Source organism: Rhipicephalus sanguineus, chromosome 10 (genome assembly GCF_013339695.2).
Source record: "Rhipicephalus sanguineus isolate Rsan-2018 chromosome 10, BIME_Rsan_1.4, whole genome shotgun sequence".
Taxonomy (NCBI): domain Eukaryota; kingdom Metazoa; phylum Arthropoda; class Arachnida; order Ixodida; family Ixodidae; genus Rhipicephalus; species Rhipicephalus sanguineus.
The window spans coordinates 15,785,645-15,856,892 of NC_051185.1; the positions used below are offsets into that span (position 1 = coordinate 15,785,645).

The following is a 71,248-nucleotide window of genomic DNA, read 5'->3' on the forward strand; positions in this document are numbered from 1 at the left end:
TTACCTATTACATCCCGCGACTATTTGAGTCTCACAATAAATAAAGCAGTATTTATTTCAGCAAGGCAAATGAGAAAATTATCAGTAAACTTAAGTACTGGTTTTTGGCGCGGCAGCAGGCATGCGTTTCGGTTCTGTAGCTTCCACAGTGCTGTCAAGAAAAGTTGTCGCTGAGTATATACGTTATCTTTTGCCAACATCACTTGATGAAGTGCCGTTTGATATGTTTTTCCTCGTGGGTATGCACAGCTTATGAAAAACACGTATGCAAGACCGTAACGCGGAACCCACCATTCATTCAAGCACACACCGCAATTCACCTAAAGGACATTTATGACGAACCAGACGTAAGACCGGAGCGCTACCCCATCTTGGTTATGTGCTCGGCCGCACCACCTTTCCTGTATAACACGATATGAAGTACTCTCGCTATTCTACAGCGCTTTGTTTGCCGTTTCCTTAGTAACGCTTAAGCGATTATTGTCGCTATATGTGATTGTACTTTTGTTTCATTCTATTTGCGCCTGTTAATGTGCATTCTTATACTCCTTTGATTAAACTCCATGAAAGAAAAAAAGGTGCCTGAACAGCTGAATGGTTATTATGTGCTCGCCTTCGGATCGTGGGTGCACGCGTTCTAATCCCGCGTAGTCAAGAAATTTTTTCGCCATGAATTTATCTGTCTCTTTCTTCTCTTTTTTTCTCTCTCTGTACTCGTTCTCTCACCCATCAGTTATCAGAATCTTGCGCCGGACAAAAAGGTGCACGTGAGCGGAGCAGAAGAAGAGGACGAAGACAGCACGTTCTAGGGTGCCTTGATACGCGTTTTGTTGCGCGTTTTGTACACTAGCACGTTCCGCTTCGTGATTATGATATGTTTTGTTCACAGATAACAGACTGACGCTCGGCTTAAACATTTGCGCTGTTAAAAAGTCTGGTTACCTTGAGCGGAATGACATGCATATAGTCGTAGATGAGTCATAGACAGAATGATGAAAAATTGTCTTCCGGTAATGAAAACCATGCCGAGTCAAGTGCTGAAGTTATGTCCGCTGATCTATTAGTTTTTGCTTCGCCCTTCTAAGAAACGTGTTCCGTATACTGAAATCAGCATGGGGCAAGTTGAACAAAGACAGAGGAGAGTACACGATGCAGACGCTGTATTGTGTTCTCTGTCGTCGTTGAATTTGCGCTGTACAAACGTGTCGACAGTGAGTCACCAATTAGGTCTAGCTACCATTCTAGATGCGACTTCAATCAAATTTCTGATGTTGCAGCAAACCCGCTAAGTTCACCGACTCCTAAATAAGTTCCAGTCTTATCTTAGATATGACCCGTTGTGACTTAACTTGCATGCTGAAGTTCGTCTCTTTCTATATATATATATATATATATATCCTGCCGAGAAATCTCATATGACACGTATGACACATATCCAATAATCTTGTATGATCATACGAGGCACATGTGTCATATGAGAATTTTCGATAGGGTATATATGTATATCGAGTGTGCTGTATACCTGGTTTCCTTCCACGAAGCCATATCATCTTTATTTCATCTTCCCACAACTTATGTACAGTCACCTAATAAGCGCGTCCATATCGACGCGTGCGCGAGCACCAAAGTGACCAAGTGCACGATAATAAATAACGATCGATTCGTTGAAGTATTGATGTTTCTGAGTACAACCGGTAATATCGGAAAGGGAAGGTTCGCAAAGCCGAAGGGAGCTGTCTCGGCGCCCTTCGTGTGCCGTGTGTATACACCGGGCGATAAATAATCCTTGTAACACGGGGTATCCTAGAGCCAAAGTTTCGACATGCGGACTTTTCTTCAAGGCTGCGGCCTTGAAGGAGACAAGTGCGCTTGTTGAAACGTTGCTTCCAGCGACATTCGGTGTAACAAGGCTTATTCATCGCTTCAAGGTTCCATGTTCCCCTGAACATATGCACCGGGCATTACAGTAAACATTGATTTATTTATTGATCGATTGATTGTGTTTTAACACGATAAATTAACAATGAAAAGGCAGAGATCCCCATGTCAGCTGGTGTACCCGGACACTCGCAGAGCCATGCCAGGATTCTTAACATCACCTCGCGCCGACGTCTCATGATTGGTGCCTAAAGATAGAAAAAAAACTGCGCAGCTTGCACTGAGTTGAGCAAGGCTGGGGCAGGGCAGAGCTGGTCGGCACTTGGCTTGTACTGACTTGACTAGACACACGTGCATCCACACGCCGATGCAAGAAGTGTTCATGTGATCACGTTATACATCACGAGTATTGGCTAAGTAAAATCGCTTGGCAATCACAGCACATAGTAGTTTCATTACCCCAATGAACTTAATTAGCTTTATTAAACTATCTAGCCGAACTGACCTCATTTGCATATTCAGGGCTTGGTTTCGATTAGCTTGGATTCCAAGTCAACCTCCTAGGCCTAATTATAGCTTAAAAGGCTAATTAACTTAGCTGGCCTAATTTGCACGTTCGAGGCTTGGTCTCGATTACTCGCATCCGAAGTCAACCGAGACTTAATTAGCTAGTTAGCCTAGTTGTCATAACTAAACTCAGTCTTAATTAGCCTTAATTAGGATTACTCCGGCTTATCTTGCCGAGCTCGGCATTGCTGGACACTAGACTCAACTCGGCATAATTAGGTCTAATTAAGCTTTCACTTATCTAGCCTAATTAGGTTTAGCTAATTAGCTTTTACCATGCTCAAATAGGCTTAATTAGTCTTGGCCATGATTAGCTTGGCTTAACTTGGCACAGCTATGCTTCACCTGCCTTGACGTGGCCGCGACGGCATGATGATGATAATTTCTTGTCTACATCGCGAACCGGACCGCGTATCAGCTCGGCTGTCAAAGTAGTTGTGCTGTCTGTTCTCAGACAGCGCTCCTGCGCCGGTTACGGACCCAGTACGCTACCGCGGCTACGACCACCACTACGACCACTGCCCCAGCGGCAATCAATGCGATGAGCGCCCACGTCGGCAGTCCGTTCTTTGGTTCTGCCGGGGGCGGCGGCCTTTCGAACGTGATCCTCGCTATGTTGGACACTGGCGAGGAGAGTCCCTCCACGTTCCACACTCGGGCCGCGAAGTAGAAGTCCACGAGCGATTGGTTCTTCGCGACTGCGACCAGCTCGCTGGGCACCGAGATCCGCAGTCGTTGCCTGGAGCCCACGGCACCCGCAGTTATGTGCCCTCGCTCCGTGGAGTTGTCGCGGATCTCGAAAGCCTTGTCGAAGTCCGCGAGGAGGCTGTTCAAGAGGGTGCTCACCCTGAGTTCGACTCGGGAAGCTGCACGCATGAGAATCAAAAGACAGAAACCCAGGATGGTGAAAATTAATCTTGGTCACGCGGCAGCGTGGCCCTCATGTTTATAACTTCCATCCAATTATATAGGGAGGCGCTACTCACACAGCGCACAAAAAAAGCAGGACATAGGACGACGCACTACTAATAACTGACATCTTTTATTCAGGAAAACATATATTTATAACGCAGTTAATCCCGATAAACCAAAGGATGTCTACATAAAAGGTATGATACAGCCGCTCGGCACAATCATTTCACGTGTCGTTCGAGAAAGGCTGCCTCAGACTCCTGCAGATTAAGCGAAAGATGACTTATGCAACTTGGCCCCTCCCGCCCGATATGGAAGGCTTCGACAATCTCCCTCTGTGAAGAGCCGTTGTGTCTGTACATTAGCGTTGTTCGCCCAGGATTAACTGCGTTGTAAATATATGTTTTCCTGAATAAGAGACGTCAGTTCAGTTGACAGTGTGTCGTCCTTCTCTTGCGTGCCGTGTTAGTCGCGCCGCCCTACATCATGAATCGAAACCGACTCACCCAACTCTTTATTATACTGGTACCCCCAATGTTGTTTATTTCTCTCACTAGGCTACGCCTTCTGGCGATGCTGTCGCTTGTGGAATGCTTCGGTACAGGGTGTCTGTACAACGCTTGCTCGGAACGTCCTGATAACGCCATTCGCGCCATGTATGGGATGTATCGTGAACAACGTTCATGCCATGCGCAAAGATTGTAATTTCAGTTACTAGGAGGGCTCACTGATGCGAGCGTCACCATAGGTGGCGTGGTTGCACATGACGTGCCTGTTTATCAAATTATCTCTCGTAATCTCTGAATGGTGATATCATGATGCTCCAAGCAGGGACGTAGCCAGAAATCTTTTTCGGGAGGGGAGTGGGGTGTGTGGGTGGGATCAAAGACCCTTTGTGCATATTCGTGCGCGTGTTTGTGCGTGTACGTGTATATTTACAGATGCAAAATTGAAAATTTCGGAAGGGAGGAGTTTGAATCCCGAACTTCGGCTACGGCAGTGAAGCCCAGTGCTGTAGAACGGCCTATATAAGCGTACGTGGCGTGTATGTACGCTGTGATCCCACAACTAAATGGCTTTGTTGAAAATTGACGCCAACTGTGTTTCTGTGTTTGCGAATGTCTTGTGTATTCTTGTGTCCTGTATCACTTATCCTACATCCTGATCTATACAGGTCGCTACGCCAACAAGACCAACGTGCAACCTTACTACCCACCGTTTCCGTAGCTCAGGTGAGCTCCCGGGCAGGTCCAGGTCAAGATGACCACGTGCTCACCGTCTTCGCCAACAAAGGAATCATCCGCGCTCAGGTCCTGAATGGAACCCGGCGGTATCTTTAACGTGTCGATGTTGTTGGCGACCCGGAAGGAGCCTCCTTCGGCGTGACGCACAAACTCGGGCGCCTTTTCGCTGAGCACGACTTGCGGCTCGGCTTCCTCGATGTCCTGGTCCACGTAGACGAACTGGTCGAACGGAATTCCCTCAGCCTCGTTCACGAGTGCGGTGGCTGCAGCGGTTGCCGGATACTCTATACGGTTTACACAACAAAAGAAAAGACATGATCATGCCCGGAACAGTGCTGTGTAGCTAAACATTCACGACAAATTCAAGCGCCTGATAACAGCAGCGAACGTACCGCCATAAGAAACTGCTTCGCTCGTGCGTTACACCATTCCACTGCACCAAAGCAGATTTGTGTTTATCTGGGTTGTTTGAAGGCATCACATCATATCGAATAACTTTATTCCGTCCGTGGGATGGCCTTGGAAAGCGTTGTTAGAATAACGTAATCTATTCTAACATCTTGGCCTGGACTATATGCTTCGGCCAAGGGTTGTTCGCTCTTGGCAGCTTCATCGGCTCGCTGGACGGCCCAGAGTTGGTGCTGCAGCTCCGAGCTGAGCAACGCGGACTCACAGCGCGCGCGGAGGCTGTCGCTGTTTTGAGGCTACGTTACTGTTATTCAGGACATCTTGGGGGGCTAGTTCCCTTACAAAAAAGGTTTAGACAATCTAAAGACTGTTTAAACCCATTTTTAGACAGTATATAGACTGTCTAAATCTATTTTCGTAAGAGTTGGTTTGTTCTATATAGGAAAATAATTTCGCGAAACTTGGAAGGTACACCACAAAGAAGGCAAACGAACAGATCGAGCGCAATTGCGCTCGATCTGTTCGTGTGTTTCCTTTGTGGCGTCCCTTTCAAGTTTCGCGCAGTTATTTTCCTGCATCACTGTTATTGTGTGCTACATTCGGGAATTCACATGATATCCTCTAGGGTGGCTCTAGAGTAGCAATGTCTGCGCTTACAAAAAACGGCTGGAAGGGAAAGATGGAGGCTTGCAATGAAAAAATCCGTAAACAAGGGGTGGGTGCTCGAGCCTCACCGACGAGCACCCACCCCCTGTTTACGGATTTTCTCCATGTCTGCACTTGTATGTCGCGTATAAAGTGGGGTGTACTGAAAGGATCATTTTACATTTCAATTTGAAAGAGAGTCCACACATAACTCCTGCGACCATAGGCGTGCTCACGAGGGGGAAAGGGGGGCGGGCGCCTCCCCCCCTCATCTGAGGGGTGCGCCAAGTCTGCCCTATACCTTTATTCAGTCTGACTTGTCCCGTCATCGTGCAAAGCGCAAGGTTACGGCCATGCAGGTTTTTCACGATAATGGTGGCCAAGGACAACTGGTGTTGCAATAAGTAAGCAGCAAGAACTGCTTACTCCCGCTTTACACCTACGGAAAGTCGAAGGTCGTGGGAGGCCGGTTCATTTCCAGTCTAGCATCCACTGCGAAACCTGTTTTCTTTCAACGCCACCAAACCATGGAGGGGGGGGGGGGCGCTGCGGTGAGACTTCAGCCCCCCTGATGATGGGGAACCCCGCGCACGCCTGTATATATGTTTGCGACTCCAACACTGATGTGCGACGGAGCGTAAGCGATGCTCTGCCAATACTGCCTATTAAGGACAAGCGTTTGCATGCGCCCTTCTTTGTACAATGTGAAAAAGCACGGACCTGCTAGCCGTGGCGCTGGAAGGCCTCCGGACGCCTTCCGTCCTCGCACGACGACGGAGTCTTTGCCGCTGACGACGCGAGCCGAGACGGAGTAGCGACCGACGCCGTCGAACTGCGCGAAGTAGGCGCTGTAGATGCCGTCGTTGGCTGTCACGTCAGCGCCTGGAAGTCAAGAGGGGCGTCTATAAATAAACGTGCACCCATGGATGAAAACAGATACGGCGTCAAAAACTCTACACACAATTTACCGGCAGTCTGCACAAGAATGCTCCGGGCTGCTGGACTTGAGGCATATGTATATAATACGTCTAACGCTCATTCGCGAGAACTTGGAAACTAAACAATTGTAACGTTGGACCGTTGGAAATCCGACATGACTTTTAGCGGTGACGCGTTGGAAGTGGCTTTCACTCATCCGCAGGTCTTCTCCGGGTTCGTGACGTTGCACAGATGTCCAACGTTGCTTACCGTGCTCCCGCGGTTCTGGCAGAATGTTATCGATCGCGACTTTATACGGAACCTCACGGCAACGGCGATGGCAAAAAATGCGCCTGGAGTGTTCATGTAATTGCTATCGCAATAAAAGAAAATAATTAGTTACTGTAACCTGACGCGGTTGAAACGTCGATCATCTAGATTTCGTGTACAGTGAAAACAGATATAGTATAATAATGATTGCTGAGGTTTTCCGTACAACAATTACGATACGATTATGAGGGACGCCGTGGTGGAAAGCTCCGGAAATTTCGACCACCTGGGTTGCTTCAACCTGGTTCTTTAAATTGGTGAAAATTTCTGGAGCCCTTCACTACGGCGTCCCTCAAAATCATATCGTGGTTTGGGGACCTAAAACACCAACAAATGTTATTACGTGCACGTAAATCTTTCGCCCGCATCGAAATGCCTCCGCCGCGACCGGAATTTGATTCCATAACCATAACCAATATACAACCGCGGCGGGTGCAGGTATATAGCACGATATAGTGTAAAATAGTATTGTGAGCGCAACAAGTTAGTGACTCTTCCTTAGGGTCCCTTCATCCGGATGGCTGGGTTCATAAATGAACGGGTATAGCAGGGGTGACGTCACTCTACTGCTGTGCAACAGGTCGTCTTCATCGACTCCTTCCCTTGTCTGCACGTCTTTTTATTTTCTCCCTGGGTTTCCCGTTCAGTTTACAACTTGTCATACGCGGTCGGTAACATGTACGCACCGAGGCCATCGTCGAATAGTTCGACGTCCACTTCGTAGGGCATCTTGGGCCTGATGACGGTAGCGGTGACCTTGGCGTGGAGGACCACTTGCGCGCCCTTGGTGACCTCCGCGTAGATGACAGCCTCCGTGGCGCTGTTCACCTCGGTTTGCTTGAGGAAAGCGCGTGCCAGCACGGGCTCCGTGCCGCGTTTTCCAGCCAGGGAGGTGGCGCGCACGTAGACGTCGGCCGCTGCACCACCCGGTGTCTTTTGGGACACCACTAGGGTCCAAGTGCCTGGCTGCACGTCAACGGAATAGACACGAAAAAGTAGACTTGGGGGCAACTTACAGACACTAAAGGCAAACAACCTTTTATGTCAGAGCGAAAGGTCAGTGCTTGAGAACCTATAAAACGTCAATATCATGCACCAGTGCTTGTCTTTCTAGTCTTTGTGGTCCGTCTTCATTTGCGCTGAAGTTCTCTTCTTAAATCATGCACCGAAGCGCTTTAGTAATCGAGAAATTCATACAGGTGTCACATGGTCACTTTTGATCGCGATCGGGCCTGATCCGGATCGTGCTTCTTGATCGTGATTAAATTCTATAGGCAAGCTACAAAAGCGATTCCATCACTACAGAGAAATTTGATCCCAGTCGGACTTAATTGGGATCAGCAATGCACCGTGTGACACCGGTATCAGGTAAGTGTAGGACACGATTTGCGCCACCAATAGGACGTTGCGGAACAAGAGCCCGATGACGCAGAGCGTCTTCAGTGCAGCTGATCACGGAATGAGATTAAACTTTTTTTCATTTCAGTAAGATTCATTCAATAAAATTTGAAGTTTCCCTTGAGAACGGCGCAAGTTCGGTTTTCGCCATGCTGTGTGCCGCTAAAGCCCCTTGCTACACATCGCCGGATGTCGGGCAGCCTATTGCATCGGCTAAACCGAACCCTGTTTTTCACATTAAACACAGGTTTATGTTTTCATTTCTTGACTAAAATTGCGAAAAATGACTGTGCCCCACGCGGCAAAATAGCGAAGATGCATATGATCCCCGTCACATGACCTTTCACTGGTGTACGCGGTTAATTGTTTCTTTATTAGAGTTGAAATGCAGTACACTTTTTTTTTATAATCTTTCCAATAGCTTAAAATGTGCAGATACGCCTTCGTTTGTACTGAGAAGGACAGTGGCACAGTCTTCGCTTGACTTATAATCCGATGCTCATTCATGAGCGGCATCATGAAAGTTGCTAGCTGATCACGGAATAAGATTAAAGTTTTTTTTTTTCATTTCAGTCAGATTCATTCAATAATATTGAATGAATCTAATAAAATTGAGTGAATAAAATTGAAAATTTAATAAAACTGAATGAATCGTCGGCAGGTGCCGCTAGGCACCTGCCGACGACATGACCAGGATTTCGGGACATGTGCACGTAGCGCAATCTCTCGTCGATGACAGCGGTGGCCTGCCGTAACTGAATAGGAAATATGCGAAAAAAAAAATCATATCTCTTGAAAAAAAGCTAGTTATCAAAAACAATTTCCGGTTATATACAGCAGAGACTTATTTGAACGTTCTAGTAAAATTACAGTGTCGCAACTAGAAACCGCGTGGCTTTCCAGAGTACTCAATATTTTACAATGGGGTCCCATGTGTTTCTAATGGGCGGAGTTCAATTGTCCTGGGAAACCACACGCTTTATAGTGCGATACTGCAATTTTACCAAAATGTTCCTGTGGGTCTCTGCTGCATATAACCCGGAGTCGTTTTTGATAACTAGCTTTTCTCAAAAGATATGATTTTTTCGCCTATTTTCGATCAGTTATGGCAGGATGCCGCTGCTGCCGCCGAGATGGCGCTACGTACATAATGTCTCCAAATCCTGGGAATGGTTGGAAAAGTACCAGCAGCGCCTGGCTCGCGAGGCGGTAAAGGGACTTCACGTGAAGACGAGCGTTCGTAAAACTTATTTCTACTTGTTTTTTATGTTGAAGAACGGTTGAAAATGTCAAAATGAAGGTGGTTAACCACAGTTGCACTAACTCCTGCGAAAGCAGAACGTTGAGCGTAATGGGCAGTTTGCGAGGAGGACTATCGGCACCGCTATCGCTCCTCAGCGTTGCTAGAGGAGGGACTCTAACTTTTTTAGTGGCTTCTCAGATTGAAAAATGCTGTTTACAAATTATCCACGCGCTTTTGGAATCAACGAATGCGACCTAACCACTACCGGGGTGGGGGAGGTATTTTCATTGCCCTGTAAAAGATTGTGTCCAGAAAAATCGGTCTTCAGTCCCTTTAAGACAGAGGTCATGGTTCCCCGTTGATAGGTCGCGATCGTCATTCTTGGCCACCCGCCGTGGCAAATAAGTAGGCAGCGTTGTATCGCTGCTGAGCTCGAGTACACGGGTTCGGTTCCCGGCCCCTATGGTCGCCCTTTCGATGGCGACTAAATACGAGTACATCGACGCTAAGATTTCTGTGCATGAGAGAGCCCTAGCTAGGTGGACGAAGTTATTACATAGTTCCCCCACTGCGGCATGCCTCACAATTATACCGTGGTTCTGGCGCGAAAAACCCCGGCAATTTACGATCAAGATTGGCCTACCGTAGCAACGCCAGGTATTCTGAAGTTGATGTAACTCCCGCTCTTGGCTGGACCTGACTCCAAGCAGCCCTGGCAGGTCTTGCCGTCGGGGTACCGCAGCTCGGCGTCAAGACCGGACGTCATGCTGGATTGCACCGCGACGGTGGTCGAGTCTCCCAGGTCGGCGTCTACCAGAATCGAGAACTCTTGCCTGTCCACAATTTTGGCCGCTTGCTCGCAGATCTAAGGGGTGGAGACAAAAGTCGAAGAGAGAACTGAGAGTGAGTTTCACAATGTCAGGATTTGACGCTCACCATTGCGATATCAATTATATGTTTTTGCCGTCGCCGTCGCCGTCATGTTCGGTATAAAGGCTATATCGACAGACATCCGTAGATCCTTCGCATAGCCTCCTACGTGCTGTGTGCTTTCGCCGCTTACCTTGCGTTGAGACGATATACAGCACGAGAACCGCGTATCTCCATGAAGCGGCCGTTTTCGCTTACACCAGGGTTTTGTAGAGTAACGAAAATTGGATCCAAAAGAGTTAGCTGCTAGCCTCACTTCGTATAACATTCCAGTTTGTTGCTATCGCTATCATCGCTTCACCCTTGCGGTGAAACTGGGATTTCTTTCTTTTCTTGGACCGTTCCGAAATTTTCTACATCGCAGAAAGTCTGCTGTAGGCTTTTCGGCATGTACTACAGGGGACGGTCACAAGTGGCAATACGGAAAGAAGCGCACGCTCTGACAGGAATATTTAATGTCTAGTCGGATAAAAGCTTTTACAAAGACCAATTATGACGTGTATATAGTTAGTCACAAAAATTCACGAAAAAAGCTGTAACAAAGAAAATGCATTACAGTGTCAATTGGCTAGTTGGTACAGGTCAGTGGCGTACCAGCTCCTTCGCGAGTGGGGGGGCTGGCGTCGCTCACTCTGTCCGCCGTATATATATATATATATATATATATATATATATATATATATATATATATATATATACACACGAGCCAATGGAATTAAAGCTTCGGAAGAAGAACGGAACAGTCAGCGCAGATTTGCACGGCTACTTGGCAGATCAGAAGAACGCGCATATATATAATATATATATACCATTTGCGTAGTCGATTTTTTATATTCATACAGGCGATCAGATGACTTGCTTTTAAAAAAAACGCCAGGCCTGCGCTGAAAGCGCAGCACAGTCACAGCGAAAGCTGGAAGAGCGGCGTTTCTAGAGCCCGTTAAGCTCTCTTGGGGCTACAATACAAGTACACTAGAAATGTACCCACTACGTCATAAATAACAATTTTTGTGAAGTTTGGAAGCACCTACTAAGCCATTATTCGTCATTCTGCGGAGAAGCGAGGCACCAGCTACACGTCTGTGAGGCATTATGTGCACTTTGTTGACGCGACGACTGATGACGATAAAGAATTATGGGTCAGCCCTTTGTAATGGGTTGGAATCTTTAAACGGCCCACCAGTTATGTAATTTGCATTGGGTGACGCCCGGTCGCTATTTCACTCTCCCGTCATGCTGTATAACATACGTTGACGTGGGAGAGAGACGGGGGGGGGGGGGGGCGAAGAACTTTACTAAGACCCCGAGGAAGTGGATCATGCGCTTATGGACTTCCTTGGCAACCAATACAAGTGCACTTGCGAGGAACCCACTACGCTATAAATCATTGTAATTTTTGAGAAGTAGGGCAGCAGGCACTGTGCCATTTTTCGTCATTCTACGGAGAGCGTTGGTACATGCTAAACCCATGTAAGGCATTATGCGCACTTTGTTGATGCTGTGCCTGATGACGATGAAGAATTATGGCAGAGTCCTTTGTAATGGGTTGGAAGCATTTAACAACCTACTCGTTGCGCAATTCGCATTGTGTGACGCCTGGTTACAGAATTCGCGTTTTGCGACACTTGGTGCTTATTTTACTCTTCTACCACGCTATATTGCATATGCTAATGTGGTTCCTTCCCGACATCAAGCCTGTATAGGACCTTTTTGCAAAGCAGTTTCAAGCACCGGCATGGCTCAGAGGTTGAATACTGGGCTCCCACGCAGAGGGCCCAGGTTCGAACCTCGTTCCATCCTGGAATTTTTTTCTTATTTCGTTTTTTTTTCTTATTTCGAGCGATACTGGTTACGGACACCGGCGGCGGCGGCGGCGGCGGACAACTACGGCGCCAAAAACGGCCGGTGAAATGATCTCATAACAGCTTTCGCTGTAAAACTGTTTGTTTTAAATCCAGGAAGAATCTGCACAAACAGATTGTGCATGCTGGGCCGCCCTACACCGCGACAACACAGCAGTGTTTAATAACATTTCGGAAATATTACCGCGAAGTTTCAAAAGTACACCCAAATTTAACCTGATCATCTGAGCATTCCATCAGCAAACTTCCCAGTCTTAGTTTGGCGTTGTATATACGATGAGTATGAAGAACCTGCTATGACTCTATTACCTTAAATTCCCACTTATTAAACAAAACATGTGGCTGACAAAGCAAGGTTCTTCGCAGAAGTCTTTAGGATAAGCCGAGTGCCAATTTGATTACTGTTAGAGCCCTCTAATGAAAGTCTTTCTTAAGAAGAAGGCCATGTTCAGTCGAATAATACTCAAGGAAACCACATTGAGCTGGGTGTGCATAGTTATAAGATTATAAATGACTACGAATTTATATACTAGGTGTCGTTCCTTGCCCTCCTACTTTTCCCAGCTTGGGGGAGGGGGGGGGGGGGGAGGACGGAAAAGCGGTGAAGTGGCCCTTCACTCCTTCCCTCCGATTCCTCCAAGTAAATACCTTACGTAAACTGTGTAAGCCCAAGTTTTCCTTGAAAAAATGTGGACGATTATAACGTTAAATTGCCCCGCATTGTTTCCTTCCGTATAGGTCGTTAGCTGTTAATGATTGGTCTAAACTTTCTGGATCATGCTCACAGCACCTGCTCGTAAAACGACGCAACAAATGACGCGCAAGTGATCCACCGCGTAATTACCACGTACGCATGACTGCGTAAAAAATAATAATAATGAACTATTTTTAATACGGCGTATTGTTTGTCATTCGTTCTTCGCTATTCGTCAAAAATTTTCAATGTGCCATAAAATCGCCTTTGTTACGCGACGTCACAAGTCTGCGAAAACTCGCGGCGTTAAAATGAAGTGTGCACAATAAGCAACACATTACTGTGCTGAACAATAACTCTTTTTTTTTTCGGAATAGCCAGACAGTGTCTCTTCCTGAACGTAATTTAAGAAGGCTGGTCGCCAATCACATTGGCAGTGGCTGCTTACAGCAGCGGGCGAGATGGATTCATATGTGTATAATAGATACTTTCAGTTGTTGTATAACGATGTTGAGTTGTTTTTGCGCGTGTACAAATCTCTGTGAACTCCAAAGGTTTCACAGCGCATACAACGAGGACGAGCAAAGAAGAGACGCACACAGCGCTGTCTCTTCTTTGCTCGTCCTCGTTGTATGCGCTGTGAAACCTTTGGATTATGCTGCACCAACTAGCCCAACGCTCAACCTTAGTAATCTGTGAACTCATCGTTGCTGACAAAGAGGTAGAGAGAGAAATAAACATTATTAGGAACAGACACAATCCTTTGCAGGTAGGCATGCAGCCTTCTTAGCCCAGAAAACCGTGGACGCTGATAATCTCACTGGTGAGATAGATCAAGTAACGGGGAAAACTTGACAGCTGGGCTTCTCAATGTGTTCGAGTCCACTGCCTTGTTGCAAGCCGCCACGATCGCTGCAGGCTACCATATGATAAGCAACTTGTGAAGCAGGCTAATCGGAGACTAAAGTGAGAATCTATTTTAGCTGTCCTGGCTAGGCACAACTAAAATACTGGACACTTCTGCACGCTCATCAACTCACAGCAACTTGAATATGGAGCAGTGGCGATGCTATTCATTTTCAAAGAAACTGAATTTCCTGAAAAAGGAGAGAGTTTGATCGGGCTATAAAACATTTACTGGTTACCGCCCATATTTGCGTCGCGGATTACATAAATTTCAGGCCAGGCAGGACAAAATAAAATAATGACAGATTGCTGTAATGTTATAGAGCCCCTGCTGAGCGATAACCTCCTCTGCAATGCTCGAGCGCAAGACGCACAAGCGTGGAATAGGCAGCCCGCACCGCAGGTAGCCTACAGTGCGTGGTCATGATACACGGAGGACAGTCGTGACAGCAGAATCGTAGGACAAAATTCATTACAAAATTAGGTTATTGCTGCGTTCAAGTAAAACTTTGCCTGACTTGTTAGTTTCCCAGTCTGCAGCCGACTATAACCACTGTCGAAAGTGGGGGGGCGGAGCATTTCCCAGTGGGGGAGGCTAGCGCCCCCCTTGCCCCCCCCCCCCCCCTCGGTAGATACGCGTATGGTACAGGTCCATCTTCAACAGCGCCACTCTTTACAGGGACAAGTGTACTTCTGTCAGGGCTTTCGAAACGCTGAGCGTATATCCTGTGTTCTTTCAGTTCTCCCTGGCAAAAGCAGTGCCGTTTAGACAAACGAAGGAAATATTGCAGAACTCCATGTCATTATAGTTAGTCCAGATATCTTATAATGGTAACCCTTCTAATCAAATGACCTTATATCCCAACGTCGGTTTCACAACGTTGAATCAATCAATTTATTCGAACGTGTAATGCAGCAAAACAGCCATTTGGGCTAGTTGATAACGATTCATCTTAAATGCAAAAAAAGAAAGGGGGGGGGGGGGGCGCAGTACAAGACAGGGACAAAAGAAGAGAACGACGACACACGCGTACGCTCGCAACTGGAAGTTTATTGCTTAACGTATAAGCTATCTTTGTGTTGCCTCTTCAATAAACTTCCAGTGGCGAGTGCGCGCCTGTGTCGTCATTCTCTTCTTTTCTCCCGGTTTTCTACTGCGCCCCCTTTTTTGCATTTAAGATTATTCGAACTTTTTTACACCGGTGCTGTTAATCTTTTCATTTGTCCGCGTGGACCGTACAAAAGACTCTGCTAAACTATGGCAGAGAAAGAGAGAGAAATGAAGCTTAGCAGAGCCTTGCATAGAATAGCAAGGAGGTGGGAAAGGGAGGTGAGGTTGAGGAGGAGGGGAAAGAGTAAAGCATAGCGTAGCCTTGCATGATATAGTAGCAAGTGGTGAGAAAGGGAAGTGAGGAGGGCGAGGGTGAAGCATGGCGTAGTTCTGTACAGTATAGTATATGAGGTTCAGAAGTGAAAGGAGGAGGGAAACGCTACCATCCCCGCTGCTTCCTCAATCTTCGTACCACTCATGCGTAGCTGCCGCATTTTTAATCACTTCACATTAGTTCACTTAGCTTTCTTTGCCTTCACTTTCTTCCTTGTGTTACATTAGAGAACGTTACCGGTTACGATAAATAGACAAGTCAGATAGCCGTCAACTAACCACGACCGGCTTCTTGTCGTCGTCCATCATGGCAGTGGTCGAGTCCAGGAAGGCGGACACGAGATTTGTTGCGCTGGACTCGCCGTCGCGGAGGGCGAAGGCTTTACCTCCAGTGCGCAGGGCGAGCTCTTCCAACTTCTGCGCGGCGTTCGTCCCGAAGGCGATGGTGTTGACCACCACCTGAGCGTTGATCAGTTCATTCAAGACGTCATTGATGTATGGACTGGCATTCTCTTCTCCGTCGGTCATAAGAATGATGACGGAACCGGCCGCAGACTGCCCGTTTTCCTGGAACATCTGGTTGGAGAAAAAGATCGAGACGTCAAAAGACGTAACGCTTAAAAGGGGAAGTGTACTGACACCAATTTTCGAAGCTGTGTTTATTCTGCCATATGAATCTCCTGCATACAGATACGGCTGTGATCAAGTGTGAAGCTCAGTAAATGCTGATAAGATATTTTATTTTGACCTTAAAGTCGACTTTCGCATGGCGCACCCACTGACATCGACACTGTTGTGACCTCAGGCTACAGCGTGAATGCTGGTGACTTCACGTACCAGTACGGCTAGTTGTGATGTCGTTAGGTGCCAAATCATACAAAATGGCCGCTTGTACGTCACTAGTGAAGCTACGGAGCGCAGCGGCCGTGGAACCGTCACGATATCTTGCGCGAGCACGTGACGAGAAGCTCATAGCGTGTTGTGACGTCAGGGTACAGTAGCAACCGGAACTAGCTTTTAGAAAGATACTGTAATTACTTTTTCATGGTGCAATCACGCTTACCAGTATGTTTTCTGGGCTCTTGAGGGTTAGGCCTCTCACTTGATGCGAAAAAGTATCTGAAAAATTTAGCGTCAGTACTCCCTTAAATGTGCCGGACTGAGAAGAGGGAGAAATCTGTAGAGGTTGAAAGAAGATCTCTCGGAGTGTGGGTATAAGCCTTGTGTAGAGGCACATCATCATCATCATCGCTTGGTCCTGTGCGGTCTTGCCATCCAAGCCTTCTCTCAATAAACCCCCAAACCCTTGCTGTGGGCGTAGCCGTACCGTTTCGTACTGTTAATGTGAGATCATTACATTGGCTCATTGTGCGACGCCGCTGTCAAGTTTAGCAGTGGTAGACAAGCGGCATATACGTTACTTCATCTTTGACGTTGTGGATGTCGCTGTTCGAAAATCGAACGTTCGGACTAGGCTTGTGCGAATAGTAAATTTTAGGTTCCAAGTGAATTCTAAGCCAATAGTGATTTGGTCGAATAATATTGAGCCAAATTCGAATAGTATATATCACATATTATAAAGAAAAAAGACCATATTTCTCATGACTTAACTAACCTGCACAATATTTTTTTTTAAGTCAGAAAAAGGCACGTGCGAATGTCATTCTTTTTCGTTTGAAGTGAAGTGGAAGCAACTTTGAAGAGTAACAGAATTTAAAATTCAGTAGGATGCACGTGATAACCGGTAAAATACATTAAGTTTTAAAATTTACTATGCCACATAAGAAGCTTGTAAACTTAAAGAACGATGAATCGATGTGAGGATAAATTGTTCATTTAACCTTGAAGTGGGGCTTCGCGGCCGTGCGTACTTTCCTTGGACAAGTGTTTTCACGGTGTAGCGCTCCTGTGCTGCAGTGAAAGTACCTTTACAAGGGGTTACATGTGGTTTATATATCTCTATTCGTTCATTTCGAATACTTCGAAACTTACAATAATATGAATTTGTTTCGAAGCGAATTCAAATACTGTAATATTCGTTCGAACATTCGAATGGCTCGAATATTCGCACAAGCCTAGTTCGGACCGAAACGAGCGTTTTGTAGAGTTACGAGAGATCGGGTCCTAAACAGTTAGCTGCTAGCCTTACTTCGTAAAACATTCCACTTTGTTGCTATCGCATTCACTGCTTCGCCCTTGCGGAAAAACTGTGATTTCTTTTTTAATAATATCGCGCGAGCGTTAGCCACAGGACACGGTAACGAGACCTGCTATGCTATGTGCAAGCGCAGAAAGCATATTCAAGTGCTAACGCCGTCCGCTGCGCTGTTTGCTTAGAGATGCATACACGCTTTCAGCGTTGCACATCAGTTGAATATATTCGGTGCCTCCATATAGAGAGGGAGAGAGTAATGTAATGCGGAAAGGCAGGGGTGTTAATCGAAAAATAAACACCCGGTTTGATACCCTGCACTGGGGAAGGGGATAGAGGAGACGGAAAGGTAAGGAAGATAAGAATGGGAGAGGGAGGGAGGGAGGGAGAGAGGGAGGGAGGTAGAAACACAAACACACGCACAGGCGCAAACACGCACGCACAGACGGATGCACGCACGAACACACAGACGCACACAGGCACGCACACGCGCACACCTACACAGTAGTTGCATAATCGTTCAACGAGGCGGGGGGTCGCTCGCAGAAACTTCAACAGCGCCTTCGTCGCTTTCTGGCGTGAAGCTCGATCTTCCCGGCATTCCAAGATTGATTGCTCAGAAAGCGGCTGGTCGTCGAGGTGCGCATACGCTGTTGACAGGGGCTGTCGCTGGGAGCTGAACTGAGGGCATAGGTTACATTCAATGGTTTCGCCACGGCCTCTGTGGTCACATGCAGCACCGTCTGCCCTTCCGATGCGGCAATCAAAGACGTTCGTAAAGGATACCCCAAGCCACATGCGGCAGAGGACGGTAGTCTCGGATCGGGGTAGCCCAGATGCAATATATTGAGTCGTAGCGCGGACCCGGGCGATGAAGGCGGGTGTGGAGTAAACCGGGCGTGGGCGGGTTCCACGTAGATGTTGTGAGATAATGCGCGAGCTTACTAATCTTTGCTGCTGCATGCGTCACTTCTTGACAGTGGAATAGCTTCCATCACGCCATTTTCGTGAGCATTCTTAGCCGCATCGTCGGCGTGCTCGTTACCAATGATGCCCCCATAGTTTTCTAACGGGACTCTAAAGGAAAAATTTGTTTCTCGCACTAGTGAATTATGGTTATGCATTAGCAAATGGGCACCACTCTTTTGGTAGGAAGGCGCTTGGTAAGCCAGAAAACTCGCAGAGAGTGCATATACTGCCCTTGAGGTTCATGCAAATCTCGCAGTGACTTCGTAGATTTTGACCGCGTCTTCTATAGGGCCCACGCGATTGCTTATCGGTAATAATAAGCTACATTACGTTCTGAGGGAGCCATAGATATAATATACTAAGTTTCAGGAAATCTTTATTGAAAATGTGTTATAAGTTTTATGAAGAAGCCGGACTAGCTGCTCGTTGAGTCAAGTACACGGAAAAACTTGGAGGACGCTTGAGCTTCGCCTTCAAGAGTATAGTACGCGATTGCGTAATCGGGCCCTGTGCGCGTCGCCTTCAACCGTGCCGCAAGAAAGGAACATTTCGTTGGGCCCTCGTTGGGTGCCAGTCGTGGTTTCGTGTGCGCCCTGTGAATGTTCTGCGACGTCGACAATACTCGCTTTTTGTTTTGTGTAACGTCACAAGTGGCCTCTGTGCACGTCATACAGGTGGCGATGTCACGAGGCGCTGAAAACTCAGCTTAGCACTCACTCTTACTTTAAAACCGAATTAAAATATCTTAAAGGCAACGTTCGTTAGTCATAATCGGTCATTAGCGCCCACGCATGCAGGACTCTCAAACGACACAAGCATCTCGAGTTTCCAAATTTGGTGTCGGGGGTCCTTTAAGTCACTGAAGCTGCTTCAATTTACCAACGTCGTATCCCCAACTCCGCGCGTTTCACATCCACGATTGCATCTGTAAGAACAGACGTGCGTGCTTACCTGCAGAGCAAGCCGCAAGGCGCAGCCGATGCATGTACCACCACTGGCATAGAGTTGCTGCACCTTCGCATCTAGCTCTTCGCGCGTGGTCTCATTTATAGACGTCAGCGGTGCTATCTTGTTGGCACTGTATGCGAAGACGACCAGTCCCGTTTCCAAGCCGTTCGGTAAGACGTACCGAATGTAGTGGCTCGCCGCTTCTTTCAGGTGTCCGATGCGGTTATAGCCCTAAACGACACACAAGACAAATATACCTACGTATGAGCCTCATTGGTTCGTAAAACATTGTCTAGTGAGTTGTCAAAAGCAAGAGCAACGTATGGCTCTTGTTCACACTCCCACGATATGTGGGCCAACGTGGGATTTGCGTCACACCACAATAATAATAACGCACCGACTCGCCCACTAACCTTTTAGAATCTTGCGGTCTTCCTACGCTAGCGACAAGAGCAAAACTGGCACGATTAAAATTTCTACACAACTTGCTTCATAACCGCAGCCGCATCGATGCATCAAAATACATCTCCCTAGCAGAATCCAGAGAACTAAGACACAAACATGCGTTCACTATTACAGAATACACCTTGAACAACGATTGCTTCAAGCATTCATTCTTTCCCTTGTCAATAAGAGAATGGAATAGTCTAGATTCCTCGATTACCAGTATACAATCATTGTCAGAGTTCACCTCGAAAATCGAGGACATGTTCTGCAAATAATTTTCCAGTTATCTTTTTCTCTTTTGATGAGCCGTATTATCGTTTCTTTAGCGGTTATTTTTGTGGAATAAATGTTCGCGTTCAATTGCGCGTAAACAATTTTGTTTTGCTGGGTGCAGTAACTGGTTCAAAGATACCTAAGTGTGTATTTTTCTGGTGTATTGTTTCCAGCGCTCTTGTGTTTGTGTACAACTAGTGTTGTATTGTCATTTTACTAGCAGTTATTTTTTGTGGAATAAATGTTCGAGTCCAATTGCGCGTTAACGAATTTGTTTGCTGGATGCAGTAACTGGTTCAAAGTTACCTAAGTGTGTATTTTTCTGGTGTATTGTTCCCAGTCCTCTTGTGTTTGTGTACAACTAGAGTTGTATTGTCTACTAGATAAGAGCTGTCTTCTATGCCATCTTTAAGTATGTACCGATTGCTCAGTGTTTGTATACAATTAACGCCGTTTTTTCAGAATGTACTTTTTGAATTTTGTCTCGAGACCCCTACAGGCATTTCTGCCTCCAACCATTCTTACACGTTCTGACAAATATGCCGCTGTATAAACGTGAAACTGAAAACTGTATTGTGTATCCAAGAACTGATGCCCTTCTGCTTTGGTCTGGTATGAGACTGGCAGTATCGAAAATAAATAAAACAAATAAATAAATAATTGTTGGGGGTTTAACGCCCCAGAACCACGATATGATTATAAGATGTATAGGAGGGTGCTGAGGCGAGCTCGCTGGAACGGATCCATGAGAATACACAGCTCTTAATGAACACAAGCACATGGGGCGAAGAACGAGGATGCAGTGCGCCCGTCCTCGTTTTCGCCCCATGTGTTTGTGTTCATTAAGCGCTGTGTATTCTAATGATTGTGAGAGACGCCGTAGTAGTGGGCTCCGAAAATTTCGACCACCTGGAGTTCTTTAACGTGCACCTAAATGGTAAGTACACGGGCCTCAAACATTTTCGCCTTCATCGAAATGCGGCCGGCGCGGCCGGGATTCTATCCCGCTACCTGCAGGTTAGCAGTCGAGCACCATAACCATTAGACCACCGTGGCGGGTTGCGTCACTCCACGGGCGTGTGTGTGTGTGTGTGTGTGTGTGTGTGTGTGTGTGTGTGTGTGTGTGTGTGTGTGTGTGTGTGTGTGTGTGTGTGTGTGTGTGTGTGTGTGTGTGTGTGTGTGTGTGTGTGTGTGTGTGTGTGTGTGTGTGTGTGTGTGTGTGTGTGTGTGTGTGTGTGTGTGTGTGTGTGTGTGTGTGTAATGTGCCGGCTGCATCTTGCACACGAAGTTTAGGCGCTGCTTTGAGTTCGTCTGCATGCGACGCCAATCCCGTTCTTGCGTTCTGTTCAGTTTGGAGTGCCTCTGGATCTCTAATACGTGACGTACGTTGTTGGGTTCAGATCGCACTTACCGACATGCTACCCGAGATGTCGAGCGCGAATATCAGCCTGCCTAGGATGCCTTCGCGTTTCTGGACTTCGGTGAATTCGACGTCGACGTTCCTTGAGGGGTCAGCGGGAGCGATACTGCAAAAGAAGAAGGAAGACAGAGAGGCAGGGCACTCTGACATATTACAAAAATCACTTGGACCGCAGCCTGAAGAGCATGTTCAGCAAAAGGCGAACATCTTAGAAGACTTCTTAGTGGACACTGGAGTAGATAAGTGCTTGCGATGAACAACTATGCGTGGCTATATAAGAAGGGCTGGGTTCGTCCGTTTACTGTGGTTATAAATGGAACAGAAATGTGTGCTTGTCAACGTTATATTACAACGTGAACGTCTGCAAGCAGACTGTGCGTCGCCATGTGATTTTCTTTATTATTTCCTCTTGCTATGCTTTTTTTCATTGTTCAGTTTTGCTTCTGGGTAACCTTCGTTTTTTTTTTTTTTGCGCTGCATAACTTATAGAAATGGAGCAGCCGTGAGTATGCAAACCTCAACCTCTCCACAGCAAACCCGTTAGAACAAAAAAGAAAGGCAGGGAGGGGAAATTATGTGTCTGGTGTTAGTTCTGGTGTCTCGTATTAAGGGCGAAAACCTTAAATGGGTCATCAAACGCGAACGTAGACCGTCGGACAGCATTGAGGAATGCAAAAGAAATATCATCACGTCATGGCGTCTCCACGACTTCACAGGTCGCAAAAATGGGTGACGCCATCGTTACATCATAAATTCTGGAGTGACGTCGTATGACGTAACATCGTAGCTTGGTCAAAAGTTGACCGATCACGGAGGCAATGCAAAACCAGGTGAGGTGCCTCCGAACCTGGAGACAGTGCAAAATCACGCTAGGTGCACAAAGCTTCCTGAGGGTATACCGGGGCAAGATCAATACGAGGGGCTTTAAATAAAGTGACTGAAAAAAAAAGATGGCTTTCGCCTTCAAGTCGTCTTAGGTGAATTCATTAAGGACCCTGTGAGTTTTTGTTGGTGATGTGTTGGAGTTGAGGGACCAGGTTCGCGTGGCCCAGCGAGGAGAACAAAAACCCAAAGATAGGGCGTTGTATCTCAAAAATTCGGATTCTATGGGCCGTGTCTTGCCACTTGCCGACGAACTTCGATGAAATGACGAACTTCGATGAGCACAATAACGTTACGTGACGAGATGCAGACGAGAGGCTATATAGACAAGTGTATTTTCAGGGGAGTATACTCCAGCACTTCACCCTAACTGCTTCATCACGAATTATTATTCATTGTCAGTAAATGCGTCAAATTCGCATAACATAATTCGAAGTCACTCAGTATTACATTACAAGACAGAGAATGAAGGAATGTGTTGTTTTGTGTGAGTTTCAGTAAATAATGTTAATGAGCGTGTAACTAATTATCTAATTATTCTGCCATCAGTCAGCTTCAATACCTGCATAAAAAAATCAACTTTAGGCGGAAAATGCATGAGCAGTTAGTTTTTTGGTGGTATTCGTTTCGAGCGGAGAAAGAAAAAAAAATCTTGATGTTGGTCCTGGAACGCGGCACTTCGAACGATTGTCTAACATGATAGTGTCTCCAGAAAAGTGATCATCTGCAGCAATACGCAGAGCAATGAAGTGAAGTGACCACTAGTTGTCCACTCAGGAAGCCTGCACGAATGTGCACACCGAGTTTCAGGCCATTTGAAGGAACACGTGGCGTGTGACGTGCCTCCGAAGTTCGCGTCCACAATTGTGGACACCGTGACTGAAGGCAGCGTCACAAAACCGTCTCCAAATCGTCATCGTCTGGTGTTCGCCTTTTCCCAATCAATGATGGCTGTCTGTAGCAATATCTTCGCTCTGTTGTATTTTTACAAAAAAAAAAAAAAACTTGCGCGGCTTGCACTAAGTCGCGCAAGGCTGGGGAAGGGCAGAGCTGGTCGGCACTCGGCTGGTGCTGGCTTGACTAGGCGCAAATGCATTCACGCACCAATGCACGAAGTGTTCACTTGATCACATTGTACATAACGAGTGTTGGCTAAGTATAGATCAGGTTCGACTGGGAATCGCTTGGCAATCGCAGCACCAAGTAACTTAACTAATTTCATTAGCTAAATTAGAATAATTAGCCTATTTGCCTAATTTGCATATTCGAGGCTTGGTCTCAATTATCTTGCATCCCAAGTCAACCTAGACTTAATTATATCTTAATTCGACCGATTAGCTTAATTGAAATAATTTGCATATTCAAGGTTTGCTCTCTACACCGTGCAACTCATGTCTACATGTTCCTAATTAATACAACTAGCAAAATTAGCACTAATTATGCACCGTGTTAATTTGGAATATATCGGCGCATCTTGCCGAGCTCGGTATGACTGGGCACACCAGAATATCAACTCTGCTTAATTAGACTAATTACGTTTTGTCTTAATTACCTCGGTTATGCTTAGCTAATTATGTGTTTCAATGCTCAACTATAGGCTTATTTAGGCTTGGCTATCGTTAGCCTGGCTTAACTAGGCACAGCTATGCTTAACTTGGCTTGACGTGGCCGCACCGAAATGGTGATACTTTCTTGCCTACATCACGAACCGGGCAAACGGCGAGCATAACAGCACTGCTGTAAAAAAAAGATCACCTCCATATCCACTAGGTGAATGATGTTAGAGGAGCTCGCTCGGAGATGAGTGGGTAACCCGCGAATCTTCCGAACACATTCCTCCACCGTCATATATAGACGTGACAACGTTGTATATATACATTACCCCTCTTCGCTTCGGCCTCCCGGGCTCTCACCGCAGGGTCTTGGCGGCGAGCCCGAGCTGCTGCTGCGTTGCGAGCCCGCCGCACTGCTGCCTTGGCTAGGGTGTTCATGTTGCGGAGCGGCAACGAAGAGTGTTCACTGAGTGAGCTCCCTGAGCTCCCGGCGAAGAGAAAGGAAGCGCGCCAAACGCGAGCGCCAAACAAGATGCGCGACCCTCAAGCAGTCACCTATCTAACTAGCGCATGCTCCGAGCGTGGTGGGCGCCGCCGCCTTGAGCGGCGGCGCGCCATCTAGTAAGCATTCTTGAAATCACCGGAGAGAGCGCAGCTGCGCTTAGGGCGGGACCAATGAGAACTAGTGTACAAGCCGCCGATAACGGACAAAGCGCGAGCATAAGAAGCAAGCTCCTAAAAAGATTTCCCTGCATACGAGCGACGTTAGGATGACAATAATATTATCTGCTCACCCCTCGAAGTCGTCGTTAGCGCTGATTACTTCCCAGACTGATTTGCGCTCACACAGGTGGTTGTGCTTGTTTGGAGCGTAGGCGTTGTGCACCTTGTCGCCGTCCTTGTCACAAAAATCTGTCACCTGCGGTGAAGATCGAGTACGCGGTTAGGATATTCCCTCCTTTCTTTACTTCAGTAGCCGCCCTCCGTGGCAGCTCAGCACCCAAGCCACTTGCGCTGCTAATCTTGAGGACGCAGGTTCGATTCCCACTCACGGCTCCTGCATTTTGATGGGTGGCGAAATCTAACAACAAACACCCCTGTGCCAATATTCAGGTGCTCGTTAAGGAAACCAAGATGGTCAAAGTTAATCCGTAGTTCCCCTCTATTGCGCGCTTCATAATCATGTCGCGTATCTGGCATCAAAAAACCAGAATTTAATTTGTTTCAATAACTTGCTTCTAGTTAACTAAACGCCGTTTGCGATAATAGCAAAAATTATACAATAACTGCTTCGGTTTAACGTCCAAAAACCACAATATCAAAAACTAGAGTAGAAGTAGAAGGGACGAACGCAGATCAACAATTGGTTTATTGAATTTTTTAATATTATTAAGGTTTTACGTCCCAAAACCACAATATGAATATGAGGGACGCCGTAGTGGAGGGCTCCGGAAATTTTGACCACCTGGTGTTCTTTAACGTGCACCTATAGATATAAGTACAGGGGCCTCTACAGCATTCCGCCTATAATGAAATGCGGCGGCCGCGGCCGGGTTTCGATCCCGCGACCTTCGGATAATAATAACAATTATACTAGATATATACGACCTACTTACTCCGTTGATGTAAGGCATGAACATGATGGACGATGTGACCGGATCTTTGTCGTTCCTCAAGAAGCGGGACTTGCACTTGGATGAGACGCGGCAGCCCTTGTAGATGCGGCAAGGCTCTCCGGAATCTGTGTATACCGTGAACTTGTGGCGTTGCGAGCAGGTGCTGGCGCGTACCTGTTCGAAACAAAACACCGTGTGTTCGGTTAACCCGCGCGTACGAAGACAGACGTGGCTGCCTAGGGCAGTGCTTTCTTGATGCACATAACCCTATAAACGCGAAGTAGAAGTAGACAGGACAAACGCAGCCGTCGTACTGTCTACTTCTGCTCTGGTGTCTCGTCCCAAGCGCAGTTTAAGCTCACATAATTAATGTCTTATCAACTATCTCCTCCCCCCCCAACACATGCTCCTTACCATGCCAAACTCGCAGTACAGGCTCGGGTACCGGTAACTCTCTGGGTCGCCGTACTCATCGAACACTCCGTACCGGAAATGAGCCCATTCATGCACCAGCAAGTATTCTGCGAACAAATGCACGGCGTTACGTTCTGTTCCGGGTCGTCACAAACGGAAGCGCACATACTCGGGGCTCGTGCTAGTAAATACAAACGAAACTCACTCAGACATACTCAGAAACCGTTTTTATTGCGATAGCAATTTTATAGACACTCGACTGGTTTTTGCCGTCGCCGTCATGTCCTGGATATATATATATATATATCCAGGACATGACGGCGACGGCAAAAACCATATATATATATACATATATACATATATATATATATATATATATATATATATATATATATATATATATATATATATATATATATATATATATATATATATATATATATATGTGTGTGTGTGTGTGTGTGTGTGTGTGTGTGTGTGTGTGTGTGTGTGTGTATATAAATAAAATCCAAGGAAAAATAAATCGGAAAAAAGAAATTTCCGAAGTGCACCACCGGGATTTGAACCTCCGACCCCTCGCTTCGCAGCGCGCTGCCTTTCTTTTGTCCTTCGGACTCTTTCAGTCTCAGTCTCGCCCAAATTCTATTCTACCAGGGTCACTCGTACTGAAACGCCCTGCAAGGAGTTCTAGAAAAGTGAACGCGACCATCGCGTCCAGATCAGCTTACGCGTGATACTCATCCTTAGCGCAGGTCGTTCGTTCACCTGTTTCAACCTTTTGCCAAGCAAGACATTCGAAAGCGCAACTACCTCCTCGACAGTGCTACAAAAATCACAGTTTCGCCACAATGGCGAAGCAATGAATGCGATAACAACAAATTAGAATGTTATACGAAGTAAGGCTAAAAGCTTACTCTGTTGGATCCGATCTCGCGTAACTTAACAAAACGCTGGTTTACGGGAATATGGCCGCTCCAAGACCACATCGCTTTCGCGCTGTGAGACCTCTAAACGCGAATAGAGCACAGCAGTGTATCGAGCTGTCTCCTAATGCCGCCAGCGTTCGCGACCGTGCCCTTATGAGCAAAGTTCGCAGCTGCTGCTCGAGCAATGCAGCCCTCCAACCCTACCCGCCCCCCGACGCTCCTTCACCTAGCGAAAGATGACCGGGGCATTTGCTCTCTGTTGAAGTAGCCACCTACAGAATTGAGCGTAATTTCCTTAATAAATCACTGCTACTAATGCGGGCCTCACTCGCGGGATGATGCGATCGCATGCGTCCTTCGTGCGACGGAGATGGCCGGATCGTTTCACCTCTGCGTCAGCCGCGTTCGTCCCCAGCGCTTGCGTGCGTTTACTCGCGCGTAGAACATACAATGCACGGAGCGATCTTATCTATTTGGACTTTATACGGAGCATGACGGCGACGGCAATAAACCCGCCGAGAGTGTCCACAATAAAAAAAAATGTCAGGGACTGAGCAGTATCGCCTGTAACTGCAGTGCATGTGCACAAAACAGCAGCGCCTGTCGTCACCGGTCTGTTGTGTTCACATGCACAGTAACATTCGAAATGGGACACCAACTAGCCCGTACCCAAACCTTGAGCAGTGTAGCAGACTATAGCAACGCCTCCTTTATAAAGCTATGCCTGTCGGAAGGAGCCATTGTCGCGAAAGCTGCTAAAATGGTAGTATAACAAGTGAACCGTTGCATTTTTCACATGTTGAGATAAGTACTGGGAATAAACGTTCGATTGTTAAATGTCCCATGTGGATGCGGTTGACTTCAACAAAATTTCGCGATGGGCGTGGCGGCTATGTGAAGCAATCATATCGCTTGTATCAAATGAAATACTCGCGATATGAGCATTTGAGCAGTGCTACGTTAGCGTACTCGACGGAGCAAATAAAATATAGTCCATTATGCAAGTTGACAAATCGGACAGAGAGCGCACGCTTCAGCAGCCTTCTCAGCGGTGGCGTAGTGGTAGAGTTGCTGTATATGTCTCCAGCCATATAGAGTGACTCTACGTTGCGGCAGATAGCAGCGCGGCGAGCGGCACCTGAACCGAGGTGTCCGCGGGGTTCCCATTGTGTGTAGCCGGAAGTGACAGGTATAGTTTTACAAAGGAGGCGTCGGCTACAGAGACATGGTGGCTGATAAGACTTCTCACCTGGACTACGGTAAGCCTCGGCAATAGAGCCGTTCATGTCGCTTAGAAAGCGTGGCGTCAGGTGGACGTACTCCCCTCGCTCACCGCATCCACGTGGCTGCAGAGTGTACGGAGTGTCACCGTACTGCGGGTTCGGCGCGGCGACCCTCACGTCGGCCACCGGGAACATGTTGGCCGTGGTGTTCAGCGCCCGTGGTCTGGCGGGCCACGTGTCCGGTATGGCGATGGTCACGCTGCCGAAGTGGACCAGTCCTCGCGTCGCCCGGTGGAGGAACGTCGAGGCAGAGCGGAACAGGGCCTTGGAGAGAACGGTGAAGTGCCAAGTTACCGTGACCGTTTAGAACAGGGGTTTAGTTGGTGCCAACTTCTTAAAGCGAAAGTCTCCGAACGCGAAAGACCGTGACGTTTCCGCTCAGGTCACGTGACTTTCCTGGATGCGACGGAGACCGGAAGAACCGTCACTGCGTTTTTAGGGTGTGGAAACTCGCCTCGCCGTTGGACCAGTTGATGTACGCGTTGTGTCCCACCCTGAGAGCACTGCCGCCTCTGTAGAGGCGGCGCCAGCTAAAGGTATAGGGACTTTAGCGCCAGCGGGTGCCACAAGGAGTGGATGCAGTCGCCCCCCTAAGATTTCCGCCTGCCCTTCCTTTACAACTCCCCCCCCCCCCCCCCGGAACAAACATATTTTAAACACAGCGCATAATTTCCAGCCTCCCTGCCCCCCAGAAGGAACTCACATCTCTTGGGTGGCCTCCAGTAAAAAAAATCCTGGCGCCGCCCCTGCACCTATGCAGGTATTCAAACCCGAGATCGCGGTGGCGCTCAGTGGCACATATAGAGATGCTACCTTTAGGTAGTAGAGTTGCGCGTCTGTCTTCCAAACGCCGCTAGCAACCATGCATTGCGGAGAAGATGCCGCTTGGGCTAATTTTTGTATTTCTCTACGCCTCCGCTGCAGCAAATTGGATTGACACCAGACATCGAAAGTTAAGTTAATCACCGGTCTTCGACACGCCAAACATGTCGATCGGTGACACAGTAGGTATGTCGAGCTGTGGTTGCTTGCCAGACTTATGCGCAACTCTGCTACCTAAAGGTAGCATATACAGTAACTCTACATATACTACTGCGGATGCTAGACACATAGACATGTGCACGGTTCTCATTAAGCGCCCCCCTCCCCGGCGAACATCAGTGGTGTCAAACTACACATCAGTGCGACCATTGCCGCCGCGCTCGCCGGCTGGAGCAAAAGTAAAACGAGTACGCAGAATGTGACGTTTAAAAGTCACGTGACTCTCGTCGTACTGCGCCTACTCCGCTTTTCATGCAAGAGCACTACAAACTGCTCCTGGCTGCTCTCGGCGCCGCAAAAGCGCTCTTGCTCTACCACTGGACGACAGTGCTCCTGCTCCTGTTCGATCACTGAAACACACCAGCTCTGAAGAGAGCACTTTCGGCGTGCTTTTGAGTGCTCCTGTCCTCCCAATGGAATTAGCCGTTCATGTCGCGAAGGCCGATTAAACAACGGAGCAGATGGCATCAGCGCCCCTTTCCTTCGCTGTCACCTACCTGTCGGTGCGCCCTTCCTCCTCTCTCACCAGCGCCAACTGCGCTCGAGCGCGCGCTGCCGTTGGTCGACTCCTTTCACCATCACAACAAATCGCGCTCTTGCTCTCTCCTCCTTTCCACACCACCTGCTCCTCTCCACCATACCGTTGCTCTTCTCCTCTCTACCCGGCTTCACCCTCTCCACGTCGCTACCCTTTCTCTACCAGACTCAACTCAATACGCTAGGCCTCCCTCTCAGCCACTTAGCTTTACCACTGCTCGCCCTCTTGTCAGGCTTCGCTTTCGCGGCTGGGCTAGAAATTTCGGACGACGGATCCCCAGGGATTAACCCCGGCTGTGAACAGCTCCCCTGCTAAAACCTGTGTCGCCAGAACCCCGCACATTAAACAATGACGGGACAGATCCGACTAACCAAAGATATGGGGCTGACCTGGCACCCGTCTTAGACGATTGAGAGGGGGGGGGGGTCCTGTGGACGCCCATGGCTAGAAAATAATAAGAACGTGTTGTGGGGCAGCGTACCTTGATGTTGTCGATAATTCGCTCGTCGGGCTCCACAGACTTGTCGATGGCAACCACGATGTCCTCATAGGCGCCCGTCTTCTTGTCGATGCGGAGCCCGCGACCGAATGACCAGCACGTCGCCAGCACGACGAGCAGCGCGAGCAGCCTCATTCTGCGAGATAACACGAGAAAGAACTCGAGGTGTCCTTGAGCGAAGCACGGCAGGCCACAAGAGTGGTATACAAAACAGTGGAAGGACAATTACCGAATGGAATAAACTTACTAACGAAGTTGTTTCAGAACCATCATTAAACCTTCTCTGCTGAGCACCTTCAGCAGTGACTAACTGAATTTCATCACATGTGCTTGCACTGGTTCATTTGAATCACTGTAGCGATTATCCTCCAGTAGTGATTATCTTGAATATAGTGCTGATTTCATTATATGCCCTTGTGCCTGTTTACTGTGAACCAGTTCTTTTTTCGAAAGCGTATACTTACGTTCCCTGCATTTATTATTTGTTTATCAATTTGTAACTTCACCAAATGTATATCCACTTTGATAAAACCCTAAGTGAGGGTTGCAGTATTGACGAATAAATAAATAAATAAATAAATAAATAAATAAATAAATAAATAAATAAATAAAAGTCACGTCATATCCACGAAGTGAATGATGTCACATAAAGACGTGAACAAATAAATAAATAAATAAATAAATAAATAAATAAATAAAGACGTGAATAAATAAATAAATAAATAAATAAAAGTCACGTCATATCCACGAAGTGAATGATGTCACATAAAGACGTGAACACGTTGTTATATATATATATATATATATATATATATATATATATATATATATATATATATATATATATATATATATATATATATATATATACACACACGCATTATAGACATAACGTTTCTTGTGTGTTCATGCTGAGTAGCGGTAGCGAAGTGCACTGAGTGAGCTCCCGGGGAAGAGAAAGGAAGCGCGCCGAGAGCAAGCGCTGTATATGGGCGCGCCCTTTAGCGGTCACCTTAACGAAAACACGCGCCTAGTGTGCAGTGGAGTGTGCGGCGGGAAGAAAACACTTCTTTAACTGCAACGTCGGTGATCTTCGGCCGCCATTGTCATCAAAAACCTGCATGGCCATAACCTTGCACTTCAAACAATGAAGGGACCGGTCCGATTGAGTTAAGGTATGGAGAAGACTTGTCCCCCCCCCCCCCCCCCGCCCCCCTCGTGCGCATGCCTATGAAAAAACGCCTGTACCGCATCTGTTGTAGACTTACTTGAAACAACCAGCGTCCGGTATTCAGAAGATCGCCCCCCGCCTCCACGGAGCAAGCGCGTCCCCTCTTCGCGGAGTCAGTGGCAATGCCTGGCGATGCACCCAGGTGAGCGGATATAAAAGGCGTTTCAGATCGGTGAAATAAGGGGCCAACAAGTGCGCAACGGTGTCGCAATCGACATAGCGCGGTTGTTATATCGATGTGATGTTGCGTTTGCGTGGGTACACCGCGAGTGCGTCGGCGATAATAACGTTTGAGATACGACGCTCTCCGGCTATGCGAAAGAACTGTTCAGTTTACCGGCATACGGATCTGGGATAACACCAGACAGTCGCTCCAATCTTGCGTAAGCTGGCGCGACGGTGCATTGAAATCTCGGCTTCGGTGCTATGCTGTATCAACAAGGCACTGACGTCCGAGAGACGCGACAGATAGAGATATGAAGTCAATAAATAAGCGGATGTCGTTACCAGTTGTAGGTGTGCTTTGCGGAAAGCTACCTGCAACTGTTTTATGACTGATAGCCAGTTATCGACCGCACTCGAGCCTGAAGCATGGCGTAATGCGGTAGAAGAGAAAGGGAAAGGTTACAGCGCCGAGGAGAGCTGAGGGACTTGAGATCTTGCGCTCCAGTTTTGTATCTTGGGCAACGGTATGAAAGGTGGAGACGGGTCGCGTGTACCTCTCCTATGAATTCAGTCTCCCCGCGGAAGCAACTCATACGTCGTAGGCAGGGGAGGTGGGGGGAGGGGGGGTGTTCAAACCGTTCCCAGTAATTGGCAAATATTGCAACTTTGAGTATGCATTGATAGCTTGCACGTGAAGTCATGGACGCACAACGTGGCTCCAACACGGCGGCTTAGATGACGTCAAGCGAGTATAATCACGCGGCGATGAACCTGTTTCAGTGCAATAACGACGCCTATCTGGAACGTTACTGGGCCTATGAGCATGACTTGATGCAGAAGAAAGAACCAGCATGCGATGTACTGATAACACGAACGTGACATCATGAAGTTCGCTTCCCACCATGTTGGTGCTCCAACGTGGCTGTTTCAGGGACGACAGTGCAAGCCAACAATGCATGAAGGGTGGTTTAAACAACGCCCCCCCCCCCCCCCCTCCGCCTCACTCGCCGAAAAAAATTTTCTGGCGATGCCGGTGCACGGTTCCTTTTCCATTTGCCTAAGACGACTGGAAGGCGAAATCCATCTTCTTTTTCTTCTCAATCGACTGTAGTCATCACCCCCCCCCCCCCCCCAAAGCACACACACACACACACACACACACCGACAGCTTTCTGCACCAAACGTGGTTTTGTGCTGCCTCGGGGAACGGACCTCACGTGGTTTGGATGCGCCTCCGGAATCGGCCCACCTTTGACCAAGCGACGATGACGTGCGATAAGACACAAATTTCGGAGACCTGTGGCGACCATGTTGGACCGTTTGTTTTGACGTCGGCGGCCACATTTCGCGTTTCATGCGGCTTTCATAGAGGAGCTCACAGCATTGTTGCTCTGAGGCATAGGTTTGTTCGCAATGGATAATAATTAATATCTGGAGTTTAACGTCCCAAAACCACGATATGATTATGAGAGATGCCGTAGTGGAGGGCTCTGGAAATTTCGACCACCTGGGGTTCTTTAACGTGCACCTAAATCTAAGCACACCGGCCTCAAACATTTTCGCCTCCATCGAAAATGCAGCCGCCGCGGCCGGGATTCGATCCCGCGACCTTCGGGTCAGCAGTCGAGCGCGCCATAACCACTAGACCACCGTGGCGGGGCGGGTTCGCAAAGGAGGAAGGAATAAAGGGGATGCGCCATCAAGCCTGACTGACTGTGCATTGAGAGGGAAGGACACAAGATATGTTAGGTAAACATGTTATTTCTGGAGCAATGCTTGAAACATGAAGAAAGGACAGAGAACAGAGACAGACGAACGCCAATTACCAGCTGGTTATTGACAGCAAAAGCTGGAAAACAAGTAAACTTCCAAGCATGCGCAGTGGCGTGAAAGAGTGACGTCAGAGATGTCATCACGTAAGCTGTCATGAATACGCATAACTCAGATATATATAATACAATAAATGTGTCACTGACACAGGCGGACCCCTTCCTTCTAATGTGAAACGCTTCTAATAGTTCCCTCGCCATTTGGTCTCTGCTCTTGACAATAATCTTAACTTGCGCGAAACGCGCAAGTTAAGGATATAAATCTGAAGAAAGTACAATGGACGAAAAGATAACTTGCCGCCGGCTAGGACCGAACCTACTCTTCATTTTGTTTGCGATTTTTCTCTTCATTTCATGTTTGTTATACCATATTAGGTTTATAAATCTTACCAGCTCTTATCACTCTTATCTATGTCGACTCGTCTTTACATGTCTTTGTATCCACGTGACTCTGCAAGCTGATGATGACGGTGATGATGATGCTGGGGATGGTTATGTTCACGTAGACGACGACGACGACGACGACGTTCAGATGCATTTACATAGGAAACGTGGGCGTCGCCCGCTTGGGCTGCTCGACGAATGTTTTCTTATTTTTGTATGCGAATTGATGGTGTAATGAAACGTCGAATGCACCAGCCCAACTGTTTTCATGCGTATACGTCACCGTATCACTGTCCGTTTATTTAAAGATAAAAAACGACAAGGTTGACTGCCCAGTATGGCGGCACCGAAAGCCGTCCGTAAGAGTCTTTTGGCAAGTTATGGAAATACGGTACGAAAATACGGTAAGGCCGTACGGTAGCGCTCCTTCTTTCCAGCTCGTTGTGCTTTTGCCGGCGAAGGCACCCGAACACCACAAAAGCTTTTTTCAAAATTTACCGTGGGTTTGTCCCGCCTCATCGTTGCCTGTTAGCCGACGCATTGTTAACGAGGAACCTGTCGTTCGGGGGGGGGGGGGGGGGGGGCACTGTCCCTGGGAGCGGCTTAATCACAACGGGCGGGAATGGACGAGCGTTACCGTACTGCGTACGGTAACGGCTGCCTACGGCTGGGCGTGCGAATTTCAGTTTTTTTTGTTGGCGTGCGTGCGATGGGTAGCAAGTAGTGTTTCGTTGTGGGCTGCACACGATTCCCCGTATAATTACCTTGACAGTCACGGAACACGCGCACCTAACGATTACCCCTTTATACCTAAGTTTTTATATAGAGTGTTTTAGCTAGCAAGGCCAGTTCACCGCACGGAATGTACGGTAATACGGTACCGGCTGAAGAGCGCACATGCGTGAACATTACCGTACGTAAACACTTTCCGTAACGTACACAGGGCGCCCCGGGACCGGGCCTATCGGTATACATAGCTTGTATTGACGTCACCATGGCCGCCATCTTTGCGAACCAACTGGTTGAGACGCAGGGTGAGCCCTTGCTCGAACGCCTGGAGCGAGAAACGGTGACAGATTAGTTCCGGTGCCCCCTTCAATCCTTTGTGTTCCCCCTTGGCGCAGCTGGCGAACAGAAGAAAGCGGGGTGAGCACAAAAGAACGCGCGCGGAGGGAACGACTGGGTGTCCTCCGCTGAAATGACACTCTAATGAGATAAAAAGTCACAGTGGCCGCCATGTTGGTGAAACAGCGCAGAAAACCTGTCTGTGACGTGACGTGCAAGCTATGTATACGGTGAGCTGCGCGTCGTGCGAAGGGTGGTTCCTTCGGCCCTACCAACGCGATGTTGAATGTCGCTATTGCCAAACTTATGCACTCTTCCCATAGCAATATTAAGAAGTTTTAGCTAGTCCACAAACTTCTCAGCGATAGCATTTTATCCGATCGCGGCCCCACAAACTTGAGCCGCCTGGACAGCTGGCGCCATCTGGCGGTGGAATGCGCAAACAGGCAAGCAAATAATTACTAAACAGGTGTGTTCTACTTCATCGAAGAGGAATGGCGATTTTAGTTGGCCTCGAAATGCGTCCGAATCGCAGCTGTCATTTTCCAAGGGCTTAAAGTCAGGGGGGGGGGGGCGAGCCCCCCCCCCCTTCTTCAATTTTTAAGGAGGGGCCCAGCCCCCCCTCGGTTGTCCGACGGTTGCACTGCGGCACCCATTTGACAAGTGCTGTAGTTGAATTTTTTGGCAGCAGTGCTTTGTGCGGGGAAATTATACTCTGCAATTTCCGAATAATGATTTAATCGCGAATGTTTGGTTGACGGGGTGTCAGCAAAACAAAAGAAAACAGGTATTGTCTTACTGCTGAATGCAATTCACTGAGACTGAACACCACGGGCAACGCCTCCTCAACGCACGGGTCACCACGGTGTTCGACAGCTCGTCATGGCATAGCTTACTGTTTCACGAGGCACCTGAGTGTGAAGCTACCTGCTCGTGAATCAGTAACGGTTCACCTTTGTCTGTTTAGTTTGTCACTCAATTTTCATTCTTTTAGTTATGCACCACAAGTCTGTAATTGCAAAGGCCCATGTATTTTGCCTACTTTATTAGGCAAGTGGTAATGAAAATAAAATATAGCATTGTCGTGCCTGAGGTTCTGAATCCAGTGAGTCAACTAATGTTACTTACTTTGAACTCCCATATCTTCAAGCCTTTACATCCCCAGTAATTTCTGAAAAATCGTTCCCAAAAGAACTTCATTTAATGCTTGATTGGATTGACACGTTGAATAAATGCCCCAAATATATTCGGAATAATATATGTATTTGTATAGCACTCATAAGCATTTGTTCAGTTCTAGGACAGTTCTTCACTGCACTGTGATCATCGAAAACACCTCTCTTAACGCTTAATCTATAGCATACATATATATACAGTGGAATCTCTTTGATACGTTTCTGCATAATACGTTTTTGTTTTTATTCCCGACCAACATCCCTTGGAAATAATGCATTTTCATGCATGTAATACGATTGTATTTTTGTCCAAAATCGGTTAATATGACTGCGAAAGTGGATCTTGACCGATATATCTAGAAATCTTGCGTTTATTTTTCGGTATGCCAGCTCGCACCGCGTTCCAACAACCCACGATCTGCGCGTTGCAGAGCCGCTGGGGCCAGAGAAGCATCGGTTTTCGGTTTTGCGGTATATTTGCCGCTTGCAGAAGTTCTGTCTCTCGGCTACATGGGACGAGGTGTCGTCGTGTGTCGCCGTTCAGACGACGTCCCGCAACCACGGGCAGTTCTCGGGACACGGCCTGCAGCCGACAAGGTTCCAAGTCTCCTCGATGGGCGAGTCCGGAAACCAGCAGGCGTGGACTTGCGGACAACGCTTGAACTCCGACGCCCTCGAACACGAGGCCAGCATGTACTCGCCGAGGGGCTTGGGGTCTCGCATGAAGCGCACCACTTCGGCCACGGCGACGACGAACACGTCCTCGAGTGTGAGTAGCCAGTTGACGAAGGACAGGTAACCCTGTCTTCGCCCCGGAGTCCAGAGCCAGGTTTCGTGGGTGAACAGCGGAAACGGAGCCCTGTTGGTGTGGTAGTAGAGCTCGAAGTTTGACCTGCTCGGAAGCATAAATGAATGGACGAAATGTAGGTAGCTTGCACGTGACGTCACAGACGCATCTTCTGAACGTACTGGCACTTAGCGATGGTGGCACTGAAGGCACACAAGTTGCAGTTAACCTGCTATGTGACAACGACGGGACAGGAACGCCTCTGTACGTCAATACCGAGAGAACTTACATGTGACATCTTGACAACATGAATGCGGCATCGCAAACTTCGTGTCCCCCCGCGCCGGTGCTCCATAACGGCGGTTTCAGTAACGTCAATGCAAGCCATCTATACGGGGACCATTGACGAATGTTATCAGTGTAAGTGGATAACCGAATGCTCTAACTCAATGTTTCCCAGCTTATCGTGCATTTTAAAGAATCGATATGTTTACCATAGCGCGTACAAGTCGCAACAAAAATATTTTGACCCAGCCAAACCGATAGACTCATACAGTTAAGGCAGGAGACTACCCCACCAGGGGCGTAACCAGAAATTTTTTCTAGGGAGGGGCGGCGGTTCAACCACCGTTTATGCATATCCGTGCGTGAGTTGGTACATGTGCAAAAATGAAACATTACGGAGAAAAAATGAACCCCCCCCCCCCACCCCCGGCTACGTCAGCGGCCCTCACTGGCCCTCACGTAGAGGCTCCCTAAAGGAAGTCTGTAGTACTCTGTACAGTAACTCTAGCGCCAAATAGATGACCGAAGTGCGGCAGGCGATTGCATAAGGAAATAATACCGCTCACATGCCACACGGAGATAACACCGGCCGGCCGCCGTCCGGCTCATGACGTCAGTCTAGAGTGCAGGCCATTGTTGTTGCGGGCATCAAATGCCGCTGCCTTCTAATGTTGTACGCGTTCCGGGGCACATTCTCCTGAAAGGAGGATGCTCACGAGCCTGCACCAACGGGCACGCAGCCTAGACTGACGTCATGAGCCTAGCTGCCGGTGATCCCGCCGTTGGAGAACATTACCGAGAGCATGAGAGGGACTATAATGGCGGAGGTGATGGGCTGCCGCAGAACACGAAAAACGGAGCCGAAGCGGACGGGCGGTCGTAGCGCGGTATATACAGCCTTCGTAGCCGAAGAAATAGGCGTGTGCGGAGGGGGCGGGAAATGGGTGGTCGCTCCCCTTGGGAATCTATGGGGGGCGCCAATTCTGCTCCATACATTTACTCAGTGGGAGCTTGGTCATTTTTTTTTTTTTTCAATTGCCAGGGTTATGGCCACGCATGTTTTTTGACGACAATGGCGGCCGAGGATCCTTGATGTTGCATTCAAAGAAATGAATTACATCCCATCTTTACCTCTGGGGTGCTATGCAGGATGGCCCGAGTTTGGCGAAACTCGGGATCTTTCCGAGCTCTGGCGACACCCCCTTTTGAACGAGCTAATCGTACGAGAGGTGAAATCCATCCCTGAGCGCGCACTCCGTTCCATTGGTTACGATGGAACGCGGCGTCACGTCAAGGGCGGTCGAGAAGGTTGGGTGGTGTCGTCAAGCTTCTTTCATTTGTTTGTCGTTCCACCGAGTGCAGAAGTGCACCCATGCAAGAAAAGTGGCAGAAAGCTCTACTAACTATATTTTTTATGTGTGCGCGGGCCGTTTGAATTCATTTTCAAGCGTTTAATGTCTGCACTAAGTATCCTTTAGGATAATCAGCACCGTGTCCCCTGAGATTAGTTCCGACCGAGCGCCTTATAACACGGCGGCTAGAGCTAATCGCCGAGGCCACGTGTATAATCACCATGGTCGGCCTGTACGTTCTAACGCGTTGCTCGGCTTGCGCGTGCTCTCGTCGTTTTCTTCATCGTCTGCTCGCTCCCAGAGCATGCGCGCCCGGCTGATCAGCTAATTGGCTGGGCGGTATACCTAGCTAAGTCAGGACGTGCTATGACGAAGCTGATTAGGCCAAATCATGCGAAGGCCGAGCTAACTAAGCCACGTCTTACTAATACCATGCTAATGAAGTCGTGTAAAGCTAGGAACAAGGTAATTAAGATCATGCTAACTAACACGACGCTAATTAGGAGCATGTAATTAAAACAAAGATAATCAAGACCTTACTCACCGAGATCGTGTTAATTAGGATCGTGCTAATTAGTATTATGCTAATTACATCGGTACTATTCAGGACCTTGCGAATTAAACCTGAGTAATTAATGCCGTGGTAATTAAGACACCATAAATAATGTTAACACGGCGCTAATTAGGAGCGTGTTAATTAGATCGTGCTCATTATAATTATGCTAATTACCTCTGTACTATTCAGGACCTTGCGAAATAAACCTGAGTCATTAATGCCGCTGTAATTAAAACATCAGCAATTAGTGCTAATTAACACGACGCTAATTAGGGGCGTTTACTTAAAACCAATATAACGAAGATCTTACTCACTGAAGTCGTGTTAATTAGGATCATGCTAATTAGTATTATGCTAATTACCTCAGTGCTATTCAGGACCTTGCAAATTAAACCTGGGTAATTAATGTCGTGGTAATTAAAACATTAACAATTAAAAAAGGACATTCAAGATCATGTAGTTAAGACCTTCCTAATCAATAGCACCAATATTGAAACCGAACTGACACGGTCATTACTCCGAAGCAAACCAAGCATACTGAGTAGACGAGCCACGTAAAAAGCTGGAAGAATCTAGGTGATCACAAGCTCCTCCGATGGCTTCAGCCTTCGCACAAGTAGTGCAAGCTGACGAAATTATTTTATATGCAAAGAAGCTGCTGAGTAGCGTCTACCGCATAAAACACTTTACATACGCACCGGCACTATGACAGTTACGAGTCGAACTGGGACCTTTTCAGAATCAACGAGTTTGTGCCCGAGTTCGCGCGTCAATAAATTTGATTGACAGACGCCCGCGGCGAAGAGCGGGTCCGCCCACCGCGTTTCCTCTTGCCGATGAGCAGTGCTCACGCAACAACGCCAGCGAGCCGCACGATTCATCTCGCACAGACTGTATATGCGCACACGCACGAAGAACTAAAGGCACTAAAGGTTATATCATCACGTGGGTACGGTGTCTCGCATTCACTTTCACCGCTCTCATGACGTACCACTCACAGCTATGAAGCAAGCGGCCCTGGTGGGATTTTCGGCGAGAACTATTTTCTTGTTTACTATTTACTTTTTTGTGGAGGCATTGTTTCTACCGATTCGCTACTACAGAAAAATCTTCAGACGTGTAATGTAGGCATAGCAGTAACTTGTCCGTTTATTTATCTGTAATATTCCAGAGAAGCGAAACGAGCTGCACCAGAGTGCTGCGCGTGCGATCTTGTTGCCTTCGAGAGTGGAAATTTCCATGCTGCAGGTGGAACGAAAGGATTTTTCGAAAGAGGACAAACGCCCACGAACACGCCTGTGGGAGACGCGATGATCAGTTGGCAAAAAGATAGCGCGACAATCACGCTGACGTCGATGCACTGTCAAAATGCTGACTGAGTGGTGGCGCTGACCCGTTCGCACGCGGTGTTCCTTTGAAATCCGCCGCAAATGCCGCACATGCGTACGTGACGCCATTCTCGTTCTTTTAGCCGTTTTTATCAACGCTGCTATCGCGTGCTCCGCACTGTCTTCCTATCATGACCGCCGTAATGCAAGCTCGGAGCAAACTCGTGTGCCCGAGAAGCTCGGGCCATCCTGCATAGCACCCCTAAAAAGACGAAGACCAATGGCAGGCTTTTAGGAGGAGCACGTCACCCCTTGATTTTCATCTTTTCATCCATTGCGGAGTTCGTTTTCTTTAGGACTCGATCAACGGGGGAGGGGGATGGAGGCTGTCGGGAAACATGCCCCCCCCCCCCCCCCCCAACGGAGAACCCTGCGCGCGCCTATGGCTACAGCAATTATATGTCTCTTCTCAAAATGTTAACAGCGCATAGAACGATTAGGAAGGGACGAGACAACAAAGGTAAAGAGCGCTGACTTCCAACTAGTCTTTATTTCGATAAGAAGTGCATATACACATGGCAAGGGAGAGGGCGCTAGACAAGAAAAGAAAGAAAGGATGTACAGGTGCTGCCATCGTTGCCTCACCAATACAGCGCGCATATCACCACGTGTGCCCTAAAACCCAGCCAGGTAATCAATTTCTTGATTTAGAAGCGCAATAGAGGGAGCACTAACGCACTATCTCCTAGCTTATGTATGAAATCAGCTTCAATAACTTCGCGAGTTAGCTATGCGCTGTTAACATTTTGAAATGAATCCACACCAACTTGCCCAAGCGTCAACCCTAGAAATTATATGGACAGTCTCGATATATATATATATATATATATCATCATCATCATCATCATCAGCCTGTCTACGCCCACTGCATATATATATATATATATATATGAAAGTCCCAAAGAAAAATAATTCAGAAAAATATCACAGCATATCCACGAAGTGAATGATGATGAGTGGGGCGAAGCTCCGGAGGAAATCATCGGTAAACCGTGAAACTCTTCCGTGAAATTCGCCAGTACATCATATAAAGAGTGTGAAACACCGTGTATATATTAAACATCAAACTTTTATTGTACTGTTGGTTTACGTGGTCCCTTCATTATCACCGCTTTGAGATCGGTGAAATGCAGGGAAAGTGTCCGCTCCCAAGCGAAGGAGAAAGCGCGCCAAGAGCGACCGCGTTCCCCGCTCGCCCTGTGAGAATTAACGGCAAGGCTAGAGGGAAGACACGACGCGCGTAGCGTTCCTCTTCGCGTTCCACGACGCGAAGTCGGTAGCATGCCCAACTAAAGCCAACGGAACGCGATCGTGCAAGTGCTCCGGCTTCGCGAACAATGCACGGCGTTTACTGCACATGACGCGTCCCAAAACCAAACATCTTGTTCAAGGTGTGCTTTGCGTTTTTCGTAGAAATAATTTCTTTATCATGTACATTAAGACGAAAAGTTGAAAGCTCACTAGAGTATATCGCCCGCAAAGTATGTCTTTTAGTGTGATTAAATCAATGAACACAACGATGTCTTGTAAATTATGATATCTAGTGAATTACTCATCTAGTGAGCAATTCATTAAACTATAGCTGGCTACATACATAGTACTACTACTACTACAGAGGAGGGAACGAACCACACCCTAAGGAGCTTCGCCCCTAAAATGCTTCCGAAGCACGGAATCGAACCAGCGACCTCCCGCTCCACAGCTCGTGGCGCTAACCACTACGCTACAAAACGCAGATCCTTCAGGTAGTTAACGGCAAGCGTTATATACACACCCTTTACCGCCGTACTCGGAGACGGGTGGCGCTTATAAGCGTTTCTTCAGTACCAGCGAGATGGCGCGAGGAGCGCAACGGGTGCACTTAAAGGCGTCGGCTAGCTCGCTCGCTTCTTCTAATATTTTCGCATGGAGAACCTTGCCCTTCCGCAGTCTGCGCGCGCTAATAGCTGCCGGGTAGTGATGGACACGCGGTAGTTGCAGCGCGTCCATCACGGGCCGCTTTTCTTGCTGTCGCATTTATTGCTTCGCCCTTGCGGCGAAACTGTGACATTTTTTAGACTTGTGAATGCTTTAAAAAAACTAATAATAATAATATCTGGGGTTTAACGTCCCAAAACCACCATATGATTATGAGAGACGCCGTAGTGGAGGGCTCTGGAAATTTCGACCACCTGGGGTTCTTTAACGTGCACCTAAAGCTAAGTACACGGGCCTCAAACATTTTCGCCTCCATCGAAAATGCAGCCGCCGCGGCCGGGATTCGATCCCGCGACCTTCGGGTCAGCAGTCGAGCGCCATAACCACTAGACCACCGTGGCGGGGCTTAAAGGGGTCATGAAGCACCCCTTGGGCTGATTGAAAAAACACATCCTGCGGAAAGCTGACACGGCTATGAACTACTCTGCCAAATATTACAGTCGTGCGCGCCGCGTAATGGCCACAAGCGGAGCGCGAAGTTGCCGTTTCCCCAGGCACCCTCTTTTCAAACAGAGGCCGGTTCTCACTCTCGTCGGTGGGCGGGGCGTCTGTCCGCTGTACGTCGCAAGAGACATAGCATGCTTATTGGCCGATAGCCGACGTAAATCGAGAGCGGCGTTCGGATCAGATGCGCTTCTTGCCGGCGCCGCACTCCTCAGTACACGGTAGCCGCACTCGCGCAAGCGAATCACAGCGGGAGAGCGATCGCGTTTCATGACGCGCGCTGGCGTAACTTCTTTCCCCCATGCCATCCCTCCCTGTCTAGCTTCCAGTGCGCTCGTCGGCACGAGAAAAGAGAGAAAGCGCTGGGAGCGTGCGCCAAACCCCCGTAACTCCGCTGATTCTTGACGGATTCGAGAAATTTTTGCGGCAATCGATTCGGGAGGCAGTACACTCCGATACTGAGGCCATTAGATCATTACTTGGAAATGTGGTTCATGACCCCTTTAAAAAAAAAAAAAACTAGAACTCGTTGTTTATGTTTTCTATGAACATGTATCAACCGACCCAAATAAGCACTCTATATTTTTTAGCACTAAACGTCTCACGCACCTGAGGAAATCCAGCATCTCGGCCTCCGAAGTGGGCATCGGAGTGCACGCGTCCGGCATGTTGCAGCTGCTGACGATCGTGCGGGATCCGTCGCCATCAGAGGTCGTCGTCATGTAGTAGCTGTTGAGCGGCACCAGCCAGAGGCCACGGTGAATGCCACTGGGACACGACGGGACCGCGCAGGTCAGCCCTATAGGCCGTAGTCCAGCGTGTACGGGTAGAAGGGCATCTTGTCGGCCGCGGTGTTCACGTAGCTGCGCATTTGAAGCAATCACGAACTGCGCTGACGTAATGAAAGCGAAAATGTCATACTGTCACGTGGTAGTGACGGCGAAGCAGGCGGCAGTGCAAACTGGTAGACGAAACCCTCCCTTGGGCTAACTTGTGCCCAGAGAGCTAACTTGTGCCCAGAAAACTTGTGCCCAGAAAGCTCAAAGTACAAGCAGTGCACGCTGGTAGCGGCGATCACAGTCGTTGGGCGTCGCTAGTCTGATCGTCGACGCAACGCGTCGTCCTTTATATACATGAATGATCGAAAATTCCAGCGTTATCTCTAGTACTCGCGCTGGCTCTAGAATGAACTCGACTGCTCGCTTCATGCTCTCGATGTAATTTGAAGAGTCTAATATAACCGAGACGTTTCGCAAACACTGCTGCGCAGCTTGCGCTAAGTGTTGGTAACATGCTTTTTGGTTGTGACGCAAAAAAAAAAAAAAATCACAGCATATCCACGGAGTGAATGATGATGAGTGGGCGAAGCTGCGGAGGTTCATCGGTAAACCGTGAATCTCCCGTGAATTCTGCCCAGTACATCATCACCGACGTGAGATCGGGCGCGTTTATACTAAAGGTTCGATGAGTTATGACGACTTGCAGCTCACTTTAATTTTACATGTACGCTGTGAATTTTCATTGTTTAGAAAACCATTGCTTTAGAAAACATCTGGCGTCTTTCGTTAAGCAGCTGGCGTCTTTTCGTTTTGCTTTAGAAACATCTGGCGTTCTTTCGTTTTGCTTTTAGAAAACATCTGGCGTCTTTCGTTGGTTTATTTCATCAATCAACGGCGTTTTGAACAAAATTTTTATTGTTTAATCACGCACAGGAGAAATCTCACCAGGCACTACCTTGGAGGTAAACAATGGCTGCTAATTGGAATGAGAGACAGAAGAAGTCGGCTTTTAGCTAACACTTACACTTCTACTTCTACTAACGTTTCCTACTGGAACATGCCAATGGCTGCTAATGGGGAATGAGAGACAGAAGAATTCGGCTTTTAGTTAACGCGCACGCTGCGAATTTTTTATTGTTCAACAACGCACAGGAAAAGCCGTGCAAGAAGTTGTCAAAGCGCAAATACAGGCTAGTTGGTTACTGGAACTCGCATTCGCTTTAGCTGCGCAAATTAAAACATATCTACATACACAAGAGAAGACATTTATAGACAGGACTAGCGCAAGAATCTGTATAGACGACAGATAGTATTCTGCACGTTTTCAAAATTTTTAAACACGAGATTGCTTTATGCCGGGGTCCACCAAGACATAACTTATGTCATTTCCGTCACGGAAATTACGCTGTTGCCCTCGCGGAACAGCATCAGGTATGTGCCACAGAAATTGGGCAAACCTCAATACTCACCACTGATCCACTAATAATAATCAGAAGAAGGTAAATAAATAGCATATACACGCTGCACATCAGGCCCACGCAAATCGAAGTGAGAATGCTTTAGAGGAGCACACGCTAAATGAATAAATTCTGCGCATTTCTCTACCTTTTAACGCAACTCAGTGTGACCTCTCCGCCGCGGGCTGCACAGCTTCACTGGTCATCCCTGAATCATCTCTCTTCACGAAGGGGGGTGATTCATGATTTTTTCTTCGATTTTGTGCATATTTTCTCGCCTCTATATCGCCTCTCTTTTTGCTGAATAACCTTGGTTGGAAGTTCTTTCAGTCCTCTCTTTTTCTTTCAAAGTTCGAACCTTTCGCCCTACACTTTTCATATTGCATCACGCGATTCTAAATGTCATGCCATCGCGGTTCTCACTCGATGCAGAGGGAGGAGTCGTAGACGAATCCGTTCTGCCGCATCATTGTGTACGCGGATCCGTTCCCGGACTCCAGGTAGGGGGCCCTCGCACCAATCACGTCCTCATCGGGAATCAGCGCGTAGTCCCGCAGGAGGTCGCGCTCGCCTACGAACTCGGCCTCCCAGCCGGCGACATCGAGGGCTCGCCAGTAGGTCAGGTTGTCTCGGTGCCTGCTACTAAGTGGTTATTAAAGTAAACAAAAGAGGGTGAAGATAAAAGCACCGCCCGTAACTGTCTGCCCAGTCGGCGACACCTCAACAGGTCGGTGCGGGGATGGGGAGATGGGAATGAAAGGTAGAGAGAAGAGAAGGAAAGAAAAATGATAGTGAGTGTGACGTTGTCGGAGCGGTAATCGTAACGTGTCCGCTGCACACAGTCAAGGCCGCCATGTAGGCCAGGAGGAGAAGGAGCGCCGCACCAAGGATAGCCGTTGTCGGGCCATGAAAAAAAAAAGCACCACACACAACGCGAGTGCGAAGCACTCGCCACAGCACGTAGCCGCGGCTCATGAGAAATCAAAGTCCGTTGAATTCATGGTGAAGTCCATTCGCCATTCGTAGAAGTCAATTGTGGAGTTAACTGACGAACGAAAGAGGCGGGTTACAATTCAAAAGGACAGACTGATGGGCTAGTTTTTAGTATACAAGTATACATCATTCACGCAGTAATGCAAGACCTGTGTCCCGTCCTGCTCTTTTCGCCGTCCATGTAGCCCTTCGGGCTATTGCGTGAATTACGGGATACAATTAAACTGCCAACGTTTAGCTGCAGTGGCTTGAACATACGTCGCTATAGATGAAGGATGTGGTGCCTGCAGGTTGTTGTTTCAAAAAAATTATATGGAATCGCCTTTCATAAACGGTGTTTCTTTGATATATCGAATAAAATCTTTCTACAGTAAAATGCCACTTGAACGAATGTCAGTTAAGCGACCTAGTCAGTAGTACGAACTTTTTTAAAATTCAATTCAATTCAGTTTATTTCGCCATCAAAAACAAAACATGATAGCCGATGAGACCGCGCGGTAAAAACTACCTTTTGATAGCTTGACAACGCCGTGGACACCTACCGCCGAAGTTCCATTGGACCCAATGCTAACACATTTCGGTTTAACGAAGTTAGAGCAAAGTGCATTCAGTCCTACTAACATTTTTGTGACGACATCTAATGCCTCTCACGTCATGTTGATCAGAAACAGTTTGATAGACTGGGTACACACAGCGCTTTGCTTTTAGCGGACTATGTCACCTGTGACTCTCCCGTTGAGACATGCGCCACTTTGTCTACAAAAGACATTGTAGCGCGCTTCCTAGGCTCAGGAAGAAAAAGAGTATGAGGAAGAAGTAACCCTTGTGAAGGAAGCACCGAGAATTTCAGCTGAAGAAGCACTGATGCACTTGGAAAAAGGGAAGTCCTTCGCTGCCCAGCGGAGTGTTGTGTCGGAGATGGTTCATCAGAGCTTGGACACAGTGACTCAATTCATGACCACTGCAGTCTTAAGTACACAAGTGCAGCAAAAGAGTACTACATTCTTCAAAAAGTGCCAAATAAGCAGAAATTCACACTTAAATAAGCAGCATTGCAAATAAAAAGGTTTAAATTCCATTTCAACAAGTGATCTTTTCTTCAGCTCCTGATAAGTTGCAACATAGCTATTTCATTTCATCGAACTTTCACTTTAACGAACTTTTCCCTGGGGTACCTTGAACTTCGTGCAAGTGCAGTTTCTATCTATCTATCTATCTATCTATCTATCTATCTATCTATCTATCTATCTATCTATCTATCTATCTATCTATCTATCTATCTATCTATCTATCTATCTATCTATCTATCTATCTATCTATCTATCTATCTATCTATCTATCTATCTATCTATCTATCTATCTATCTATCTATCTATCTATCTATCTATCTATCTGTCTGTCTGTCTGTCTGTCTGTCTGTCTGTCTGTCTGTCTGACACACACACACACACACACACACACACACACACACACACACACACACACACACACACACACACACACACACACACACACACACACACACACACACACACACACACACACACACACACACACACACACATGTCGCTGAATGCAGGGTTTACAGAAGAAACAGCACAATTATCGCAATGAACACCACGCTTAGATAGGTGTTGCGACGACATGAAGTGACTAGAGAAAGAGATACGCTTGGAGATATATAATTACGTCATGCAGCTGGGCTTTATAAGGAACTTTCCGCGAAGCCATTGTGTGAAGCACGTTGTCGGTTGATTTTTATTTTTCCATGTATTGTGAAGCTTGTTTGCTTTTGGACTAGACCAATATGGGGGGGGGGGGGCACGCGATGAGACCCCTCCCCCCTCTTATGGAGAACCCTACGGACGCCTATGAATATATGGTAATCAGGCAGTGGCATACTCACGTGATGGAGTGGATGGCGATCTTGCTGCCCACGCTGTGTATCTCGTACACGAGCGAGTAGTCGGTGTAGCCGGCCGAAACGAAGAACGTGGCGGCCATGTTGCAACCGTTGGCTCGATTCCTGCTCCTTCCCGGGTCTAGTAGCTTGCGGTAAAATTCCATGTTCTGCTCCCTGATTGCGTCATCGAACGTCAGCATGACGAACTGGGGCATATCGCTGACGTTAAGGTTTCCAGGGGGCTTCGTACTCATGCAGGCGCAGTTGTCACGCGAGCGACACTTGTTCGGGTCGCACGTGGTCGCGATGGATTCCGCTACGTAGCATCTCTGGATGCACAGTGCGATAAAGAAGGGGCCCAACGCGTACCTTGTCATGGCGATGGACCTATAACTACTAATCATTGCTAGCCAAGGTAGAAAAAGGTGGGTTGGATGGGATCCCGTCTACGATGTGGCACGTATTCACATTCATGCCACAGGGAAACGTGTCGGCGAATTTAAAGAACTTGTCCAAAATGTGTATCGCTTGAATTCATACACTCATCGAGTGATAGCGACACGACGATACTCGACAACAGATATCCCGACGATGCTTTTTTTCTGTTTTTTTTTTTTCGAATCAATTATTTGTATTCAGTCCAGCTGAACAGAGTCACAGGCGCTCTAACGATGGGATGTGGCCTCTGTGATTTTGTAGTAATCTTCGAAACGAGGTTTCGTCATGGAAGAAAAAAACCAACTTTCTATGCGCTTACCATATGGTCCGCGGAACTTCGTAGCAATTTTGTCTTGTTGCCACTGAGAGTATGCGATGACGACACTCTTGCCCGTGGCAACTAACAGTTGCAGCATAACAGCAGTTGTAGCGGCAATTCGGACTGCCTCATAAAGTTCGCTGTAGACTGTATTGGATCCACAATGGCGAACGGTCGAGCCGCTTGTAACAGCAGTTCTAACGGAAATCGTGCGCTTCATTGAACTGCCGACTGAACAGAGGCAACACAGATGCGCTCTCGGCACTCCGCAGCGCAGTCTCGCACTATGTCGTCACGATCGTGGTGGCGCAGGCGATCTGCTGGGTTTAACTGCTGCCACGTCTGACCTCCGAACCAGAGATATTCCAAACATTAACCTGGTTTTGTGTGCATCTGTCAGTGGCAATGTATCCACGGCGAAATCTATATCCTGTACATTCGGCTGCGCAGGGAGCAGGAAACCTAAACCCCTCGTCGCCAACAGCTGGCATCGTGACGTCGTTAAGCCTAGAGGCCCTGTGTTTTGGCTCCCGGAGCTTACGCATCATGTAGACAACTCCCAAAAAGATTCGACGTGGTTTCTTTTTTTTATTACGACATACACTTGCCCTTAAGGCATAATGTTTTGCGTTTATATGTGTATTAGATATATGCGCCGTTAGGGCGGTGTTGTGTATGAAGGGAAGCAGTGTCTCGTGGAATCTGTTGCCATGTATCGAGCGTTCATATAACTGGTCATGTCACTGTAGCGAAGGCCAGCTTGCAGGAGGTGACGGGAGCGGAGCACTTTAGGGGCCCAGGCTTTCGTCTCACGTCATGTCATGTCGTCGCTTGGCGTCACGCAGGCAAAACCATGTATAGCATAGCCTTGCATAGTATTGTATAGCAAGGGGGGCGGCAAAGGGAAGGGAGGACGAGGAGGAGGGAAAGGAGGAGGGGAAAGGGTAAATCATAGCATAGCCATGTGCAGTATGGTTTAATAAGGGTTTGGAAAGGGATTGAGAGTGAGGAGAGAAGGAGTTGGAGAGGGTATGCGCACAGCATAGGCGTGCACAGCAGTGTTGCGGAGTTGCCACTCCGGAATTGGAAGGACTCCGGAATCATTCCACACTTTCGCGCCCCCGGAATGGAATGGGAATGGAATTACGTCTTTTTCCTAAAACAGAGCACGTTTTCGTATACGCGCTGTTTTTCAAACTTCGAACATTAGTAAGTCAGAGCCTCGAATTTAACAATAAAGCAGTATTTTTAAAAAAAGGCTTGGCTGATTACAAGCACGGTACATTTATAAGCAATGCGCCTGCTACAACTCTGTCCTTATATATATATACTCTGTTGACGTCGCCAAGCTACTATCCTTCGACCATGGTAACGCTGTTAGCGTACAGTTCTTAATGCATCTGATGACATCAGCTTTATGGGGCGTTCATTCTTAACTCGATAAAACTATCAAGATGCCTTTCCTATACGTTGAGGAATTACGAATGGAATTGAACTGCCCGGCCATTCCCGGAATGGGAATGGGCTAAGTTTTGTCGCTTGTCGGGTGCAGCGCTTGTCGTGTGCACTTCTTTTGTTCCTTGACACTTTCTGTGAGCGCTGCTCAGTTCCAAGTATGAAGTTTTTTTTTTTCATTCCAAGGAATTGAAAGGGATGGAATTGCGGCAAATTCTAATTTCCCGGAATGGAATTGGAATGGAATGGAGGCGCCCATTCCGCAACAATGTTGCATAGATAGTTCTGGCAAGGGGGCGGCAAGGGGAAATGATGGTGAGGAGGAGAGACGGGAGGGAGAGGGTAAAGCATGGAATAGTCGTGCATACTGTAGTATAGCAAGAGGGTGGGAAAGGGGAGAGAGGGTGAGGAGGAGGGGAGAGGGCGCCACTACATCACAAATGGTTTCCTTTTCCGCCATGGACGCCGAGCAGACTGTGCACGTTTGGAACGCCAGCGCTTGCTTGCCCGTGAACGCCAGCGTCGCCGAAGAGCAGGCGAACCACTGCTCCGCATTTCCTACAGCTTTCACGTTGAGTTTGGGTTGTACAGACGGGTCCACTGTTTAAGGGAACACTTGCGTGCAAGGACATGCTTGGATTTCGCTCTCTTGCAAAACTATAGTGGCTTAGATTTGCATAGAACTATTGGTGGTAGACAGTTCTGCCTCTTTTTGACAGACTCTTGCAGTAGGTATCCATGTCCACTTGCTGTTAGAGGTCCAGCAAAATGAAAGGTGCTCGTCGGAGTGTCCCCTTTAACGGTGGACCGTAGTGTACATACGGATGCGAGCCGGTGTATGCGTGACTGTATGCGTAATTCTTTCCTGGTTTTCGAGCTAGAGTCCGTATAGGTGCTCCTCCCAGGCACATAGCGAGGAAATTTTTTCCGTGGGGGGGGGGGGGGGGCACTTGCTGAAACCATGACTATTTGAGAAAAACACCTATTTTCATTATTTATTTTCGGTAAAAACACCCACTTCACCAAAATTTCGGGGGGGGGGGGGGCGCTATGCCCCCTCCCCTGGCTACGGGCCTGGCTCCTCCCCCTTTACCCCTCTCTCTTTGAGAGAACATGTGCAAATCGAATAACTGTACTTGTAGACTTCATTCACGAGAAGGGCCGGTTGCCCGCCGAAACGTCAGATTAAATGTTTCTTTTGTGTTTAGCGTGCTCCTGCAGTCCTCCTGCAGTGTGATAGAGGTGGTGGTCACCCCCCCCCCCTCCCCTTGTGCGAACGCCTATGACGTCATGTGTATATGAGGAGCTTGTAGTGACTGGGAGATATTGCGCATTCCAGGACCCAGTCCACTTTGATGCGATATTTTAAAGGTACACCAAGGAGAAAAAAAAATGATTTTTTTTTCGTTTTAGTGAATTACTTTTTCGCAATACGAAAAACACAACTCTAGCCGCGAGAAGACAACTGGTGAGCGAGAAGAAACGCGCGAAGAGAAAATGCAGGTGCAACGCTACCTTGGAGTACCCGTACCAAGTTTATCTGACGTCATGGATTTTGACGGCGTCTGCTCGGGCCTATGTAGTTCATAATTGGTTAAGAAGCGCATTGTCCTCTGAGGTGGCCAGTGACGTAACATACTAAGTTTCAGGAAAAATCGTTGGGCCAATGTCGCCAAATACGAAAAATGCACTTTGAAATCCGTGACATCACGCGCGGAGATTTCGGCACGAAATATAAATATAAGACCTTGACCTTAGTTTTCTCCTCTATTATTAGGGCTGTGATGATAATATTAAAGTTTTCAGAGTACTGTTTATGAATCTAAACCAATTCATTGTTTCCCTTTAGTGTTCCGTTATTGACGGTAGCTGTGTTGCGTAACAAAGTCATTGAATATATGAGTTATGTGCCCCGCCACGGTGGTCTAGTGGTTATGGCACTCGACTGCTGACCCGAAGGTCGCGGGATCGAGTCCCGGCCGCGGCGGCTGCATTTTCGATGGAGGCGAAAATGTTTGAGGCCCGTGTACTTAGATTTAGGTGCACGTTAAAGAACCCCAGGTGGTCGAAATTTCCGGAGCCCTCCACTACGGCGTCTATCATAATGATATCGTGGTTTTGGGACGTTAAACCCCAGATATTATTATATGAGTTATGTACATTACATAATGCATCGGCTGTTTGGCGCTGTCTAACTGTCCACCAGCTTCAAAGGGTACAGTCACAAACAATCATAATCATCATTACAATTTCGATTGTCTGAATGCTCCCCTCCTCTACAGGCGCGCAATACGTTCTGTGATAGAACGGAACGAAACGAATGAGGGAACAAGAGTGAGCACACAGCCAATAAGCGAAGGGCAAGTGCTCCGGAGGAATGCCTCACGTTTTGATCGTCTGCTGAGGGAATTCAGAAATCCTTTCGACGCATAAAGAATTGTAAAACTATTACAACTGAATATCCGTATTTGGGGGCATTGTTTTTAAAATCTTGAAATTGAAGAGCGCGATGACTTAACAATTTATGTGTGTTGATGTCTTGATTGGCGCAAGGTGGCGTCAAAATTTTTCATGAGGCTTTCGGTTGGTGTGCTGTTGCCATTTTCGCAAAATGTCGGCGTGGAATTGGCATAAGCCACACACAAAGCCGGCTAATTAGCTTCTCCGGCCCGAGCGCTTACGCTTCGATCCAATCCAAGTCGTCTGGAGACTTCTATATCCGTTGCATCGGACAGAACGATGTCTCCGTCCGTTTCGTGCCCGTTCATTGCCGAGCGGACGACAAAATGAGTGACAGCACTGCCTTTTCTGGTTGCTGTTCTCACGTCTCACCATCAGACGAGCCTCGACTAATTCCGTGCGGCGCGATGGAACATTCTATCACAGAACGTGTGCAAGATGGCGCCCCAGCCATAGGCGTGCGCACAGGGGGGGCAGAGGGGGCGGCCGCCCCCCTAGTTACCTAAGAGGGGGGGGCGCAAAATCTGCCCCGTAAATTGACCCTTCTAGTCACCTAAGAAGGGGGGGGGGCAAAATCTGCCCCATACATTGACTTAGTAGGGTGGGGGGCGCTGCGATGAACCTTCGCTACCCCCCTGATGGGGAACCCTGCGCACGCCTATGGCCTCAGCAATCCGGAGCTGGGGTCAGCATGCGACCTCCTTTATGGACTGTGGCACGGGAGTACAATGGCTGACGTGACTATCTCGGCAGTGCGTTTTTGGGGAGTCCCGCCTATTTACCACAGTCCATAGGGGATTATGGCGGCGCTCAGGGAGCCTTCTGTGAAAAGGTGTACAGGCCGCTTACGTTTACGCCCCCGGTAGCTCGTAGGGAAACCGCAAACGGTAAGAAGCCTGTGGACAAGTTAACTTTCTGGTTAAGGTCTCATATTTATTGGCGTAGACGTGTAGATAATCCAGGCATCGATCGACGCAAACAATAAATCTCATAGAGCAGGAAAAAGAAAAAGTGCTACAAAGTGTGTGTCTTGCTACGACGTTCGAGCGGCTTCGTAGCGAAATAGCCGAGACAGACGATGATTGCCAAACAGAACAGAATAACGCATCCCGCGCAGAAGTTCTGTTTCTCGGCTACATGGAACGGGGCGTCGTGCTTCGCCGTTCGCGCGACGTCCCGCAACCACGGGTAGCTCTCGGGACATGGTCTGCAGCCAACGAGGTGCCGAGTCTCCTCGATGGGCGAGTTGGGAAACGAGCAGGCGTGGACTTGCGGACAACGCTGGAACTCCGACGCCCTCGAACACGAGGCCTGCACGTACTCGCCGAGGGGCTTGGGGTCTCTCATGAAGCGCACGACTTCGGCCACGGTGACGACGAACACGTCCTCGAGTGTGAGTAGCCAGTCGACGAAGGACAGGTACCCCTGCCTTCGCCCCGGAGTCCAGAGCCACGTTTCGTGGATGAAAACAGGAAACGGAGCCCTGTTGGTGTGGTAGTAGCGCTCGAAGTTTGACCTGCACGGAAACAGAATGGGTAAGAAAATTGGTGGACAAGTCAGTCAAGGAGTGTTACACGGGGTGGTATTCTGGACATTGTCAATTCAGCCATGTTGTGAAATTGCGCAATGACGACCATTTAAGGCGTCGGCAGGATTTTGTTTTCGTGGCGTGCAAAGCCATGTTGCATCACGGAGGAGGGGGGGGGGGGAGCGATGGTGTGGCTTAGGTGGGAGTCAAGTGCTGGTGTGGCTTGAGGAGATATGAGGGAGGGGGGGTGGGGTGGGCAAGTGCCCCTTTTGCACTCTACTGCCGACGCCCATGCGTAGCAGCTCTCTGGACCAATCATAGTCGATGGCGGAATTCGGCAACATTGCGGAATTTGACAATGTCCAAATGCCCTCAACATTATCGAATTTCGCCACCTTGTCGATTTCGCCATCTTGTTAGCTCTAATTGAACCCAGAGGGTTGCTACGCATCTTTCACTGGCTGAATATAACGCCAAAACGGAACTTGATAAAATGGCGGAATTCGATGGTGCCCAAAGATAGCACCAAAGGGTTATTGAATGAGGATCATGTTGCCATCATAGCAGCGGATCGCCAACATTTGCCGACATTAACCAGCAGTTCAACGGCAGTCAAGCAACGAATAGTAGGCATAATTTAGCCCTAACAAGCTCGTGCTCGTGGTAGGCGAGTGAGTACGGTAGTCTACGAGCAAGGCCCTTGAGACTTGTTGAATTCGGTCACAGATAGCGAGAGGAAGAGCACCCTGGAGACGTTTTGCTAAAAAAATAACCTGCGGTAACCATCAACGATTATTGTTATATGCAAAAGAAAAGCTGCACGCTTTTGGAAAGTTTTAAGACGAATGCTTGTTGCTGTAAGAGCATTTAGGCAGCGCCTATTGTTTAATTGCGTAATTTCATTCCGACGTCGGCGTTTCATCGTTGGTTCCAACCGTTTACCACCCCAAAAGGCTTTGGGAGAGAGCCTTGGCCAGCTCGAACCTCGAGGGCCTGCTAAGCCTCGTCGCGAGGGTCCAGGGCGTTGCCCAAGCTCAACGCATTCTGGTCTAATAAGGGCGCCTCTCCTAGCCTATCTTCTCAAATAAGGACGTTTATTTTCTCTCTCCAACTAAAACAGTATAAGCTCCCAAGAATGCATGTTCCACATTGTATGTCAGCTACCGTATAGTAGAAAGATTCAGTCTGAGATTTGTTTTGTTACAGCGAAACTGTCTTAGTCTGCCCTGTGCCTTCGTAGTAGTAGTAGTAGTAGTAGTAGTAGTAGTAGTAGTAGTAGTAGTAGTAGTAGTAGTAGTAGTAGTAGTAGTAATAGCAGCAGCAGTAGCAGTAGTAGTAGTAGTATAGTAGTAGTAGTAGTAGTAGTAGTAGTAGTCCCGCAGGTCACGTGACCAGAGGGGTAGTGAATAAAGAAATAATTAAAACGAAATAATGATTATGATGAAATGATGATTGCGCTAAATGATGATCATAATGATGATGATGCTAGCCAATCGCATGCACTCCCGAGCTTACAACAGTCTCGCTGTCCGACTCTGTTCACGGCATGGAACTGGCTGAAATTTCTTATTTTATTAATTATTTTTCAGTTGCTTTATATTCTAACCATCGTGAACCCGTTTGTCACGCGCACCTGAGAAAATCCAGCGTGTCGTCCTTCGTGGTGGGCTTCGGAGCGCACGTGTCCGGCATGGCGCAGCTGGTGACGATCGTGCGGGAGCCGTCGCCGCCAGAGGTCGTCGTCATGTAGTAACTGTTGAGCGGCACCAGCCAGAGGCCACGGTGGCCGCGACTGGGACACGACGGGACCGTGCAGGTCAACCCTAGGCCGTAGTCCAGCGTGTACGGAAAGAAGGGCAGCTTGTCGGTCTCGTTCATGTAGCTGCGCATTTGACACGGCCACCAAACAATTTGCGGCTATCAGCGAGAATTGAGAGAACTAGAGTGGTCTATTGTGCCCGCACATATGCGAAAAATGGACTGTAAAAGAATATTTCAGTCCAAAATGAACCATAGAAGTCGCCGACTATAAACCCCGGCCACCGCCGGCGACCGACAATATTGCTATGGCGTGTGTGACGTCATATGCTCCATGAAGCGGAGCCGTCGTCTTCTACCAAAGTTTCAGCTGTTGCAAAATCGTTCAATTTCAATGCCAAGCTGAAAAAAGCTCAAACAGCTCGATTTCACGAGCAGCTGACCACGGAACGAAATCGTGCTCGCACATCAAGTACCTTTTTACGACACTGCTCGCGAGTGCGCCAATGTTTACCGACTCTCAACCGCTCGCTTGTTTACAAAAATATTCAATCATAAATTAAGTGCTCGACCAAATGGGCTAAAATTACACCCGCTTGTTTGTGAAGGTACAAGGATTAAACCACATAACACAGATTATGATCGAAAATTGGGTGGCATGGCCCCTTCAAGAACTGCTGCTGTCAGGAAAAACTGCCGTGTAAACAAGCTGAAGTATCCCGAAACTGCAAACAAGTGGACGGAGGCGCCGTAGCTCAGTTGGTAGAGCATCACACGAGTAACGCGAATGTCTCGGGTTCCATCTAAAGCCCCTCTACCTTAGTTCGATCCCCTCCGACGACGAGTTATTTCTTTGTGTCATAACGACTACACTTCAGTTAAAGGTACAAGTAACAAAACTTTCTATAATTTCCTTGGCTTCTATATCTTCTATATCTATAGAGGGCTTGCGCATGCGCAGTAAGGGTGGTCACGCCGCACACCACCACCACCACCCCCGGATTGAACTCCGCCATAAGATGCTTCGCATCTAAAATGGCCGTGGAAATACATATAGCGGTAGCACATGATGATGTTCTGGACACTGTCAAATTGCGCAAGTGTCGAATCTTGTAATGTCAGCATTTTAAAGGGACACTCAAGAGAAAAACGATTCTTCCCAGATTAGTACATTTCTCTTTCACAATACCAAAGTCACCACGCTTGCCGCAAGAAGGCGTTCGGGAAGCCAAATGCCGTGACGTCATAGATTTTGACGGTGTAAAATAAATACATTGTCCTTTGAGGGGGCCATAGACTTAACATAGGAAGTTTAAGCAAACGTCGTGTAGCGAATGTCGCAAAAAAATACGAAAAATACACATCGAAATCTGTGACGTCGCTAGCGGAGCTTTCGGCGCGAAATTTAAAAAATGAAACTTTGACCTTGATTTTCTTCTCTATTAATAAACCATTGATGGTGAAATTGAAGACATAGTGTTCTCAGAGTACAATTAATCATCAATATAAACAGATTCACTGTTTCACTTTAATGTCCCTTTAAGCCAATCAGAGTCGACAAGATGGCGAATATGACAACATGACGGAATTCGAAAGTATCCAGAATAGCATCCCCCAAACGGATCAACTCGATTTCATTCAGAAATCATAGTAGGGACTTACTCGATGCAGACGGAGGAGTCGTAGACGAATCCGTTCTGTCGCATCATTGTGTACGCAGATCCGTTGCCGACCTCGAGGTAGGGGGCCCTAGCGCCCACCATGTCCCGTTCAGGAATCGCCGCGTAGTCCCGCAGGAGATCGCGGTCGCCAACGAACTCCTCCTTCCAGCCGGCAACGTCCAGCGCGCGCCAGTACGTCAGGTTATCGCGATGCCTGCGCATTCACCATTCATCGGGGTCTGTTACAGCGTTAGCTTACGAATAAAGGAAGCGGGCCGAAATTTAAATGACTTGTATCGGAGGACGAGAAATATAGACAACGTTCATAGCTGCAGTTGCTTATTCACTGCGAAGAATGGGGAGAGCAGAGTTCCATAGATCTATCTATCTATCTATCTATCTATCTATCTATCTATCTATCTATCTATCTATCTATCTATCTATCTATCTATCTATCTATCTATCTATCTATCTATCTATCTATCTATCTATCTATCTATCTATCTATCTATCTATCTATCTATCTATCTGTCTGTCTATCTGTCTGTCTGTCTGTCTGTCTGTCTGTCTGTCTGTCTGTCTGTCTGTCTGTCTGTCTGTCTGTCTGTCTGTCATCGTTTTTCTTTTTTGTATTTTTTCACTTTTAGAAGCACTGCATTAGGGTGGGCGGTGAAACCTCCCCCCCCCCCTTCCCTTTGGTGAACCCTAAGCATGCCTATGCTAGTGCCATAATAAGGCGGTGGCGATGACATCAATGGAAGCCATCGATAACTGACGTCTTTGACCAGTGGCGCACTCACGTGATGGAGTGGATAGCGATCTCGCTGCCCACGCTGTGCAGCTCGTGCACGAGCGAGTAGTCAGTGTAGCCGGCCGAAACGAAGAACGTGGCGGCCATATTGCAACCGTTGGCTCGATTCCTGCGATTTCCCGGGTCCAGTAGCTGGCGGTAGAAGTCCATGTTTTTCTCGTTGATTGCGTCATCGAACGTGAGCATGACGAATTGGGGCATATCGCTGGCGTTAAGGTTTTCCGGGGGTCGCGTGCTCATGCAGGCGCAGTTATCGCGAGAGCGACACTCGCTAAGGTTGCACGTTGTAGCAGATCCCGCCGCAACAGTTTGCCAGAAGCACAGCAGAACGATAGAAAGAGGACTCGATAATTGTGTTGTCATGGCTCTACGATCACGCACTCGAAAGCAAGACGATCCAAATCCGGTCACTCAACTCGCAGCGGGACTTGTGCCTGTCAGAGTTCAGTTTAGATGAACGGAGGCACTGCCTACAATGCAAAGATCTGCCAGGTTGACTAGATGGCAGAACACTGTCAAGCGCACACAAACAAGGACCGAGGGGGGTGATGACAACTCAAGCGCAACACAAGCAACACGAACATTAGATGACCCCAACGGCCGACAGACTACTTCGCAGTACTATTTGACTGCAATGTACTACTGTAACGTTAACCCAACTTGCCAAGCCTACAAAATCACGCGCCTCTTTAACCTAGCAGCTGGGACAGTTGTCTTGCCACAACGGTCGGCGAAATCTTGTAGCATAAATCAAACCATGCTGGATTACGAGATGGTCTCCGCAACTTCGCAGTAGTCTCTCCTCATGGGACTATATACGTCGACGTCTTGTAGACGAAATCCAACCTGTCAGGTACGAGAGCGCCTCTGTAGCCGTTCGCAGATTAGTCCGTCGTCGTAGTACTGCCGTGACGTCTCGCAGCGGAAATCCAACGTACCGGGCTTTAGGAAGTTACCCTCTTTAGCTTTACGGCTGTGGTCTGTCGTGACACTATACGATGAAATTCCCGTTCGCTTGTGTTACGGCAGTTCTGGAAGTTGTGGTGCGCCTGCTTCGTTGAATCCTCCACTCGAGAGAGCCGAAGCCGGCAGCAGTCATATACAGAGTGGTCTCGGCGCTTCGCGTTCGTCACGCAGTTTCTCGGGAGCGCGGTGACGTTTGTCTGCTCGGCCAGTGAACGCTGGACGTTCGAAATATTCGTCTGCCTTCGTCGGTTTGCTAAGCGGGCTGTTAGATAAACAGCAGCATAACTGCGCATGACTTCCTGCCTTTCGCGAATGGCATGTGCACGTTGTGCGCACAGCGAACAGCAAAAACATTAGCGCGCGCCCCATTGCCAACAGCTGGCGCCCTGCAGTCTTTACGCAGGAACGCAGTACATATACACAGATTCATGATTATATGCCGGTGTCACCTGTCCCGCGTGTCTTTCTAAATCTACAGGCTGTTAATCGACGTTTCCTTCGTGCGACAGCTGCGGGCAAACAGCGGGTCAGACCCGAGTTAATTGAGAACGCTTAGGTTGCACGAAAAATACTAAAATAAAGCCAGCCGTGTGCGGGCCCGTTCGCAGGATCCACGTGTACCGATTTTCTTTGACGTTTACTTCATAGCAATGCAGAGCTTTTTTTTTTTGCGACGTGGAAAGCATAAATTCGCTTTCAACGTAGGGAAATTGACAATAATCAAGTCAGAAGAGGTCAATACACTCGTCTAGAATACTGGAATACTTGTCTAGAATAATGGAATGGCGAGGTCCGGGCTCCAATGACGACGTTTGCCAATTAAAGCTGGTTTGAAAGAACCTATATTATAGCGTGCATGGCCGCTAAGGATGAATATTCAAACGTGGGCTATCTCAAACTACTTGTTATCGGTATACACGGCGCCCGCGTGTTCCAGCGTTCTAGACAAGCGTGTTGACCTCTGAGACATCGACCCAACGCATGAACGCCACGTCGGAGCGCGTTCAGGCCAAGTCCACAAGTATAATAATAATATCTGGGGTTTAACGTCCCAAAACCACGATATGATTATGAGAGACGCCGTAGTGGAGGGCTCCGGAAATTTCGACCACCTGGGGTTCTTTAACGTGCACCTAAATCTAAGTACACGGGCCTCAAACATTTTCGCCTCCATCGAAAATGCAGCCGCCGCGGCCGGGATTCGATCCCGCGACCTTCGGGTTAGCAGTCGAGCGCCATAACCACCAGGCCATGCCATCCATCATGGCGGGGCAGCGGAGCTGTTCAAGGCGACCGTAAGTCCGTGCAGAGCGAACTACCATCATGAACCGGTGATGATGAACTTTGAACTTCATTTTCTCCTTTATCAATACACCTGTGATGGTGAAATTAACGACATTATAGTTCTCAAAGTACAATTCATCAATCTGAACCGATTCATTGTTTCTCTTTAGTGTCCCTTTAACTTCATCCGATCCCGGTTCCCATCCGTTCATTTCCTGCCTCGGCGAAGACCACTTGTCGAGACGTTGGCTGCAGCGAAACACCCTTGTTGAATTATTTTAACAGCGAAACCGCTGCAGCTCGCCGTAGTTTGTCTGGTGTTGGCAAACAACTCCACCGGTGGGTACGCGCCACAGGAATCGGACAAGCACTATCGCGCCGAGTACAGCAGGTGCGAGCGTTAAACGTAAACTCTGCTCGGCGAAGCGGAGCACGTGAATGAGAGAGAGAGAGAGAACGAAAGAGAGAAAAGAGGAAGAAAGCCATAGAAAGAGAAAAATAGAAAGAAAATGAATAAAGATATATATAAAAAGATAGAAAGACACGGCAAGAGAGAGAAAGACAGAAAGAAACGGACACAAAAATGACAAAGAAACAGAGAAATAAAGAGAAACAAAGAGAAACAATAATTAAAGATAGAAAGAGAGAGAAAGAAATAGAAACAAACAGATATAAAAAAAGAAATACAAGGAACAGAGAGAAAGATAAAGAAAGAGAAGAAAGGAAGAAGGAAAAATAAGAAGACACAAGGAGGGACACCCCAGCTACGCTCTTCCTTCAGGCTTGGTGCCACTAGTGCGAAGGTGGCATTATTTTTTTTTTTCATCTCTTCAAGCCCCCATCATCTCCTGGAGTTCTGCAAGCTTGTTCGGGTATTCGATCCCTACGTCACAATTTGACATAGAAGATGGGTCCCTAAACATCTATGCGTGTTCTTTCTTCTTCTTTTTTTCTTTCTACCGTGACTTCCTCAGTGACCATCACTTCTTTCTTAGTCGTTATGTTACTTGACCAGGCGAACGTAATGCCATAACGGTGCTCTTGACTATTATGTATAGCTTTAACTTCTGTGGCACACGGGTCCGAGTTTATCGGGCACAAAAAAAAAAAGGGGGGGGGGGAAGAGACCGCCTTTCCAGTCTATACGTCGTCCAACATAGGAACACTTAGCTAAGACTGCATGTATTATTGGTCGAGAGTTCGACGAATTTGCGTATATCGTGCAGGCAAAGTCATTGTCGGGAATGAAATTCCTTTTTTGTACATCTCTATGTCATCTGGAATCTGTCTTTCTCGAACAGCACAACGCGTGCTTAAAGGGACCCTAAACCACCCAGAGGTCGAAATTTAGTCGTGGTGTTGCAGTTGTGTTCGTGTCTACAACGAACACGTCGGCGAAAATTTTTCGGAAAGGTGCCGTAATAGCGCAGTTACATGCGTTCGATGATCGAAACGCGGCGCTCGCTCTTTCCTTCGCTACGCTTTGTTCGTTGGCTCGTCTCTCCTCCTGGCCGTGTGTTCCTCCTGGCCATGCGAGGAGGATAAGCAGGGAGCGCGCATACTTGCAGGTAGACAAACAGGTTCTTTCTGCTGCTGACATGACGAGATTGTCCTGGTGACGTCACGACCAAAACTGGGGATACCGTGAGGCCTGGAGAGGAGCACGCGATACCTTTTTATTTATTCTTTCTGTGCCGCGCCCGCGGCGCGTAGCGCCGCCGCATTTGGAACTCTTGATCGTGACAACACTCGGAACTCGATGCGCGCACTTGAAATGCTAACATACTCAGCGCTAGCAGACAAGGACGTAAGAGAGACGACGCCACAATGCGCTAACTTCAAGAACCTTATTTCCAGGAAACGTCGACCTATATCCGTGCTCAAGCGCCACATCCCTCCAGTCACTCGCCAACCAGAAATGCTGTCTCCTTATCTAACAGGTCAATTGATGGGGTACTAATTCACACGTGTCACTATTGCGAGAGATAGCTCGGGCTTCAATAATCTATCGAACATCTTTATCTCTGTGCTTCGCCAGAACAGCGCATGAATCATACATTGGTGTACAACCTAATTCCAAACAATGCGCAGACAAATGACCGTAATTACTCTTGTTCGTAACGTTTAACGTGTGTTCGCGTAGTCGATCGTTAAGACATCTTCCTGTCTGACCTATATACTCAGACGGGAAAACGTTCTTTCGATATCTTCTTCTTTCTTTCTTTCTTTTCTCATCTTTTTTCTATATTGCTTTCTATCCTCCTTTCCCTCCTCTTAATCCTCACACCACTCCTCTTCCCCCTCACTTCCCTTCCACACCCCCTTGCTATATTATACTATATGTAAGGCCATGCTATGCTAAAAGCTGCTTGGCACATACCCGCTTTCTGTGGCGCATAGCGGCCGAGTTTCCTGTCTACGTCACCGGCCTTACTCCGCACTTCAACATCTTCGCTGCTAAAAATATTGGAGGTGGTTTAGGGGCTCTTTAAACGCCATCCTTACTTGCCATTTGAAGAGCGTATCACTTTAGGGGCGACCCGACTTGTCGTCCATCCGCAGATGTCATGTGGCGTGACCACGCCCACAATCAAGTGCTCAATAAAGGCCTAACACAAGGGTAGCGATGCTCAAAACTGCGTTAAAATAAACGATCAAGGTCTAAAATATTATAATGAACATAAATAACCAAGAAGTAATGGCCATAATTAACTTAAGATCGCTAAAACGCTTCGGGAACATGCGGCTGACACCAGTGCCGCGCAAGAGAGGGCGCCACCGACTCGCCAAGCGCGCGATTGCTCCTCCCACCAGCGCCTTCGTCGCTACACCTGGAGGGAGAATGAACCTGACGGAAATTCTGCAGATGACACGTATCTCAACTGCCATAACAAGCAGGAAGTCGATAAAGCGCAGCAAAAAGTAGCGCGCATGTCGCACACCGAGTTTGCGAATCTCCCAAACAAGATTCTACTCGTGCCCGTGAAACTCCACGTGCTTACATCGAACATTGACGTCATTGATGGTTTGGTAAATGGGCAGTGAGAGCTCTACGAAAGGGAACGGCTGGGTGCCCGTGCTACGCACTTCCTCAGAGTGGAGCTGCGTTTTTTTTTTCTTTTTGGTGTGCCTTACCTCTCGCCAAGAAGTTTCCAAGTGGCAAGAAGGCATAGGCCTAGTCAGAAGTCAGGTCGTTAGGTGGGGGGGGGGAGGGCGTTCAACACCCACCCACCAAAATATTTCGTTTGTATGAGCATATATATATACATGCACACAAACAAACACGTACGAACATACCTAAAGGAAGCGGCCGGATACCCTCTCCCGACATAAAATCCTAGCTAAGCCCCTGCAGGGCGCCTGTGAACTTCAAAACCTTAAGACAGGAAAAACATCTGAGTTGAATGGGGAGAAACACCCCTTCTCACTGATTTATGCCACTCATTCATTCCCTTTCTCACTCCTTGGCTCCGTACGAAAGTAAAGGACACCGTTTTATGTTTTTGAATTTCGCGCCAAACGCACAGAGCCGCGTGGCATTAAAAAAATCAAAATATTTGGCTCGATGAGGCAATAATGTTTTCAGAAATAGTAAGTTCGCTTAAAATACAGTTCGTAGTCCTTGTTTATTGATAAACTGTTTACGCTGTTTCTCAGACCTCTATCCTCTATGACGTCATGGTAAAGTCACGGTGATGGCGCGGGAACGGCGGGAACTGCGAGCCAGTTTTTCGTTCGCGCAAGTTTTTTCACGATTGTCTGTGCCCTGGTTAGCACAGTCTACCATATTTCTCGATCACTTTTTGGCGCTCCAGCTCTCCGCTCATGGTAAGACACGTTTCTGGCATTCCTAAGGCAGTTCCTAAGGCCCGAGTTAGCTTATCGATAGCTTATCAGTATCTTCGATAGCTTATCAGATAACTGTGGTTGTAATGACGACTTGCAGCGCTGTCACGGTAAATTTTCCGTTTTAGAATAACAGAGAGCTGAGCTAGTTGGTAAGTATATTCATTCTAAAAAACGACAGGGCTTGCAAACACGGACACAAGAAAGAAGTCAGGACACCACAAAGCCGTTTGTGGTGTCCCGACTTCTTTCTTGTGTCCGTGTTTGCACGCCCTGTCTTTTCCGTTTTAATCGAAGCTCTCTTTTCGCGCTCTTACCTGAAACTATTTCATCAGCTCATCCTCAATCACGCGATCAAAAACGGGCATCTTCTCAGCGAGACTAGAGTCACTGGAAAGCGAGACCACCGTCCGCAATGACATCACGAAATAGTCGAACGCGATTGGCTGGCGCATATACACAATGTTATCTTAGAATGGCCCAGCAATAAGTTTGTCACTGACAGAATAAAAGGATAAATTAAGTGGAGTCCTACAAAGTGCTCCATTTTTCAATATTCATATATATCATCGCATTCGACTGAAGTACCATGCATGGTGTGCTCCTTCAGGGTTTTTAAATGTGAAGCATTTCTTAGCGAACCCTAGGCACTTTGAGCATTTCTATCTACGTATCTAATCTATCTATTTATCTAGCCGCCTACATCTGGGTGCTCTCGCGATTGCCTCCTTAACCTAGTGTAGACCAAAATTGGAATGGCAGGGTAAGAGGGCATGACGAATATGAATCTCTGCTAATGACATGAATAATGTGGAAATCCTGTTGCTTACGTTGTCAAACCCTTTCCTCCAGACATGTCTGGCACATACCCGTTTACCACTGGTCGGGGTGTACGGGTATGTGCCACAGGTGATTGACAGTTTATACCTACAAGAACAGACATTGATAATTTAAATGCGAGAGCGTTAAGAAAAAACGGTATTGGCAACATTGACCCGACGAATCCAAGAAGAAAAATTAGGATCCCAGCAGGAATCGAACCCAAGCATTCTGCGTGGCAGTCACATATTCTACCACAGAACCACGCCAGGTCTAGAAATTGCTTTGGAAAAACACCCTATGCAGGCGTAATGTCGGTGAAACATCATTTGTGGGTGTGGTGCTGCCTGTCTAATTTTATAAGAAAGCAATAAACACTGCATATGTACTCCTACAATACAGGCGTCATGTCAGGTTAACGTCTGTGGTTCCAGTGTTGGCTCTGCTTTTATAGCAGACTAATAAACATTACATTTGCATTCCTATGATTCAGCAAGCCATATTGAAGCATTGCTCGACCCCAGAGGAATACACTAATGAAAGTTGCATATGATATTCACATCAGCACACCGTAAAGTGCACCTTGTTTCGACGATAGTGACATATGTGCTCTAACGTGAGTGCTGACGTTACATCAGACTATAAGTTACCCTTTAAACGCTAGTGTTGTCGACATGCCTGGTAAGCCCACAATTTGCACGCAACTTCTACACTTACAAAAACTCATCAATCCACCTCGTGATGCAGGACTCGGAGCGAAAAAAATGCAGCACAGAACTACTCGCCGACTGCTTTGCATGAAACTGATTCTCACAAAGAGTGGGATCTGCCAAGTTTTTCACTAATGAAACTTCCCTCTTTCACTCAAAAGTGGAGCAGTATACTACCTTACACAGGCCCGTAGCAAGGCATTTTTTCCGGGGAGGGGGGGGGGGGCACACTTGCTGAAAACCTTGTCAATTTAAGAAAAACAGCTATTTTTATTATTTATTTTCGGTAAAACGCCCACCTCCATTAAAATTTCGGGGGGGGGGGGCGCTAATGCCCCCCCCCCCCCTGGCTACAGGCCTGACTTTACAGTTAAATTGAAATGCTACATCACCTGCACGAGCTTTGGAGAATCCACATTCACAAATTACATGTTGGCATGTTTCAGAGCGGTGTGCACATAAGCATTAACATAAGCAAAATAAGCAGTGATGGAAGTGCTGCTCCAATTACTCCAAACTGCTCCAAAATAGAAATGCTGCTTCATGCTGCTCCAAAGTGTATTACTTGTCAGTAACTGCTCCGAACCTGCTCCAAAATAATGCTGGAAAACTGGAAATGGTGAACTTTAACCGTGTGACTATCCAGCGAGCCTAAACGAAAACAAAAACAAGCTGTATACTATCATCTAGTATGCACCTTGTATACTAGCATATTGACAGTGGTGCATGTACTGCCATTGTCAATATATATCTCATTAAGTTGTACATTTGTACCTGACCAGCAGACTATTTTGGTGAAATGTGTGTGGGATTAGCTCGTTATTGTACTGATTACTAACTGCTGCTGTGACGACTCTGATGTGTGACTGATTAAATTGAACGTTTGTGGGGTCTGAGTGATATAACCGCCGCCCTCGGAACACACGGACACAGTCCACGCGGTCGGGCAACAAATGTGGAGGTTTATTACACACTTCTTTACATATATGGCGAGCTCGCCGGCCGAATTTGTAACACGTAACACGCTAACAATGAATACTGGGAAATAACACGCACACTCGAGACAATGTAAGACGTACAATACAATATAACATAAGACATAGATAAGACATAAAATAAGACAACATAATACAATACAAATGCGAAGGCGGCGCTGCAGATGCACGACTCACCACAAGGGCCCGAGGATATCGCTCAGACCCCACACGTTTTATCAGCTTTGACCTCATTTATGCCACAAGAAGTGGCATTTCAAGTGTATAGCTCATTTAGCTTATTTTATTTTTGGAATTTTCAATGCTGGCTATTTTGGCGAAATATGAAAATAAGATACTGAACATGTACCAATTATAAACTGCTGCTTTGGAAATAGTTGCATCTGATTGTGGCTACTTTTGTAATTTGGTGCTCAGCTTTATCACTTTTATATCATTTCTGCCCCAAGTACTGGTATATTAAAATATATGTTGCTCATCTTACTCTGTGTTCTATGACCATCCATCTGCTTAATTATTTGTTTCTTGTAATTTGAAGTGATTATTGTATGGAAATATGTTTAATAATAAACAATAATATTTATGAGACGCTTAAAGAAGGCTTTAACCTCCAGATTAATGAGAACTAACAGACAATAATGCCAAGGGAATGCCAACTTTCCTTGCCATTATTGTCTGTTAGTTCTCATTAATCATGTGTCTAACAAAGAAAAACGAGCCCTTAAAAGTCATATAACCTTCAGGAGTGGCTTGTCATATTTTGCCATCTGCTCCAAAAACACCAATACCTGCTCCAAACTAGCATTTTTTCTGCTCCGAAAATACTCATGGCTGCTCCGAAGTACAATTTTTTCTGCTCCAGAATCTGCTCCAAAAATCAAAATGTCGTTTCAATCACTGAATGAGCTATGGGAAATCCAACAAATTATTCTATATAATAGTAGGATTAAAATGTTGGTAGGCAGAGGATTGGTTCAGCAAGACCTAGGTTAGGTGACTGAAGATCTAATCAGCTGATAGTGATGTAATCAGGTGATGTTGTATATGCTGATTAGAAATCGTAATTACAAACATTAATTGTGCTTACAGAACTGTGATATCTGTGCCATTTTTTAATGTGATGGTTTCATTGGGTGAAAACTATTGGTCACTTCTTTATTGATGGGATACTAAGAACCTATATTAGCAGAATAGTTTCATTATTGATATTTGTGAGGGCAATCAGGTAGAAGTAACGAGTAACTCATAACGAACTATTCACAATCTTCATTAAAATCTCAACTAATGTCACCTGTAAGCGTTTCATAGTTACAAATGTGCATTTTTTCTTTTCGTGAGATCTGTCTTTCCGTTGCTAGAAGCATTATTGTCAGGAGGGTGCCCCTGTTGTCGCGTCGATTGTCACGGTGTCACGTCAGGTTAGAATTATGAAAATGACCCTCCACTGATTGCCCCACTCTACTATGTAGAGGTTTTCTCTTCAGAAGGTTCGTCGGCAAGGTTCTCTTCTTCAGGGAGTTCAAGCTTCGCTTCAGCGGGTTCCTGCTTCGTTTCGTATAGCTCCTGAAGCTTTGCATTCGTCAAGGTTGATATTGCACGTTTTACCTCCTCCTTTGCAGCATCTATTTTAAGTAATTTCTGGTCTATCTTGTGCTGTGAAGCTCTTGATGGTGCCGGCGCGCAGCATTCACTGTGGTCGTCGGTTTCCTGGTCTTTTGGAAATTCACCTATGGAACAAAAAAAAGGCCAAGGTTGAACTGGTCCTGAACAACTTTGCCAAGTAATCATCGAATGACCTCATTATCAGAGTTTATTGCGATATGTATCAATTGCCGGAACAATTTCTTCAATTTGTCAAGAATTAGTGGAGTTACGGACGGAGAATTTGTCGCAGGCTTAAAGCGCTATCTCTCTTCTCTCGTCCCGACAAGCACACTGGAACGAAGTTATGGCAGGACGTGTCATGACCTTGAGTGTGTGTGATGAAACGCGATCTCTCTCTCCTATTGTGATTCCTGTGCGCTAGTGTGACAACTGTGTAATGTTAGCAGACTGTGCAGTGTGGCACTGGCGTGTGGCTGCAGCCCGCTGCAAGAAGCGCATCTGATCCAAACACGTACCACTCTTGATTAATGCTGGCTATAGGGCAACAGCATACTATCTGTTGCGTGACGCCAAACAGCAGGCGCCGGTAGCTTCGAAGAGAGTGAGCACAGGCCTCTCTATGAAAAGAGGGCGCCTAAGAAAATGGCAACTTCGCGCTTTGCTTCTAAATTCTCTTTGTAGCGCACGACTGCAAGATTTTGCTGAGCTGTTCATAGCAGTGTCTGCTTTCCGCAAGATGTGGTTTTTCACCAAGCGCAAGGAGCGGTTCATGACCCCTTTGTGAGTTGTGCAATAAATAGATGTAAGGTACTCGTGTGTGTCTGTGTGATGACACAACAGTATTGAAAGCATAGGAATAACACTGTCGAATTTCATGACAGTGAAGTGCCATGTGACACGGTAATAGTTTTGGTATACTCAATATTCTTTACTAACATGTGCGTTATGCTGTAATAGCAGTGACACTTTTAATTATGTAACTGTACTTTACATCAGAAAAGGGCCCACGTTCAACTTGCTGAGAAGAATAATTCTAAAAATATAAAATTTGGCAGTTGTGTCAAAGAGCCACTCTATGAATACCAATCTGATTGCCAATCTTACCGAATGTGTGCTCCAGGCTGCAGTAGTAGTAGCCACGTTCATCTTTAGGCTTCGACATACTCAGCAGCTGAAGGCTGTTCACTTTTTGCGTACCGAATGGCTCATCTTTGAATGCCGCGTACCATTCCTCTTGGATTTTTTTTATACCCTAGAAACCACAAACAAATATAGACAAAAATAAAGTAAGCTGCCTGGTAGTAAGGATGCCTTGGGAGCTTTGGGAAAATTTGAAAGCACACTACGTACATTTTTTCGCCTGCTTTGCTTGCTCAGTTTCGCCAGAGTGAGATGTGGTGCAAACGCCTTGTTTCCCGACAAGTCCAAGTCTGATTTTTCGAATTCTTCGCGGCAAACTTGAGCGATGGCCTCAAGCCGGGACACCGAGTCTTCGCCGATGGCTTTCACGTACAGGACCTTCAGTAGTGACATTTCAAACTTAGGAAAACATTCACAAACATCAGAGAACACATTTTATAATGACCAGGGTTCTAGGCCATCTTATGTATTATGCTAACTGTAATGAAATATTGTTACCGTGTGTCAGTACATAGTCCTCTTATTGAGAAATCACACACAACACAGCTAGTTTCTTGTACATTGTTGTCTGTTCACTACTACGTAATACCTTAACAAAGGCTGTTAGAAATATGCTCACACCATTGGCGTAGCTATGGCGGTGTTGCGGGGGCTGCTCAAACCCCCACTGAAACTTCTACATTTTGTATGTGTAACATACACATGCACATACAAACACACGCATGAACACACATAAAGCGTGGTCGGACATCCCTGAAAAAAATCTGGCGATGCTCCTGGCTTTAAGGAAAGCTTTATCGAAGCACCGCCCTCCCTGGTCGAGCTTAAAAGAAAACAAGCTTTGCAATGGATGCCAAAATAAAAACGAAGTGATCATGTGCTTCTCACAATGGCCTGCCTATTGTCCCCGGCTTTCCGGGGGTAAAGATAGGGAGTATAGAGAGTTCTTGGAATGAAATATCACGGGTTCGTGGTGACCATTACTGTAAAAAAAACTGCATGGCCACAACCCTGCATGTTAATCAATGGCAGGACAAGTCCAACTAAGTAAATCTAAGGGGCAGACTTGGTGCCCCCTTTAGATGTTCAGCAGGGAGGGGAGGGCCCCCCCCCCCCTGTTTGCATCCCTATGGACACGTTACATCTAGTCTATGTCTCTATTTGTTCGATCGTGGTTTTAATTTTAAGGCAGCCTTAGATGCCTCATCAAATGCGAAAATTGACTGGTGTCCCGCGTTAGCGGCGCCCGCACAAGTGATGCAAAAAATCATCACGTGATGGCATCACCATATGATGTCATCATGACGTCACAGATCACCAAAGTTTGTGACATCATCACGACATTCTTGCTTGGTTAAAGGTGGGCCGATCACGGAGGCAGTGCAAAACCAGTCGAGGTGCCT

General features: G+C 47.3%; 4 protein-coding genes across 5 annotated transcripts in view; all 4 read right to left on the bottom strand.

Moving 5' to 3' along the window:
• Positions 1–2,880: 2,880 nt before the first annotated feature.
• On the bottom strand, positions 2,881–30,430 carry LOC119372369 (calcium-activated chloride channel regulator 3A-1). Its single transcript, XM_049419881.1, has 13 exons — positions 30,263–30,430; positions 28,169–28,466; positions 25,994–26,100; positions 25,580–25,753; positions 24,758–24,882; positions 21,520–21,634; positions 19,392–19,619; positions 15,599–15,895; positions 10,187–10,408; positions 7,589–7,868; positions 6,375–6,536; positions 4,574–4,885; positions 2,881–3,311 (listed from the first exon to the last, which is right to left on the bottom strand). Exons 1-13 carry the CDS (start codon positions 30,413–30,415, stop codon positions 2,896–2,898), a joined length of 2,889 nt encoding a protein of 962 aa, XP_049275838.1. The 5' UTR covers positions 30,416–30,430; the 3' UTR covers positions 2,881–2,895.
• Positions 30,431–36,621: 6,191 nt separating this feature from the next.
• LOC119407121 (chitin deacetylase 1) lies at positions 36,622–48,304 on the bottom strand. Its single transcript, XM_049419882.1, has 5 exons — positions 48,054–48,304; positions 45,578–45,790; positions 45,167–45,176; positions 43,528–43,781; positions 36,622–37,021 (listed from the first exon to the last, which is right to left on the bottom strand). Exons 1-5 carry the CDS (start codon positions 48,302–48,304, stop codon positions 36,670–36,672), a joined length of 1,080 nt encoding a protein of 359 aa, XP_049275839.1. The 3' UTR covers positions 36,622–36,669.
• Positions 48,305–53,575: 5,271 nt separating this feature from the next.
• LOC119407120 (chitin deacetylase 7) lies at positions 53,576–59,699 on the bottom strand. The gene is made up of 4 exons (XM_037673977.2): positions 58,470–59,699; positions 57,671–57,883; positions 55,884–56,132; positions 53,576–54,238 (listed from the first exon to the last, which is right to left on the bottom strand). The coding sequence occupies exons 1-4, from the start codon at positions 58,841–58,843 to the stop codon at positions 53,737–53,739; spliced, it is 1,338 nt and encodes a 445-aa protein (XP_037529905.1). The 5' UTR covers positions 58,844–59,699; the 3' UTR covers positions 53,576–53,736.
• Positions 59,700–68,195: 8,496 nt separating this feature from the next.
• Positions 68,196–71,248, bottom strand: part of LOC119407122 (uncharacterized) — a 98,211-nt gene continuing 95,158 nt past the window's right edge. For both annotated transcript variants that reach the window (XM_049420248.1, XM_037673979.2), the window contains 3 exons: positions 70,056–70,223; positions 69,810–69,957; positions 68,196–68,827 (listed from right to left, as the gene is read on the bottom strand). In XM_049420248.1, coding sequence (XP_049276205.1) covers positions 68,562–68,827; positions 69,810–69,957; positions 70,056–70,223 — 582 coding nt within the window. In that variant the 3' untranslated portion in view covers positions 68,196–68,561. The remainder of the gene's footprint in view (positions 68,828–69,809; positions 69,958–70,055; positions 70,224–71,248) is intronic.

Excerpts from the sequence above, each read along its gene's own strand:
- LOC119372369 (XM_049419881.1), bottom strand. The coding sequence starts at position 30,415 with ATGAGGCTGCTCGCGCTGCTCGTCGTGCTGGCGACGTGCTGGTCATTC. Across the intron at positions 7,869-10,186 it reads GAATACCTGGCGTTGCTACG|CCAGGCACTTGGACCCTAGT; the intron begins GTAGGCCAATCT and ends GTTGACGTGCAG. Across the intron at positions 4,886-6,374 it reads TCCAGCGCCACGGCTAGCAG|AGTATCCGGCAACCGCTGCA; the intron begins GTCCGTGCTTTT and ends TAAACCGTATAG.
- LOC119407121 (XM_049419882.1), bottom strand. The coding sequence starts at position 48,304 with ATGAGTACGAAGCCCCCTGGAAACCTTAACGTCAGCGATATGCCCCAG. Across the intron at positions 45,791-48,053 it reads ATCGCCATCCACTCCATCAC|GCACCGAGACAACCTGACCT; the intron begins GTGAGTATGCCA and ends ACTTAGTAGCAG. Across the intron at positions 37,022-43,527 it reads GAGATGCTGGATTTCCTCAG|GTCAAACTTCGAGCTCTACT; the intron begins GTGCGTGAGACG and ends GCTTCCGAGCAG.
- LOC119407120 (XM_037673977.2), bottom strand. The coding sequence starts at position 58,843 with ATGACAACACAATTATCGAGTCCTCTTTCTATCGTTCTGCTGTGCTTC. Across the intron at positions 57,884-58,469 it reads ATCGCTATCCACTCCATCAC|GCATCGCGATAACCTGACGT; the intron begins GTGAGTGCGCCA and ends GTGAATGCGCAG. Across the intron at positions 54,239-55,883 it reads GACACGCTGGATTTTCTCAG|GTCAAACTTCGAGCGCTACT; the intron begins GTGCGCGTGACA and ends GTTTCCGTGCAG.